General features: G+C 36.4%; 1 protein-coding gene across 2 annotated transcripts; it reads left to right on the top strand.

Annotated features, from left to right (window-relative positions):
* The first annotated feature begins 35,716 nt into the window (after window positions 1-35,716).
* On the top strand, window positions 35,717-63,648 carry LOC149780263 (uncharacterized). 2 transcript variants are annotated; one of them, XM_089937075.1, is made up of 6 exons: window positions 35,717-36,208; window positions 37,166-37,255; window positions 44,714-44,865; window positions 48,838-49,045; window positions 54,215-55,045; window positions 57,893-63,648. In XM_089937075.1, exons 3-6 carry the CDS (start codon window positions 44,757-44,759, stop codon window positions 60,345-60,347), a joined length of 3,603 nt encoding a protein of 1,200 aa, XP_089793201.1. In that variant the 5' UTR covers window positions 35,717-36,208; window positions 37,166-37,255; window positions 44,714-44,756; the 3' UTR covers window positions 60,348-63,648. The 2 variants fall into 2 exon arrangements, with proteins under 2 accessions (XP_089793201.1, XP_089793200.1); XM_089937074.1 differs by lacking the exon at window positions 37,166-37,255.
* The last annotated feature ends 8,441 nt before the right edge of the window (window positions 63,649-72,089 follow it).

Below are 72,089 nucleotides of genomic sequence, written 5' to 3'. Positions count from 1 at the left end.
GCCAATCTTTATAACACCACACAATTCGTTGAGGTGGACGATCGATCAAATGATGTTTATGTTCGATCGAAGTTCGACAAATTCGGTTTTGCCTGAACCACTAGGTCAGGCAATTAACATGTTAAAGGGATAGCAAATATACAAGGGCTCCCAACTAGCACAATCTAAGTGTTCGTCGATGTCTTTGAAAGTGGATGAAGAGGGAGCAGAGATAGCAGAGGTAGCCATAGAGCAGGAATGTCACTTTTGACACGAATACAGACAAGACAAGAGCTAATATACTTTTTCAGGACACCCTTATTGACTTTGTTTCAAATGGAACAACACGAAATACAACAATACATAAAAGCCCATTTGTTAAGTACATGGATGGTGTGCGGTTCCAAGGTGGCCATTTTAAAATTTCCATCTTGTCCAGATTGCAAGGCTTCTTTCAATACGCCAAAGTTCACCAGTCGACTGTTGCGATAATTGAGAGGCAATCCTTTAACCTTTCACTCCGTTCGCAGTTTTCTTTGTGGGTCCCAGTATTCGCAACCGTAATTTTTAGGACCGCCAAAAGCAAAACTTAGAATCGTGTCGTCAGGGTGCTCGTCTGTCCAGGCTCCAAAAACTGCCATCTTCGATGTCAGGGTAACTGTGACCTAGCCGATCGATGTAGGTGCAACTGTTTGTGTCAAAGAAGGGAACGCGATTTCCTAACTGTTCTAAAACTTCGTACAATTTTAAGCTAGCATGGGCTGTCACCTAAGCCGCAATGATGACATATCCAAATTCGTCAGCTTCTACAAAGTCCAGTTCTTCTTCGTAATTGACTAGGATCAAATCCTCACGAAGGACGTCAACGTGTTTCATGTATTTGGTTTTGTCGTGAATCATCTGGAAGTAGCGTAAAGGTCAAATACTCCGTGTTGGGTAAACACGGTCGTTGCGCCATTTTACCCCACAAGATATTTAACATTACTTTGGAAAACGATCGTCTTCCTTCGTTTTTCTCCGCGTGGTCTAAAATGATACCTTCCTGCTCCCAGTATTTCTCTTTGAATTTCTTTTGGCCTTCGGGTTGTAGCACCAGGAAGGGTAACCGTTAAATTCTTGTTTCAGTTTTAAAAAAGCATCCACGTAGCCTGCGAAAATGCCTTTCTGAGTCTCCTTGCCCTTTGGGTATTTGTCTGTCTTGCGAAAGTGATACATTTCGTATACTTCTAACAGTTGGCATTCAATGTCCAGAGCTTTAGGACTCACGGTACTAATTCAGTTCCCATAGTACACCTATGCAAACACCATGATATTAAAAATTCAATAACTTAAAATTTTTGAGTGCTCATGATCAAATCTACATTTATCAGTATAGTGTATAGATGAAACATGGATGTCAGCTTCTGTGTAGAGGAAAGGATATGAGCTGCGGCATTTTCTGGACCTGCATGTGTTTGAAACATGTGCTTTTAATTCCACACCAAAGAGTCAGGTGCTAATTTTAGTAATGAGTGTTCCAAAGACTGTTAAAGGACTGAAATTCCATCAATAAAACAAAGATTCTTTTTCCTACAACATAACTTACATTATTAACCAATCCTGGTCAGCCAGACGCATATATACTCTATTTTATGTTCACCCATTTTAAGGCTGGTTCCTAATTTTTCATAAAATTAAAACCGTGTGTCCTATACATTACGTTAACATTTCTTCCTGAAATTCGATAGGGTCCGAGGTGTGAGTGTAGTACCAAGCTTAGAAAGCTTCTCGTTGTTCGGTGCGCATGTTGTCGGAGTCTTAGTAGAGAGCCTCAGGCAAATTGGGTAGAACGGCATGTTGATTGGCTTTGGTATTGAAAAAGTACGGTAATAGCCTTTGGCCATGTCTGTCATTTCAAACGTTTTAGACATTCGGCTCACAAGCATGGCCAAGTAACTCATCGAATCATTAAACTGCACTTGCATGGAAATGATTTTGCCTCCGTTCAAAGTGACTTTAGGACGTGCGGTGCCTTGTTCCGTATAGTATATCAAAATAAACTCCCATCGTACCCCGAGAAATTTTGAGCCATCACCGTGGCTTGGCGATGAAATCTCCGTAACGTTCGATGTCCTCTTGGCTCCACGTCTCGTGGATGGGGTCTAAGATCAATTGGGCGAAATCGGCTAGCGTGTTCGGTCCCCGAAAGATTTTTCACGCCCTCCAGGCATCTTGCTACAGTGAGGGAAATGACTAAAGATCGGTCCTTGGGTGCATTTCTCGCACGCTCGATGAGCCACGCAGAAATTAGGAATGTGAATGCTAGTCTCTTGCATGAATTCGAAATCGCAAAAGATGAAATTGCCTTTCTTCTGGTCATCTTCTTCGTGTTGGGGCTGGTATTTGTTTTTAATGAAGCATTTGTATTCCAAGTCCACGATTTGGTGACAACTGTGACATCGTTTCTTTCCTGAACATACGTGTGCATTGGCACTGTTGGTACGTATGACTTGTCCACAAATAGGGCACAATCTCAGCAGTTGACATGCGCTTTTCTGCTGTGAACCTTGCGTCTTTAGATGATGTTGTTAACAGGCAGGGATGACAAAAGTGCACTGACAAGCAAGACAATGAATTTGTTCTTGTCCTTCGTCAATACATGGTTTAGAGGCCAAACATCCTGAGCATTTCGATCCACAATGTTTGTGTTGCTCTCGATGGTTATAGCCATAGTCACATTTCTCACAATAATAACTGTATCCCAGGAATGGGGCGATACTGGTGATGGCATCAAAAGTTCATCGTGATAATAGACGTGACTGTATATTCCGTCTTTTAAATCTTTGCCTCGAAACAATAGAGGTCCACGCACTTCTTGAGGGTGTACTTTCAAGGTGTAGCGTGGAGCCAAGGTGTCTTGTAATTTTTGCATTTCAGGAATGCCGCAGGTTGTGTCTTTGGATAGCCCCGCTTGCTGTAACAGGAGTCCAGCGTCTCTTCGTTGTTTGGTTAGGTCTGATCGTTGAATAGTTTTCCAGGCTGTTTTCCATTCTAACGTGTCTTTCTTGTCGGTATACGTTCGTCCTACGACAATGGCACGGGCTAAACACATTAGGTCTTGAGGGCTGTTCGTACGGACGAGGATCGTTTTGATGCTGGGAAGGTCGTCAAGCAAAATCACATTTTAGCGTCTGGTCGCTTGGGAAGAGAAGCGTTGGTAATAAACAGTGTCTCTTTTCCATCAGTGATGTCAAACTTTTCGTTGGACTGTTGCAAGTGTTGAATCTTGTCGATGAAGGTGTCAGTTCTGATGGGCTGCTAAACTCAATCTAAACAGGGGACTTCAAATTGTCGTGATTAATGAGAAGTCTCAAGCGATCGGATTCTTTCGCTTGACATTGCCGCTTCAGTGTCGCTAACAAAGAATCCAACATCTCGGTGATGAATCGCTCTGCTTTCTCCAAGGGTACTTCGGACTTGAAATCATTAAACTTCTCCGTGTAAGTGTAATCCGTAGTTATAAATTATTTAGAGGAGCGCTTTTCCGTCTCTCGAATGTGGTAGTACTTTTGAGGGTTTACTAGTGGTGGTGGTGGTGGTGGTGGTGGACTTTGGCAGGGTGTAGAATATATGGGTCTGAATTCTGGCACACTAATGTTATCTTTAAAATGGTGGCGTGAATTTGTTCCAAGACTTCCGCTACTGTGCGAGGTGATAAGTCACGTTTCTGCCTCTTACTTTCTTCTCCTTTCTCCACGAATTAATGCGATCGTTTCATCTTGACTTCAAAAAGTCAAATGACTACATTGTAAGCGCCACGGGTCCATGTCAAACCAGTGTATATATAGAAGCTCGGTGTCTTCGCTTCCAGTCTTCATTTCACTCTCAAACCGACAAGAGCGATGGAAGAGCCAACACAGATAGCACTTCTGATCAGAGCTTTGCCAGGTGTTATACGAAAGTTTTCTTCAGGCAAGCCGACGGACTAATCCTCCTCCTTTCGAGATAAAAGTCAAGATACGTGTTTTATCTGTAAGAACAAAGAAAATGGGCCTCATAATGTTTAGACGGTCAAATCGTGGGGCTAAAAAGGGTAAAATGAATAATATCTCCTTTCGAGAGAAGAGGGTGGTCCTGAAAAGAACAGTTGGGTGTTTCTTTTTTATTTAAAAAACAAACTCAGGAACGGGACGTAATCAGCTTTAACTGCTTTAAGCCTTCACCACGGCGAAGGCCTACTTCTGGTCTGGCTCCTGTCGATGATGATTTGGTAGAAATCTCTAGGGGTGGTATTGCAGGCGAAGTAGAAGGGTTGTGTTGTTTGGCTCGGGAATGTCTTTTTCTCTTGGGTCGTAATAAAGAAGTCTGATACATTTGTTTCAGACTCCTTAACTGCTAAAAAGTCTAAGAGTACCGTTACTGTTTGACTTTCACTGTCCTCCTTCTTTCCTAGACCTTGTTTCTTTTCTGCTGCTTCTTCTTCCTGTCGTTTCATTCTTGCTTCTTGCTTCTTCTTCTTCTTCTTCTCTTCTTCTTCTCGCTGTTGCTGTTGCTGTTGAACGAAAAATGCTTGTTCTGTTTCTTTCTGTTGTTGTAAAATTTCTCCAATTCTTCTTTATGTCTCTGTTTAAAATCATCGACGTGTGGTAAAGAAGTTGACGAAGGTGCTGGTACTGGACAAAATTCTTGCGAAGAAGAAAGAAAATCGACTAAATCCCAGTTAAAATCTGGAAGTAAGACCGTGTTGACTTTGGTACCGCTGCTATGCCATAGCTTCTCTTCTCCACGGCCGTTGCACCATAAATCAGTGTCTTCTTAGTTTCCGTCATGTCTGAAAACTCTGTCGCATTAATTCACGGCGAACAGCCGATAACGCACCTATATAGGTAAATTGACGTCACAGGCAGCTCGCTTCGGATTGGAAGACAGACTCTACACTGCAGCTGAATTTTGTAATCCGTTAGGATTGGTGACAAAAATTCAATACGTTTCGATCCGTTCTTCCACTATAAATAACCGCAGCTCATTTCATTCCCTTCACCTGTTCTCGTCACAAGATGTGGACAATCGTAGAATCATCTACCCTCGTATTGTCGATGCTGTTCCTCACAGACTTACTCATGTATGTAAAATCATCATGTACAATTATCCGGATCATCGTCACGAGCGTTTAGAAAAGAAGAATCTATGTGGAGAGACAAGGCTGTTTGAAGAGAGCCATCATCTACGGTCCAGACGTCAGAAGAAGTTTGAAGACGATAAGAAGACCTATGCGATGCCCTCTGTTAAAGAAATGATGTCAACAAAAAAAAACAAAGGCCCTTTTCAGGACCATTCATATGCCTCGAAAGATTTGCTTTCTTGACTAAATTTATTTTAGTCGGTTGTATAGTTGTTTGTGTCATAGATTGATGTTCATCAGTCTATGTTTGTATGTTGTATGTTATATGTGTTATATATGTATATGTCCCGTAAGCGTTCTAGCTTTTTTCCCGGTGTTTGGTCCGATTGAGATCAACCCTTTTCAACATTGTTACCAATCTTCTGTACCATGAAGTCACCTCACTTGTTCCATTCCTATTGCCCCTATACAACAACCCGACTTTACCTTGTCCCTATACAGTCCCAATATTCCCCATGTTAAATTCCCATTGTCCGTAAACGTTCCCGAGGGGGGGGGGGATCTGAGAAACCTTGTACGTACACATTCCCATGAACTTTTTGACTGAGATTTCCATTGTCCGTAGGGTATCCCCTATTACTACTTCTGGGATCCTACTTTCTTTAAAATATTTCAGAGAAATTACAATTATTTTTCATTTTCAAATATTTGAGAAATCTTTAGTGAAACAAACAAGCATTCACAATGTTATCTAATGTTCTAATGTAGAGAAATTCGTTTTAAATCCTACTAAGAAAGGATTAGAGTCTATGAAGAAGGACACGTTTCTTGAGCTTGCCAGACATTTCGGAAGTAAAAATATCCTCAACAAAGCAAGAAGTGAAAAAGATTTTTATCCAATATTTGTTGCAAAAGGAAAATTGTAATACAAATGCTTTGGGTTTTATTTGTGAGTCTGTCTTTGGTGCTGCTAGGAAATTAAATGAATTACAGTTTGAAAACCAGATATGGAATTGGAATCATCATGTCTTAGTTCAGAAAGAAATGATGCAGTTGCAAATTCATGAAAACGAAATGTAGAGGCAATTTCAAAAGCAGAGAGAGAGAGAAACACAGATTCAGAAAGAGAGAGGGAGGGAGCAGTTGAAGTTTAAATAAATTAGAGCTGGCAGGCAGACCCTCCCCCCCCCCTTTACGAAAGTTTATATTTTGATGTTGCCAGAAATATTGTGTTAGTACCTCTTTCAAAGAAAAAGTAGATCCGTACTTTCCTCAGATTGAAAACAAATTGCTGAAAACTTGAAATGGCCGAGAAGGTATTTGACTTTATTATTACAAAGTGTACTTATTGGCAAACTGTTTGAAGTCTACACTTCACTGTCGGTGCTGATTATGATGTAGTTATGTTGTGCATCTTGAAGGATTATGAGCTGGTGCCAGAGGCATATCGACAAAGGTTCTGGAATTGTAGAACAGAAATTTCACAAACTCCTGTCGATTTTACATGTGAAAAATAGCACATATTTGATAAACGATGTTCAGTCTCACACCAGCACTTCCAAAATCTTAATCTGGCAGAACTTCTCGATATTAAACTTCTGATAAGACTGAGAGTCGTAAATCCTTATCTCTTCCTACATGCACTTATTGTAAAAAGAAAGAGTACGTCACTTCTGATCGTTACAGACTGAAAAATAAGCAACAACATCAAGATAGAGCTATTCCAAATACTCTTATTTCTTACATGTCGAAGTCACGACCTTCTATCGAAAGCAATATAATGGTTGGGCCAAACAAACGTGTCTGACATTTATTATGGAGAATTATGATTCATTCATGTTCTATATTACGTACTGACGATTCTGCTAAGCCTATCACTATTAAACTATTAACTATTTTCATTCTAACTAGAGTGGCAAAGGACAAGCACTCATTGTCGAACAAAAACAAGATCCTGAGACCTGTTTCTTTCAGAGAGCTAATAGCGAACTTGAAGCCACAATAATCCCAGTTTGTTATTTTGTGAAACACGGCATCCTTACAAGAAAACGAAGACCATCTGAGGTACCCGCTGTAACGAGATTTCAAATTTTTGTTCCAAAGTCATATTGACAGGAAATATTATTTTCCTAACCCATGAAACTCCCTTGGCTGATCATTTAGGAGTCAGTAAAACTTATCTTCAAATCTTTAATCATTTTTGTTGGCCAAAAATTAAAAGTGATACTTACATGTGCTGTAGAGCTTGTCACACTTGTCAAATGGTAGGAAGCCTCAATCAGCAGATATTTTACGAGAAAAAGTTTGTATCCATCGGAAAGAATTTATCCATAGGCCTTTACAAGAAAGGATTGTCCACCAGCTTTTATGAGTGATTTGTCTAATAAACTCTAAGTCAAGCTTTTTCGAAACCCAACGGAGAGAGAGAGAGAGAGAGAGAGAGAGAGAGAGAGAGAGAGAAGGAGGGAAGTACAATCCTCTTGAAAGAGGTGTCACTTGACGATAAAGGTGTGGCTGCATCTGGGGAATTTGGCTTGCGAGGGTAGGGGATCGAGCTGCAAAGACAGAAGCTGTTTGAGTTTCTGGAGAGCAAACTTTATTGAAATACGTATAAAATTACATTCCAATATCAATCTACATAATCTTAAATTACGGATATGAGATACATATATAACTACGATCTTCTTTCACTTACCAACATCATACATTGTATAGGTTCTACCTTTTAGAATATAATTAAATATCGAATAATTTCACTATAGCTAAAGAATCTAAAATTCAATATTTCAGACTAATACCGTAATTGAAATATATTTTACTGAATTTATTCTAAAATGTCAACATATTAAACTCTATTATTTAAAGAGTATTTTATTTCTAAATTAACTATTACTGAGTATGAAGTTTGTAGCGAACGTTGCTTTTTACTATAATCAATAATATAATTACAAGTAAATATAAGTTCTTCAAACAATTAAACTTTCCAATATATTATATTAAAGAATAGTAAAGAAATATTAAAATAATCTAATGTTGAAACGTACTGATGTTAGATTAACATCTTAACACTACAAGTTCTTATAACACTAACAAGTCTTATACCATGAAAAATTGTACATAGACGATTATCTTACCTGCAAAGACAGAAGCTGTTTGAGTTTCTGGCGAGCAAACTGGCGTGTGCCCGTGGCTGAGACTTTATATATCAGTTTCTTAAGACAAAGCCAAATATGGGCACGCGCCTATCTCTTTGTGGCTACCAGAATCCCAAGGTCTCTTACAGGTTATCGTCTGGGTCTATGTACATCATTAGACAGACAATTCTACAACGTCAGCGCGATTAGTAATAGCTTAGGAATTTTTAGGTTTCCGCAATGCGGTACTTTACCTGTAGTTTTTGTGTGTGTGCTGACTTAGGATACAAGGGAAATGTATAAGACGGTTTGTACTTGTTCATAAGGGCGCATTCTGTATTAAATAGTATATGATTGCAATACCGAAATAAATGGATTCAGTCTCAATATATTTTAATAGAAATTTACTTTCAATATAATTTACCAACTTACTTTTAATACAGTTTAGAGAAAATTTCAATCTTATTATTTGTACTAAAAAATTCTGTCCTAATATATACCTACGTTCATCGGCAACCTATTCTTGCATTTGACGAACCATTGAATAATGGTAGACTGTGTCTCTCCTTTACCTAAAACCAAGTCAGGTAACCAATGCTTTCTGACCATAATGTGTGCGTACACAAGATTTCCAGGGGCCAATCCACTGAGGAAAATTAATGCTAAAACTATAATAAATGCTTTCATAAACAACTTTTAAAAGTATTTTTGGACTTCCCAAATCAGTTTGATCAATGGTGATATGTTATGCCTGGAAGTTTCCAGCAAGTTATGTATACATTAGGCATCCAGCCAATTTTCTGCCTTTCACCCTGCAAGTCAAGGGGTTTTAGAAAGATTTCATCAGGTTTTCAAAAATCTGATTCGACTATATTGCTTTGATACAGGATAAAATTGTTCACTGCTCTTAAAGTCTCAGTTCAAGAATCATTAAGTTGTGGTTCCAATGAATCTTTGAATCTTTTAATTTATTAAAATAATGTAGATACCAAGATTACTCTTCTTGTCTCTGATTTCAAATGTCTAATGCTTGAGAAGTAGCAAGAAATCTTCACTCTACTGTCAAAAATGAAATTAAGGTATGAAGAAGTACAATGGAAAGAAGTTTCTAGTTTGGTGATTTAGTTTTTGGCTCTCTTGCTCGTACATTATAATCTTCTTCTAGCTAAATGTTATGGTCCTTATATCACTGAAATAAAAGTAAATGACTTTAATTATATCATTAACACTCCTTGGAGAAAGAAGCATAACTAACTCTGTATGTTAAAGGAGTAATTTAGTAGAGATGGTTAATCACTCAATAAAGTGAGTTGTACCTGATCACTAAAGAGTTCCTTTTTTAATTTATTTTTAATCTTCTCGCAGGTTATATAAAAATAATTTGTGTTTTGACAACAGTTATCTTTACTTTTAAGTTGTATCAGTGGTGTTAATAAAGTATTTCATTAAATATCATCGTTGTGTTCCTTTTGTAGCAGTCGTTATGTCCAAGCGCGTGATGGCTCTTTGTAGCAGACGGCACATACCAAGCGCAAGTGTACTTTTTGTCGACAATGCACTGAAAAAAATATTTATCAGGAACAAAAATACTGGAGGGGCCTTGAGTGGCCGAGTTGTTTAAAGCGCTCCCCGTTACGGATCAGTGCCATCTCACCTCTGTCTGCGTGGGTTCGAGTCTCGGATTCAGCCAATGTGTATACGTGAGAAAGCTTCCCAGTAGCTTCTCGTGAGTCGGTGGTTCTTTCCGGGAGGTTTCCCGGGTTCTTCCTCCACCATTAGTACTGGCCGCCATGTATTGCCAATCGTGTGCTGAAAAATGGCGTTAAGCCCTACAACAACAACAACAACAAAAATACTGGAAAAGAGTAAAGTTAGCAGAAAGAAATATATAGGTATCGACAAATTGTTAACGGTACGTTCGTTAATGTGTGTAGTATAAAATCAGTTCTTTCCAACAAAAGCAAGTCTAGGATTCGGCCAATGTGGATCTGTGAGAAAGCTTGTCAGTAGCTGCTCGTGGGTCGGTGGTTCTTCCCGGGGTTTTCCCGGGTTCTTCCTCCACCATTAATACTGGCCACCATACATAGCCTATCATGTGCTGAAAAATGGCGTTAAACCCAACAACAACAACAACCAACAAAAGCAGAATTATGAAACCATGAAACTTACGGTATCAGCCAGCTGAGATAGGTCAAGTTCATTTGATAGTAAACACTAACCTGCACTAACAGACATTTTAATTTAATGGCCGTGAAATGTGAGTTTGTTTGTCGCCCTGTTTGGACGAAACGCACTGGCTACTGTCTGTGCTTCCACACGATAACTGCGGCCAAGTATAAGGTAATATTTGATGTCAAGGAAGTAAAACTCCATTTATCTTATGGGGGAGGGGATTGCCATCATATTTATATGCATTTATTTTACATTAATATGTGCTGAATATTCTACTTTATCTTACATTCTCTATGTACCTTATATGAACAGTCTAGATTGCATACTGACAGCTGCCAATATTTATTACTGAATTTGTTGAATATGTTATAAAAAATTTCCATGTGAATGATTTTGTTATGTGCATTTTTCATTATACACATGAGCATTTTCCACTGTCTTTCCATTCGTGCAATTTCTTCCTGCAGTTGACAGATTTCATTTTATAACACACTGTTAAGCATGACACGGGTAAAACGATCACATATTGAAAGTTCCAATGTAGCGCAATAAAAGTTGGGAAGGCCAAATTAAGGGGTTGGGGATATCATCCCCGCTCCCCACGGGTGTTATGGATAAAATTACAGGTGTTTAAATAACTGTACATAAGACTAAACCGTCAAATACTCTTCCTAATATAGCTATAATAATTAATTATACACGTATAAAGGTTAGTGGAAGAACTGCGTTCAGGGTGTATTTGTAGATCTATGAGGGCCCTCCTATGTTAAGATTTTCGGGCCTCCCAAAGCTTTAATTCGTCCCTGCAATCTGGTATGTTAGCTTGGCGCACGATGAAATAGATTAATATCCCTTTGAAACATCAGTGGCGCCGTGATATCTGAATGAAAATGGCGACGTGGTGGTCGATGTCTGTCTGTCTCTCTATTGTGAGACACAGCAAACTTAAATAATGCGTGTGGGTGGGAAAGGGGATCCGTGGCTAGGTTTTCCATTCTAAGAATCTGCTCAGGACATTTGTACCTCTTCAATTATTAGTCTCAGCCAGTTCCATCAAAACGTGGGATTACGACAGAAGCATAATATTTTGGCACTGCCAGGCAAAACGGGTAGTTGTGTTGGTGCCTGCATTGTCACGGTTCCGCTGCAGTTCCAAGACTTGACAAAAGCAGGCATTAAGGCTACTAAGAATTATACAATTAATGGCGACTTTTAATTTACATTATTTACTTTTTGCAAAAGAAAACAAACCTTAATTATTATTTCTACCAGTTAAAGTCCCACATTTAGTTAGTTTCAACAATTAACAGTAATTGCCTTTGTGGTCAACACTGTTACCATGTTTTCCTGACCACCTCTTATGGATCGGAATGACCGGTCCATTGATACTTTCACGTATCCCCATCGCGATGTATCGTCGTACGATTTGGCACGACAAACATATCGTCAAATTATAGATAAGCGATATCGCATAGATTTGAGATACCCATCCACCCCAAACCCAAGTTAATCCTTTTTCGATGTTCTGCAATAATATGTAACAAAACAGGTACGCGTTACAATAACAGCATGCGCCGTTATACATTGTTTCTATTACAGAAACCTGGCTCATTTGTTCGGTTATAACTCTCCGTTTTACCGAGCTGCTGAGTTGAACTTTAAGCCAATCAAACTTTACTTCTTGGATTCAAAGTCTAAAAACTATAAAAGAATTAAAATATAATAAGTTAGCAAACTTTTGAGAGCTTGTTTATGACATAAAATGCCCTGTGATAATATTCCTAGCATTGGTAATCTTACAGGGATACTATAAGGGGTAAAGCGATACACCAAAAACCTATTGCGATATAACAAACATATACTGCAATACATATTGCAATACAGTATCACTTAATGAAAACAATAAAATAATCTTTGTAACATTTACAACATTTCAAAGTGATTTTATCTTGGTAGGCTTCAAATGGTAGACAATTGAATATATAAATGAAAATAAATTTTTAAAAATCTCCAGCTAAAGACATTGTATATTCATGGAACTTTTCTTTACTCTTCATGCCTCGCCAAGCGAAATGTAGGTCATGGTAGCATACTCGTCTTATCTTGAGCCAATGAAGATTGTTTAGTGGTTAACCCCAGTGTACACATTTAAATTCTTACTGGCAGATCTCCAGTTGTATGTATGCTGTGCTCATGGAACTTTGTAGGCGCGTACACTGCATCATTCTAAACCATTTCAGCTAAAATATGGTCACAGTGACCTACCTTTATTACATTTTGTTGCTACATATTACCCACATCTCTGTTAGCCAAGGTTGCAATGTGTAACCCTATCTACACCTTGGTGGATCATTTAGATATTTCGATGCTTAGGGTCTGTAAATTTCATTTGATGCGGCGGCAAGTCACTGCATCTAATCAAAATAAAGTTGTTCAAATTTGAAAACTGTTCTTTCAAGATCGAAACAAGAGGCGCGCACAACTGGAATGGAGTCATAAACAATCAACTTTGCACTGCTGGTAGGTGTTTGTACAAAATACATCCTTTACCTGAAATACACCTGTAATGGCTTCTCTCTATTATATAGTTATACTTTCGATATTAAACTTAAAAAGGACCCTTTTGAGGTCAATTACCTCCACCATTTTCGGCCGAAGTACAATGCACCATTGTTACACGCTATTGGTTAGTGGGCATTACACACTAAGGGAGGCAACTCTTGAAATTCAATAGATGTCACTATGAGAAAGCAAAGAAATATCTGATCGACCCGAGAAGGTGTAGATAGGGTAAACACATCGGAACCATGTCTAGCGAAGATATACTACCCCAAGTGTAAAAGTTTTGTCTTACTGGCAAAAATACAGTTGTACCTATTGTGTATTGTGGAACGTGGCTAGGATGTTTCCTTCATGATTTTATACCACTAAACCCCACCTAGCAGTGAAAGCTGGTCACATTTCTCACACTAATAATTGTGTTATTTACATGTTAATCCAATGCAAAACTTTTGTCCTCCTGGTAAATATGCAATTGCAGTGTCTGCATGAAACTGGGTTAGGATGTTCCGTGCATTGTGGTACCCCTCCCAAGGTGGAAAGTAGGTCACATTTACTTATGTTTCTTGCACGTTTGGCTTTTGTGTGTGTGTGTGTGGAGGTTATTCCTAGTGTAAAACAAACACAATTATACAAGAGAACTTGATTGTCTCTATCTCTATCTACTCCTATTCTTATGATGTTGACATCGATTATACCAGGATGCATAGAATCGAGAATAGCTAGCAGCCATGTCTCACCAACAGCTTGTTCTTGCATGGACACACTTCACCGTCGTTTCCGTAGATTTCTGGAAATAAAAATGAATCAGATTCAGAGGAAAATGTTAACTCAACCAGCCAAACTAATCGATATCAATTTTACTGTAAATCGTAATATTTTAGTTTCATGTATTTTTCCTGAATTTAGTCAATTTATGACTAAAGACAAAGTATCAATCAATAAATCAACTAAATACAGTAACTATGCTTGTAAACACGATTCATATGTGGTAGTTCTGAAATAATTTTTCATGCAGATTTTGTTTTACGAGAGATTTTTTCCAAAATATATAGAACATACATTTGTAAACTCTTAATTAACGTAAAAGAGATTTCCAGTTTTGCGCTTTTTGGGCCACACTTTAGAGTCTAAATCAGACAACCAGAGAGATACGGCATGTCACGGTTCCTTCGCTGGGTCAATAGGTCTTAACAGAAAAATACCACAATTTTACAAGATCAGTAAGATTGCAAGTCATCCTGGGAAGCATTGATATCATCAATGGGGTAGGGAAGAGGTATCCTGTGTCTGCGTGCGGTAGTCCAAAGACGTGACGAAAGGCGGGGTCTTTTCTGATATACTAACCACGAGCTTTTTTAAAATTAAAAACAAACAAAAAAGTCATTTTCTGACTTAAATAAACAATTAAGTTTGGCATTTTTAAAGAAATTGCTATATTAATAAAGTTTAAAACACTATTCAGGGATATGATACAACGAGTACCACATATTAAAGTTAAAAAAACTTGATTTTTGCCACAAGGATGAGCATCGGGTTTATATCTGAGCTGAATGAGAAAACATAGCAAAATACTCAGATGTACATACTCTGATAGTCAATCGTAAAGTAGTTTGATCAATCGGTCCACCTACCCGTTGTTGTACTAATGGGCGGTTCCAGGTCTAATTTCATCTCTTCATAAAATAATGTAAGTGACACAAACATGTCTGTCGGCAGTTCGTCTGTGTACATTTTAAACACTTAGATGTATTTCTTAAGTCTCTTGATTTACGGTAGGCTGAAGAAGGCCTTTTGGCGAAAGCACTAAATATTTCTGGATCAAATCCTATATTTGACAGTTTGTATATCCATGTGGAATGACATAACCCTACCTCCTGTCACCATTTCGAATTTCATAGCCAGTAATCAGTCAGATGAAACTTACGCTCATTTGAAGGTTTCTGTTACATTGGCGGGGGCGGGGTGGGGTGGGGGGGTGGGCGTGTAGGGGGATGGAGTGCTAAAACGCTGAACTGGGGCGCGCTTTTTGTGCAGTGACATGAACCTTGGTAAGGTCAACTACCATTCTTCATCTTTAGTAAAAGTGCTGAATCACTGTACTTTTCCCCCCATAATGCACCACTCTTATGTGAAGCTATCAACCAATGACTGTAGTTCAAGGGATGGGGGAATTTCCAAACTTGCAAACAACAACACTGACTAACCAGTTTAGAGACACAAATTCAATGTAGTATCGTACTAAAACGCAGAGGAGTTTGAATTTTGCTGACCAGTACAGAATCTAGTGAGAAGGTGTTGAGGCGTTGACCTGCTGACCATTGTCAATGTCCGTTACTTTAATTCATTTGTACATTTTCCAGAGAAGAAAGAAAGAAAGAAAGATAGAAAGAAAGACTCTTTGCTGGTCGAGATTAGATAAAATATGATGTAATAATGATGATAACCACACTTTGGTTTCTAGTAGCATAGATACGGAGGGTTGTTTGGAGATTAAAAGCCGAATCGCCTCAATCTGGTCTGGTCTGTTTAATATGATGGTTTGTAGCAGCAGAGAGGGTGAACAGACCATAGAATTCCGACAAAACAAATAAAACAAACAAATAAATCATCTCGTAGAAAGGTCAAGATTTTACAAATGAACTTTTCCTTGAGATGTTTTATTTCTGTAATGGACGATTGTACTAATAAAACCTCAGTTCGAAATAGTATCTGAAAAAATAAAGTACTCTACGTGTTTATTTATTTCTTGTTTATTTTTTTGACGACCAAAGTTGGTAGGTACCCTCTCTGCTGCTCCTCTTCTGCTGATATTAATTAAATTATTATGTTATAATAAAAATGGTACATCCAGAATCTCATACTGCAAGAACAGCTCGAGAACGATTAGAAGCAATTAAAAAATTTCTTCCTGTCAAAGACTCATTTAGAAAAAATCTACAAGCGCAGCAAGAAGCAAAAGTTGAGTATGAAGAGGACACTAAAAAACTGTTTAAGCCCGTCACTGCAGCTACTGAGAAAGTTGCAACTGTCATCAAAGAAGATCTTCTTCCGGTATCAGAAAAAATAGCAAGAAGAACTAAACAGGCAAAGAAGATTTTACGAGACCTTCCAACTGACATAGCTGCAGCTCAACCTCCACCTGTTGGTGAGGAAATACTTGAAGGTATTGGAGAACTTCGTGCTGAAGTCGCCGATGTGAGAAAAAAACTTGCATCTGAACCCAAATCAGCAGAAGAAAGCTTAAGATTAATTGCAAGATTTAACGAAGGAGTTGTTGAGGAAATTAGAAATATTGAAAGAGAGAGATTACCTGAGATGATATCAAAAAATATATCTAATAAATCTAGTATTTTAAAACCCGGTCATGAAAAAACAAATGATGATAATTTCATTAAATGGATATATCGCGTATATTACAATAAAAAACAAGCTAGAGGTCAAGAATTTAAAAGACTTAAAGAAGAAGTAAAAAGACTTTATAGAGAGAGACGGGAACAACCAAAACAAGGAGAGTCCTTCCAGTATCAGCTTCCTCCACCTCTGCAACAAATAGAACAACAACAACAATCTTCTTCGCCACAGCAAAGGTTGATGTCGGAAATTAAAAAGGCTAAAGAGTCACTTAAATCACCCTCCTCGAAGAAAATTCCTTCACCTTTACGTAAAATTTCTGCACCGAAAATGACATTTACACCGACAGATTCACCATCTGGATCACCCCCGGACACCACTGAAGTACCTACTCCGGTAATGCAACCACCACCCCAAGATGAACCTAAAACAGGACGTGGTTTATGTCCTGATAATATCATCAATGACGTGTCACGGTTAGAGGTTCTCATAGGAGGAAAACGTGCCGGAAATAATTCACCAGAAATAACCAATGAAGCAGCTGATATTTGTCGGCGACTATTTCAAGGTGGCATCATGGATATCGGCGTTTACCGAGAACTTATTGATGAGCTCGTTGATGACTAGTTGTTAGATAAATGGTAAATAAAATAAGATGATTGTGCATGATAATCATCGTAAACCCACACAGGTTAGAGCGGTAAACTCACGATTACCAATCTATAGTGTTATTTACGGAAATGGACTTGGTGATGTCATTCGGGGATTATTCACGAGGATAGCTCCCAAAGTAGCACCTGTTGCAAAACAATTATCGATGAAGGCTATTGATATTGTTCGTGATAAAGCTCCTGGTGCAATTGTCAATGTTGCTGGTAAGGCGTTCTCGGCGATCAAAGAAAGACTAGCACGATTATTGCGACGAAAACAACAACCACCGGTGAAACTGGCAAGTACTGAGGTGATGCCCGCAGACGTAAGTAAAATAATAAATCAGGCTGCAAATCAAAAACTAGCGGCGATATCTGAAGAAGCAGAAAAAAATATAACAGCAAATTTAATAGCAGGAAGTGGTCTTCGTCGACGATGATCATCATTTGGAAAAATGGTAACTATAATAAAAATGTTCAGGCGCGAATCAGACCCAGCATTTGATATGGAGGCACCTGTCCTTAAGTACGAGTCAGTACGTGATTATCAATGTTATTCTTATGACGCAAGACTACCAAATCAGCGGGGGAGAATCGAATTACAGGTTCATGATACAAGTAGATATTTCTTGCCCGCTGAGGCGTTTATTGAAGTAGAAGGTAGACTTGTAACGAATGTTGTAGCTAATACGCCATATGCTGCTAATTTACGTGTTGGTTTTGTCAACAACGGGATTATGGCATTATTTAGTGGCGCCACATATATGATTGATGGAAAAAATATTGAATCAGTTCAGAATGATGTCGACGTTGCTACAACAATAATTGGTCTGGCGAGATATTCTGACGACTTTACAAGATCAGCTGGTCCAACAATGATGTTTGCTAAGGATATTACTGACAACGCTGATCATGTTCAGTATATCAAAATACGAACACCACAAAATACTGCGGTTAATCCACAACCAGTTGATTTTGAGCACGCAGACAGACCAGGTGCTGAGTTTGATATTATAGGAACCGTTAATGCGACTTACAACCTGGGATTTGCAACACGCCGGGCGGCGCTGTCGGGAGATAATAGAAATTTTTCGTGTGCAATTCCATTATCACACATCTTTGGATTCTGCAGAAATGTTAGAAAGTCATCATTGGAGCTAAACACACAATTGTGCTCGTAAGAAAAAGTGATGATAATGATGCAGTCTGGCGAGGTGCTGGTGTTGCCGAGGGTAAAGTAAATATATCAAAACTTTCATTGTGGATGCCAGTAATGACTCCATCTATTACTGAGGAACAAAAATTGCTATCTTTTATGGATCAAGGCGGTAAATCATTGCTATCATGGTTAACAGTAACCACAGATGCTGCTCAAAGCAATATTAATGGTTTATTTACATGGCATATAGCATCACAACAGGGTGTTTCTGCACCACGACATATTTTTATTGCACTACAAGATAATGCTCGGACGAATAATCAAGAACGTTCACATATGATATTTGACAACCTTGGAGTTAATGAAGTTTCCTTACGGATAAATGGACATCAAGAACCAGCCGAGGATATACAACTAAATTTTGTTCAAAATCATGTAGCGCGCGCATATCATCGTTTAATGTCATTCATGGGACGTGATCAAAATATAGATACCGGGTTGCAAATATCACAACTAGATTTTACAGGTCTATATCCGATTTATTATTTTTCACTAGAACATCTTGATTTATCCAAACAATCTGTTGTTGATATACACTTTCGAGCTAATGTTACTAACCCTCCTCCTGATATACCCGGTCCACCAATTGTTCCCGGCTTCTACAGAGCGATCGCGGTCATACTTAGCGACAAGGCCATGTTACTTGAAGGTGGCAGTGGTCGAATGAGGATCGTTGATGCACCGGTGGAAAATCTTTAATCGTGTTATTTAGAAAAATATATTTTATATAAAAATGTCGTATAGTCATGTTAATGTTACTCTGACTCCTGGTCAGGTAAAAAAGCTTCAATCAAAAACCGCCAACAAATGCGGAACTAAAATATCACTAAAACGAGATCATATTAGTGGTGGTCCAAACAAATTATCGTTGACAAATACTCAGATTAAACATTTCAATAAAGCCCTAGAATCAAAAACTGGAGTTCAATTCCATCTCTCCCCGAGCGCCATCAAAGACATGGTTAAAACGGGTGGTATATTCCCACTACTTGCGGCCATTCCGGCATTAATAGCTGCGGCTGCTCCAGCCGTAGCAAAAGCGGCCGCGTTAGGTGCTGTTGGAACAGCCGCTGGAATGGCACTAAAGAAGGCAACAGGGCGAGGATACAAAAAAAAGGGACGCGGTCTAAGATTACCGGGATCTCGTTGGGGGAGAGGCCTAAGGCTTCCAGGATCATTTCGTTAGACGTTCCAGCATCAAATTTTGATTTACTTGATGCTGCTAAAAAATTAAAAATATCTGCCTTTAGAGGTGTTTTTATGCGAGATCAATTACCGAAACAACCAAACAAACTAGAAACAGGTATTATTAATCTTGACAAACGTTCTGGACCTGGTACTCATTGGGTATCATACGCGGTTGATCCGCGTGGAATTGTTTATTTTGATTCGTACGGGTTAGCTCCACCTGTTGAATTTATCAACTATGTCGCACCACTCCACGCAACAACCTCTGGTTACAAAGTTTGGTATTCAACGCTACTCACACAAACAATGACAGATCCGCCAATATGCGGCCGTGAAGTAATTAATGTACTCGACGCTATATCAAAATCATCCAGGCCGCCACATAAAGTCGTGCACGATTATACAAGCAACCGATTTGTTGCGCGTAAGGCGTTTTAAACAACGGATCTTATTATAATGGTTGACATCTACGGAAGATCTACTAGTAAGAAAATAAAATCCGACGTTGATCTGTCAAAGTATGCGACCAGGGATGACCTCGCTGATATTATGAACCTTGCTGGAGTTGACCCAGATGAAGTTGTTATTTTTCAAGATCGATATGGTAAACTAAAAACCAGCAATATCAAATGGAATGATATAGTCCGGCGAGTACTCGGTGCAGTTACGGATAATATTCCCGTGTTTACTGACGGTGGTAGAATCAGAGATTCAAGTATGTCACTTAAAACCATCAGAGATGAAATTGCAAAAAGTGTTGCTAATCGCGTGAGAAACACCGGTGACACAATGACAGGTGAACTTAGCATGAACGGGAACAAAATAGTAGCTGTAACAGCTCCAAAATCTGACAACGACGTCGCAAACAAACTATACGTCGACGACGTGGATGGAAAACTATCCACGCTACGGGCCGAATATGATGTTCACGTAACCGGTTTTATAAGGCTTCGAAGAAATTTTCAGAAAATCGATGATGCCATAAATAAGTTCTTTGGAACTCCTTCCGTCATCGATATAAAACTTTCTGATATCAAAACTGACCTAGACACGATCAAACAAAGACAGCAAAACATCGTAGCGGGAATTCCTGAGATTGTCAACAAAACAAATTTGATTAAAATTCCAGCTGCAATAACTCCCGGGCATATCACAAACATCGTATGCACGGTATCATCGGGATTTGCAACATGGTCGCAGCAAAATAATACTATCAAATATACCGCAACAGTCACTGGCGTGTACAGGTTGTCTGTGTTCAGTGCTGCAAAATTTGAAATATTTACAACGTTTCCATGGCGTCATTCCACCGACAGGTTTTCCGGGGTTGTATCTGTTGTATTAAATAGCGGAACCGAAGAAATATTTATTCTGGAAGCAGATGATAAGAAATTAACCGCAACATCCTTCTGGTGGTGTTTGGAATTTGTAGCTGAAACACCTCAATTGGTTACTGCATAAAAATATATATGGACGGTGCACAATACAGATACAATCAAGCACGTGAATGGCAGGCGGCGCTAAAAGATCAAGTTGATCAATATACAGTAAAAGTAAAAAAATATCGACGACGATTGGTTATCGTTGATGTGATTGTTTATTCAGTATCCGCTGTTGTTGCTGGAACCGGTGTAATATTATCAGCGTTGACAACGATGGCACCAGTAGCTGTAACTATTTGTATTTCAGCAGCAACAACGATTGCAGGTGTGCTTGGTATCATCACAAAAAAAATATGTACTTGTACGAACGAAAAATTATCCGATTACAAAATAAAATTACATACAGCGACGGTAGCATGCTCGAAATTATCCTCGTTGTTATCAGCAAGTCTCAGTGATGGAATTATATCTGATTTCGAATTTTCAATGATAACCAAAATATACGACGAAGGTATTAAAGATACAAGTATCAATAATGACAGAATTACTCCAGCAGATCGTGACCAACACAACTCCGCCAAAGATAACGATGATCTCGGTAAGTTCAATTAATCCTGAATTTAGTGTTAATTTTCCTACTGCAATTCCAGTAAAAGAAATAGCACTAGCACAATTACGAGTATATTACAGCTGGCCAAATATCAGATCAAAATCATTTAACGGTACACCAGCAAATAATTCGCTTGTATTTACTAACAAGAACAAACCCGATGGAACACCTGACTGGGTTGTTGTTGGAATACCAACCGGCAGTTATGAGATCGAACAAATCAGTGAGGAATTTGCGCGTAGAATAAAATCAATAACAGGAAAAGAATCAAAAATATCAATTAATGTTCATGAACCCACCCTGTCCTCGACGGTTGAAATAAACTCGCCTGATTATGCAGTTGATATTTATCAATCTTCAATCAGATCAGTGCTAGGATGGCCTGAAATTCCCAGGGTGTATGAAGGACCACCAGAACCAACTCGGGATGATTTTACGTCAAAGACCAGTCTTCGTCATGATATTAAAATGAATTCAGAATGGCTAGATTACATAGAAGTAAAACCAGGATGGAGGGGGGGAGCACCTGTATATGATCCTAGAGCTCTTTTGTATAATCTTAATGAACGTGTTATTGCTTTGAATATTGATTCTATATTTGCTTCAATAAACTTAGACCATGAAATACAAGTAAATAATTTACGTGATAGTTTTCAAGAGTATTTATTTGATTCAACATCTGCGCGCGATAATATTATTAGGTACATAGAAGTTTTAAATTATATAGTTAATTCTTCTGAAGTTATCTATAACAGAATTAGAGATATGGTTCTTAAGTCATCAAGCGATTATAAAAAATCCTTCGCAGCCAAGTACAAAATACCCGAAGCTGACATTGTAACGTTTAAGTTTCCTGATTATAATCCGGATAAATTAAGAAAATCTGTCAATGATGTCATTGATGAGTTTTTTCCTAAAATACTCGATGCGTGGAAAAAACTAGCACCATTAGCAGTTGTTCTTAGACATGATAATGATCCACATGGCGGCGGAAGACACGTATCCCCGGGAATCGTTAATATAACACCGACGGTCGCGGTCAATCTGGTTTGTGACGTAATCGATGGCAGCTATCAAATAGATCTCGGAAGATCAAATCAAGCTCAACAAGGATACATCCTGTACACGTTCACACCACAAGTTCCCCCTGGAAGTTTAATCGTGCAAGAACCAACTAATCCTGTGTATTTACGGTGTCACAATAATATGTTAACACGAATCAATTTTAAACTCACAGACCACCTTAATCGCTTAATTGACATACGTGAAGAAGAGCTTGTAATAAATCTGTATGTAAAGTCCTAAGACTTTTGTCTTAAGGATTTCTGTCTAAGGACTTTCGTCGTAAGGATTTCTGTCTAAGGACTTTTGTCGTAGATCTTCATGTAATGGAGGGTTTTACACGCGAGGATTTCTTAACAGTTAGAAGAACATTTGTAACAGAGATCAGACTCAAATTCGATCAACTTAAAAAAATATTTTATTATTACTAGCACAAATTTGTGTTTGGTACAAATTAATCGACCCAGGCAACTAAAAAAGCTAGTCGATGAAAGTAAAATTAAAATTTCTATCACCAAAAAAATAGGATTTATTAATTTTCCTGATTTTTACTGAAATTGTACAAATTACTTGATTTTGACTACCAACTACCCCCTCAGAAACATAAAAATGCACGAATTACTTGATTTTGACTACCAACTACCCCCTCAGAAACATAAAAATGCACGAATTACTTGATTTTGACTACCAACTACCCCGTCAGAAATAAGAAATTCTAACCTTGTCAAATTGTTCCTAACAAATTTTATTTATTATAAATTAATTTTATTTATTAATAATATTATTTTTACTGAGATTTTTTTTTTTTTTTACTAAAATACAACGAAATTACTCAATTTTCCTGATTTTGACTACCAACTACCCCGTCAGAAATCAAGTAATTCGTGCATTTTTCTTTGATTTTGACTACCAACTACCCCGTCAGAATCAAGTAATTCGTGCATTTTTCTTGATTTTAGTAAAAAAAAAATAAATCCTCAGTAAAAATAATATTATTAATAAATAAAATTAATTTATAATAAATAAAATTTATTAGGAACAATTTGACAAGGTTAGAACTTTCTTGATTTTGACTACCAATACACGTGGTCAGCGTTGACATGGACCCCAGTTACCAAAACTTTCATTTTCATTATCACCAGTAATGAGGTTACTCTGGATCGTTTCACCAGTAACGAGGTTACTCTGGATCGTTTCACCAGTAACGAAGTTACCTTCTGACATTATTTTTCTTAATAGTCTTATGCGAGTACTAATCGTTTTCTTTGCCTCATACTCGTGGGATAATAACGATTTAATTCTTTCTACGGCGGTAGAAAGAGGAACGAACTCCTTCACATGATCATCTTCTACGGTAGCTAGCGACTGAAACATTGCCGATTGAATCCGTTTCATGAGCCTGTATTCAGATGATAGTGTGTGTGTCCCCATGGTTTTACGTTCTTGTAAAATCTCAAATTCAGAAACTATTTTTTCAGGATTAAGTTCATCAGATATATTAATTCCATCTTTTTTCAATTTTTTAATAGCGACAATTACATCATTGATATTTTCATGGTTCATTATATAATATATAAATCTTTAAAATAAAAAAAATATCCCTAGAACACCTATCGAGTGTATTAGCGAGTTCGTCGGGATGTTTCAGGGACAGCACAACCAAGAACTCGTAGCTTGCCACCGCAATCTACCAAGTTCATTAGGCAAATATTCCCTCTACGAGAGCCCCTAACCCGCCAAACAACGGTCTAGAGGCCCAAGAGGGAGGACAGCACAATCCTCATTAAACTCGTAGCTTGCCACCGCAATCTACCAAGTTTAGAGGATATACACATAACATATAACTAACTAAGGACAGCACAGTCCTCATTAAACTCGTAGCTTGCCACCGCAATCTACCAAGTTTAGAGGATATACACATAACATATAACTAACTAAGGACAGAACAATCCTCATTAAACTCGTAGCTTGCCACCGCAATCTACCAAGCTTAGAGGATATACATATAACTAACTAAGGACAGCATAAACTCGTAGCTTGCCACCGCAATCTACCAAGTTTAGAGGATATACATATAACTAACTAAGGACGGCACAAGGACAGCACAATCCTCATTAAACTCGTAGCTTGCCACCGCAATCTACCAAGTTTAGAGGATATACACATAACATATAACTAACTAAGGACAGCACAAGGACAGCACAATCCTCATTAAACTCGTAGCTTGCCACCGCAATCTACCAAGTTTAGAGGATATACATATAACATATATACAATGAAATGGATATATACAATGAATGAAAGAGCCCCTATCGAGTGTATTAGCGAGCTCAGATTATGAATGAAACGGCACTAACTAAGGACAGTACAAACATGTACGCTCAGCAAAATCCCACCCACAATAATTAATCCAGTGGGTGATACGAAAATATGTATCAACCACAAGTCAATATTGTGGTTGGGAATTTTGCTGAGCGGGGGGGGGGGGGGTTTGCGGTTCCCCCCACTATTATAAAAATCGCAATTATGCGTACACCACCGACAAATTGTCAGCCATGGGGATTCGATCCTGGACCGCGAGCGTCACAGTCCAATACCATACTGATCGAGCTATCAAACATTGTTACGAACATATGTTTCGGAAGTTAATATATAGCTAGCTATATAGCTAAGGAACCAATATTTACACTAAACAGCGGTTTCTGAATAATAACAGTTTCTGTATTTAACAGTTTCTGTATTTGTAGCGGTTTCTGAATAGTAACAGTTTCTGTATTTATAACAGTTTCTGAATAATAACAGTTTCTGTATTTATAACAGTTTCTGAATAATAACAGTTTCTGTATTTATAACAGTTTCTGAATAAATACAGTTTCTGTATTTGTAGCGGTTTCTGAATAGTAACAGTTTCTGTATTTATAACAGTTTCTGAATAATAGTTTCTGTATTTGTAGCAGTTTTCCTAAGCAGACTGAGAATCAATAATAGAGTGGCATGAACACACAACTGCAGGTCGATTACCATGACAACGGTTTCTGTTTCACACACAGCTTCCTACGGATCAATAACATTATCATGATCTCTCGTAATGTTGTATGATGGGGAAATATTTAAAAAACATAAATAATACTTCTACGAGTAATTAGTTACGATGTAATTAGTTACGATGTAATTAGTTACGATGTAATTAGTTAAACTGACTAATTACGATCATAAAAATCCAACCATCTACGAAGAAAACTATATATTACAAAGTAATCTCCCCTTATATAATCAAAAATTCAGTAGTGTATGGAGGACCTACTGTGACATAAATTAAAAAAATTAATTCAATGTGGTGATGATAGTTAATAATGTGGTGATGATAGTTAATAATGTGGTGATGATAGTTATTGATACTTAAAGATAATTTTCTGCTTATATTTTTTCGAGAAAGTGGTTTTATATATATTTTCTGCTACTTTTTGTACTGATTGCGAGTGAATATCAAAATATTTCGCAGCCGCGTTCATAGACTGAAACATAATTACTTTGCCAGTTTCTATGCTTGTGGAAATTACCGCCCTCTTTCCGATTGTCTTACATCTTCCTGTATTACCGCGTGTATTATTCTCGCTGTGAGAGATAGCTTGTAAATTGGATAAATTATTGTTTTGAGTGTCCCCGTCAATATGATCAATAACAAGACCGTCATTGATCACTCCGAAGAAACATTCATACGTAAATCTATGACACAGATAATGTTTCTTTTCCCCCCCGCATGTGAACATTAGATAACCAACATTAGTAATATAACCAACTTGTTTCTTCAACTTGCAGTGTCTGATGATACCATTAATATCTGATTCATAGTTTGTTATGACAGGATGTGGGACAAATATATTTTGCTCCATTATAATAATATTATATGTTTAAATCATTGTTTGTCTGAAATCTTGATATATAATCCCTCACGGATTTTATAGCGTTTTCACCGCTATTATTTTTTTTGTCATAATATCTTTTAAGCTCTCTGAACCGTTTTCCGCCGCACTTCCCACATAATTCTGTCTTTCCTCGCACTCCAATACCACACCGTAGACATGGTATTGGTCCTAGACTTCCTCGTCGTATGTTTTGTGAGTGCATCCAACAAAATTCCTTTCTACAGGATTTGTTGCATCGATTTACTGAGCCGATCATCAACCATCTACATTGAGACATTGTATATATATATATAATTTTCTTTATTTAAATATTTGTTTTAATTATATGAACGAGTTTGAGAGATTATCCCAAACTAGGCCTGTTAAATATAAATTCAACCTTGACAGATTATCTTCTGACTTGCCAGTACGAGATCTGGTTGATCCGAAAAATAAAAGTTTGATCTCGAAAATTCACGACGCCAAGAAAGAATTTTACACGGATGGTGCATCTCATACATGGTCAACGTTCAAGATTATTCGCAATACTGTCAAGGACGCCACAATGAATGACAAGAGAGCGGCAACTATCATTAACTACATCACTGAATACGAGGGCAATCAAAAATATTTCTTCAGAGTAAAATTTATTGTATTAACAGAAACAGGTAGTTGGATTATCCGTGACAAATATGATCCTGTCCTTGGTAATAATAAAACTATCATATTAAGTAAAAATTCCAGACCGGGTCTATTGACTGGTATTGACAAACCGTATTATGAGCGAGCATATCCTGTAACAGCGATTATTTATGGAATCTATGAGATAAATAAAAAAACCAACGTTGATAAACTAGCGCCGATGAAATTTTAAAGGTTAAATTGTGTGGCTGAACGAGTAATAGAACACTTTACAAACGCGATGCATGGAAATGGATTAACTGATTTAAGGCGTGAAAAAATAAACTCGTGGGCTGATTCATTTAAGGATACCGGTGCTACAATAAAAGATGTTGCTGAGTTAGGAAAAATATTAAAATTTCCAATAACTGTGGCGACAATAACGGGAGAAATTCTGTACCAGTCGAAATATAAATCGAAGGGAGCTCCAATAAATATTATCGATCATAACGCGCACGCATGGACTAACGCGGTAACAATATTTCCACGTGATCGAACTGTTAGATTTTACTCCCCAGATAATTCTGGGGCAGATAGTATGTTTGATTTTATCAACGAAATAAGTAAAACCGATCCTGTATCGGTATGGTTATTTAAAAGTAATGAGGAGGGTGAATTTGATCAGTTTGTCAAACCGAACGGTGAAATATATCGCACAGAATCCCTCCATGACGAGATGAAAAATCTTGCGACGTTTTTACAGTGCAAGCACGCGGAAAATACTGACAAATTACTAACTAATTGTTTTACCGTTCCATCTGTTGCGGCTCATTTCGCCAGAGAACGAAATTCATGGAAACCAACACGATTTGATTTACTCGAGGACGTACGCGCAAGTTGCGTCGAATATGGACATGGCGGATTATGGAATACCAAATACAATTACAATGATGTTATTTCGGTTGATATGGTTGCATGTTATCCAGGAAGTTTTCTGGGATACGGAGATTGTTCTACGTACTTTGAAAGATTTGGTCACCCTACAAACGAGATGACGCGAGTGGCAATTAATGGACCATTACCTGATTTTGATCTGACTGGATTCGCCTGTATTGAGTCGTTCGAGTTTAACGAAAATCTTCACAAGATTTGTTATGTTTGGTTTGGCAGACATTTTTGTGAAAAACGTTGGGCACCTATAGTTTTGTTGCGATATATGCTAGATTGTGCGATACTGACATCGTTGGTGGTCAGTGAGGCAATTATATCATATCATGCACAGACCAAAGTTTGGTTGCCCATGTCAGATTCTGAAGTTATTAGCGAGTTTAAGGATGTTTCCGAAGATGATATTCCTAATAAACTCAAAACCGCAAAAGATCTCGGTAGAAAAATTATAGGAAAATTTACTCAAGGTGGTGCATATGATTATAAAAGACATCACGCACGATTAATTCTAGATGATGCCGAGTACGATTTTATAATCGCTGATACAACGGCGAAAAATACGTTTGTAAATCGAGAGAGTGTTTATTTATCCGACGGAACAAAATTAGGTACGATCGTTAGTTACATAAATGACGTATCCCCGCAATATACTCATCTAAGATCTTCCATGTTGGCTTATGTTTCTATAAATTTATTATCGATGATTAATAGATTTCCTGAGACCGCAGTCAGAGTCGCAACAGACTCATTTTATATTTCAAGTAAATATTTAGAACCTGTTATGAAATTTACAAGTAATGATGAACGATGGGGTTCGTGGAGAATAAAAAAGGAACTATTACACAATTACACAGAATCAGCAGATGTTCCAGTGAGAGATTTTTATCGTGAGGGTAATAAAATATCAGAAATGTCGAAGGCACCATCGTTGAGTGATCCAATAACCAGATATAAGACAGTATATCTCAATGGACCTGGTGGATGCGGCAAAACAACTCGAACGATTAATGTTTTTAGAAATTCAGATATAATCGTGCTGACACCCACACATAGACTTGCACGTGAGATGAAACAGCGGCAAGTACAATCGTGTACGTATCATAGTTTCTTCCGATGGCGCGGAGATACATGGACTCCTGAACGGATGGGAGAAAAATATATACCTAAAATAATTATTTGGGATGAGATATGCACGGTGTCATTGGATACATTAAAAATGTTTCTTGATTGGTTGTTGACGAAAAATACCGCCATAATAATGTGTGGCGATCATGGTCAACCGCCGCCCTTTGTTGGACCATCTCCACATGATTGGTTAAAAAATTTCGTTGATTATTACGAAGAAATAGATGATGATCATAGAGCTCTTGATGCAAATTTGAAGGAGTTTAAAAAATTAATCAGATTACAATCAAACAAAATTCAGTGTGAAATAATACGTGGAGTGATCTCAGAGACATCAATGAACGATTTTTTAAATTTATGGAGACCCACCGATTTGATCGTAGCAAGTAGAAAAATAATCAGAGACGCTTTACAACAACAGTTATTTCAACTACATAAAGAACAATATTCAGAATTACCCGTTCCGTTATGTTATAGACCATCAGATACACGAAAACAGAATATTAATGTTGATATTCCAGGACCCTTGACAGAGTCAAGGAAACAGAATCTCGTATTAAATGATATTGTCGCCGTTGATATCAGTGTGGTCGAAGATGCATTACGCGCTGACAAATCTCCATGGGTGTTGGGATACGCCATGACAATCCACTCGTCTCAGGGATTAACTATTTCTGACACACGAGTCTGGATTGTAGACGATCGCATCGAGTGGTCAAATTTAGTTTATTTAGCGGTATCGAGGGTCAGAAATATATCTCAATTACGTAGAATCATAATTCCTGAAATCGTTGATAAATTTAACATCATCGATGATGATATAATAAGAAAAAAATTAATCGGATACAAACAATCTGACAAAAAAAATAAACGTGACTTTGATCTTGATGTTGAATTTATTATTGAGTTAAAACAGCAGCAGAACAATCATTGCACCAGTTGTAATTGTATAATGTTATGGCGATATTCGAGTAATGATTCAAGACAATTTACCGTAGATAGAAAAGATAATAGTCGCGGTCATACACGAGAAAATACCTTGTTAACCTGTCTTGAGTGTAATCGACGTCGGGGTGCAGGCACCCTTGGCGCTAGCGCCTTGGGTGCTAGTGCTAGTTAAGTGATCGAAATCACCGGAGTGATCGCGGTGGTAGTTGTGTATCCGCGGGAATTATTTGTAGTTGTTCACGTGTAAATCCACGTTGAGGAGCGGCCGAATCTAATCTGTAGATTGCAGGTCTGGAAACGCCTACGTTTCTTCCAGTGGATCTTGTCACGGTAGATATTTTGTGTGTGGTAACACTCCAAATAGGATCAGTTGCTCTCGCTTTACCACCTTCAAGTTCACCAGGCTCATATAAATATCTGACTGTAACATCACCTAATATTTTTTGTTTTCCAGCATCTTTCCGTTGTGTTGGTATATTTTTTTTTGTGACCGCGCTAATGGGTTTCATGTTGGTTGTTCGTGTAATCTCATTATTTAATGCAGCTATCACGCCTGGTAATCTTGCCACCCATTCGCGAGATCTTTTATCCTGAATAAATTCCCTCGCGTATTGATATCCAAATAACCGCTCAGCAAGTGTTCGATTAAATCGCTCAACAATTGCTTGATCACGGTGAATTGCAGTATGACCTCGTCGTATTTTGGTATTATGTTGTTTCATCAGCGATGATACTGGACCAAGAAATTCCTTACCAGGATCAACCTGTAGTAGCTGCGGCCATCGTAGACCACCTTGTGGTCCGAGTCCTCGTTGATAAATTCGTTCAAACGCATCGGCTACTTCAGATGATGTTTTCGCCGATAGCGGCTCTGCTTCTTTATATCTACTTGCAACATCAACTACGGTTAACGCGTACTTGTACGTTTTTCCACGCACAGTATCATGCGGTAAAAACAGAATATCAGCTTGATGAACTTCATTAGGAACACTGACATCGAAATACGCGTACTGAATTTGTTTAGGACGTGGTAGATAAATTTGCCATATTGCCTGCCTGGACAACCACGCGCTAGCAGTAGAATGTTTAACCGCCGCTGCATCAGCGAGTTTACCAATTGCTGCTTTGCCTCTCCAGTATCCTCTCGGTGAATAATAAATTGATTCCATTATTAATTACCAGCCCCAATCGCTAATTTACCTTTCATCGAGGATCTTACTAACCAATTAGCTAATGATTCTCTAATATTTTTATTTTTTATAGAATTTAATGAATGAATTAATTTTACATCTGCAATATGCCTATCTTGTAGATTTTGACTTTTATAAGCTACATCATGAGCATGACAAGCTCGATCAATAGCGTTTATTGGTTCCTCGCCTGGTTTTGGTTGATCCTGATTATCGAGCCTGATATCGAGTCTGGTACCAGGACCGCAATAATTATATCCTGGTAGATGTTTTTCTCCACTGTATTTAGCCCATGGAGCACCTGGAAACTTTGACATCAAATTAGCAATATCACCACCGCGCTTATTAGGTAAAAACGAAAATTTCTTTCTACCGCATATAGAACATTTTCCACCGTACGCTATTTTTTTATTTTTTGTTGTAACCGTGGCTAAATCAGTAGTTAGAGTTTTAACTCTACAGCGTAAACAATATAAATTCATGTTATAATATATATGGATATAATTGATTTCTCAGCAACTCGGCAGCGAGAGCCAGTTAAGCATCATCCTGCGCTACCGAACTCCATCAGAATGATTATCATAGGACCATCTGGATCGGGTAAGACGCAATTATTACTTAATCTGATAATGAGATGGTTGAAATGGGATAAATTATATTTAGTAGCACCATCCGTTGATGATCAGCGATGTTATGATGTACTTAAAGATTTCAATGAAAACGCACGATTACTGGATGAAGATAATGATGTTATAAAGTTTATAACCGATATTGATGAAGCACCATCCGTAGATTCCATAGACGGATTTATTAATAATTTAGTTGTATACGACGATGTGATGCTAGATAAACAATCAAATCCAGCCAGAATATTTTCCCGAGGGAGACATAAAAATACAGACGTGATCTATGTTACTCAACGATATACACAAATTCCGAAGGTGATCAGAGACAACTGCAACATTTTAGTTGTGTTTAATGGCGTAGACACACACACGCTGCGAAATATTCATCAAACTTGGTGTGGTGGTGACATGGATATAATTAAATTCAAAAATTTCTTCTCACGAGCGCAAGCTACCCCGCATGGATTTATAACAATAAATTTACATGATCCAAGAACAAGATATCGTGTGGGTATTGATAAAATATTTGGGTAACAGGGGGAGCAGCAGAGAGGGTACCTACCAACGTTGGTCGTCAAAAAAATAAACAAGAAATAAATAAACACGTAGAGTACTTTATTTTTTCAGATACTATTTCGAACTGAGGTTTTATTAGTACAATCGTCCATTACAGAAATAAAACATCTCAAGGAAAAGTTCATTTGTAAAATCTTGACCTTTCTACGAGATGATTTATTTGTTTGTTTTATTTGTTTTGTCGGAATTCTATGGTCTGTTCACCCTCTCTGCTGCTTTTGTTGATGTAAACTAGGATCAGATCAAGGCCAATACCGGAAAACTTAGAGGCTCGTCATCATAGTTGTTCTTAAAAATGACACAACGACGTGTGTAAATATTCCCAGATGAGATTGTTATCAAAGCTTCTCCAGTTTTAAAAGAACTTTAAAGGGAACGAGGTCAAATCTTTCAACTTGGCCACAAACATTGGTTTTAAAAAATATTAACAAATTGAAATAAAACTTTTTTTTTAGTAAATTTGATGATCAACGCAAAAAAAATTAAACTTTAATGACTCAATTTTCATTAATGTCTACTTGCTTCTTGCTCAATAATTACTACAAGTACAATAAATATTCTTAACTAAATACAGTGTTGATGATTATGCTTTAGTGAACCGGATGCAGTGGTCATTTTTCTTGATATATGTATGTAACTCAAGACCAGTATCATAGATTTTAAACAAAAGTACCTTGTTATGTGATAGTCTAATGACTGTAAACGACCGTACCATCATTATGATAATCATTGATATAAATATGATCATCATTTGTCCTATATTTTATATTTAAAAAATGATATCTTTTACTTTTAATAATGACAGCCAGAATAAAATATTTTTTCTTCATCGTAATGTAATTAATAAAAAATACAAATGACAATACAGTAAATGGGGAGGGGGGGTGTAGGGGGATGGAGTGCTAAAACGCTGAATTGCGGCGCTCTTTTTGTGCAGTGACATGAACCTTGGTAAGGTCAACTACCATTCTTCATCTTTAGTAAAAGTGCTGAATCACTGTACTTTTCCCCCCATAATGCACCACTCTTATGTGAAGCTATCAACCAATGACTGTAGTTCAAGGGGGTGGGGGAATTTCCAAACTTCCAAACAACAACACTGACTAACCAGTCTGGAGACACAAATTTAATGTAGTATCGTACTAAAACGCAGAGGAGTTTGACATTTGCTGACCAGTACAGAATCTAGTGAGAAGGTGTTGAGGCGTTGACCTGCTGACCATTGTCAATGTCCGTTACTTTAATTCATTTGTACATTTTCCAGAGAAGAAAGAAAGAAAGAAAGATAGAAAGAAAGACTCTTTGCTGGTCGAGATTAGATAAAATATGATGTAATAATGATGATAACCACACTTTGGTTTCTAGTAGCATAGATACGGAGGGTTGTTTGGAGATTAAAAGCCGAACCGCCTCAATCTGGTCTGGTCTGTTTAATATGATGGTTTGTTGATGTAAACTAGGATCAGATCAAGGCCATCAAGGCCAATACCGGAAAACTTAGAGGCTCGTCATCATAGTTGTTCTTAAAAATGACACAACGACGTGTGTAAATATTCCCAGATTGTTATCAAAGCTTCTCCAGTTTTAAAAGGACTTTAAAGGGAACGAGGTCAAATCTTTCAACTTGGCCACAAACATTGGTTTTAAAAAATATTAACAAATATAAATAAAACTGTTGTTTTTTTAAATAGTAAATCTGATGATCAACGAAAAAATAAATTAAACTTTAATGACTCAATTTTCATTAATGTCTACTTGCTTCTTGCTCAATAATTACTACAAGTACAATACATATTCTTAACTAAATACAGTCTTGATGATTATGCTTTAGTGAACCGGATGCAGTGGTCATTTTTCTTGATATATGTATGTAACTCAAGACCAGTATCACAGATTTTAAACAAAAGTACCTTGTTATGTGATAGTCTAATGACTGTAAACGACCGTACCATCATTATGATAATCATTGATATAAATATGATCCTCATTTGTCCTATATTTTATATTAAAAAAATGATATCTTTTACTTTTAATAATGACAGCCAGAATAAAATATTTTTTCTTCATCGTAATGTGGTTAATAAAAAATACAAATGACAATACAGTAAATGGAAATAACATAAACCATACTTTTGTGTGATTTATCACTTTTTAATGTTTGCAACAAAGAAATATTTTAATCACGCAGTCACTACTTAATAATAATAATACTATCGTCTCTTGCTATTATTTATCGTTACAGATAATAAATATTTAAAGTAACGAATAATCCTTGTTTTGCACCTAATAAAAGAAATAGAATTTAATACGTAAACAACATATTTTTCAATATATTCCTAATTTGATTGGTAAAGATATGCCTTAGTATTATTCTAAAGATTGAAAAACGTCCATCATCTTGTGGAAGGGTGTGTCCTTTTTCCATTAATATTACTTGTGTTTTTATTTGAGAATACAATAAGTTTTTAGAATACTATAATGTCACAAGTGCAGTAACTGCAATAAACGAACTACTTTCTAGACGATTATGATGCTTTATTGCCATTCAGTAGTCTGTCAGATGTGTATGTTACATAAAAACGTTTCCTTGAAATGTCATTTTGTATTTTTTAATATTTCTTTTTTTGTGTGTGTGTGTGACAACAACCAGAAAACCATCAAAAACGCGTACCTGTGTCAGAAAAATCTGCAAATGAATGAAAACAACGTACATTGACAATGGTCAACAGGACAGTGTTTTAAACAATTGGTCAACAGGTTTAAGTTTGCAGCAAATATCTAACGTTTGGAGAATGGTCAACGTTTCAGCCAATCGGAAGACACTAGACTCTTTCGGCCAAAGATAGGAAAAGACATTGGCAAACTATGGGACATCGCTCAGCAATTTACGTCAGAGCGTGAAAAAGCTCTGAAGTAGTTGTAGGAATACACATTAGTTTCACGTGTTTGATGATTTGCCACTAGCAGAGTGCACCACATGTTACAACATTTTTTTTTGGTTGAGTTAAAGGTAAAAAAAAATTATTCTGTAGAATATGAGCATTATCGTGTGGCTGACTATATTTATTTTGGAGACAGTGCACAAAGAACAACGAAGCACGGATGCTGATCCATAAGATAAATCTGTGATCATTTGCACGTTGCTTTGTTTACAAACTAATCTCTTTTTGGGACATAATGCCCGATAACCTTTGACCGTAACTTCGCCGTAAGTTCACCGTTAAAGATGCTTTATATCAGCAAAGAATTTTATCAGGATTTGGACATAGTGCAAATTTCAATATCAAGAAACAAATGTATGGAATATATAGGGAAAATAATGTGATTTGAGCTTGTATTGTACATATGAACACAATTAGTTCAGAATATAGTTGTCAATGGCGACCAATTACATCTGACGTTTCTTCCTCAACTTAACGAAAAGGCAGAGGAAGATCCGATTGATTGGAAAGCCTTACACGTACCTTGTTTATAATGACGTCATATATAAAGGACGTATCAGCAGTTTATTACGGCAACCCGATTCATATAACTAATGTTTGTCGGAGCCTTTATATGTTTCTTTCGTTTACTTAACTTCACGACAGCTTTTGTGACGCCACGTAGGCACCGCCATATTAGCAAAACTAGATTTAGAACAAGGCCTACTTTGAAATACCGGTTGGTTGTTGTTTACTGTACTTGATGCACTTGACCTAACTACTGTTGACATCAGCAAACCATGATATTTAAGCAGACAAGATCCAGGTGGAACTCTCTGTAATCTTCAAACACACCTCTGTACCTATGCTGATTAAAACCGAAAAAGCGAGGAAGATAGTTTTAGGCTCGGCTCAGCAGTAGACACTGAATTTGTCAGGTTTGTTGAATAATTTTTTTAATTATTTATCATTTCATATTCCTTCCAAGCAATTTAAAGAATTTTTTCTTTCTTGTAGTGTTTCGTGTTTACGTTAAATGTAAAGTTTATGTTCCTAATGTATTTGCGCAATTCTTTTGTATTGTTCGACTTTGCTGTAAGCTGCTACTATTACTTGTATCTGTAGAACTTTACCTTTAATTGGAACCATATGACCATTGTAATGCTGGTGGCCATTAAACTCAAGTAAGTATATTTACTAGAGACAAAAATTGAGTTAAGTTGTTAATTCACTTTCTTATCTGCTATGGGGTCTATTTAAATTTCTAAAATGGTATTGCCATACTAGCTGCATCTACACCATTGGTTGGTCCATTGCATACTTTGGGGCATCGTAAAATATAGAGAACAAAATTCAAAGACTATGGAATGTCTTTTACAGAGAGTTTTAATTGTACATACATACTGGCCACATGCACATATTATTCTTATAAGAGTTGAACTGGTCTGTACAATGGGAAAGGCTAGGTTGACCGAGCCTTCAGGGTAAACTTAATCTTACTAGACACATTTTATTAAGGGCTGTTGGTATTACGAATTGGCCTAATGGATGGGTGGGTGTGGTATAGTTAAATACCGCGTATCGTAAGTAATGAGTTTAAAGTTTTATATTATTAACTTTAAAAAGCGTCATTTAGATTTTCAGGAACAGTCGGTATTACGGAAAACAAGTATTTATAGAACTAAAATAAGCAATTTTTTATTGTATTTTACGCAAAATAGATCACGGCATTGTGATAGTGTTGAGCTATTGCATTGTAATTATCTTGATGCATGAAGACTTATCAAGATGCAACGAGCGTTAAATTTGTCATATACATTGGGCCTTGCACACAGTGCACGTGGAAAACATCACGATGCCTAGGTACAGGGGGCTTCCATATTGGTCTTCTGCAGGCAACCTGGTCCCTTGACTGACAATAATATTTCACGCGTACCGAACCTGTAAACCGATGGCTATCACTTTCCCTATTGAAAGTAGTTGAGGTGAGTACTGATAATAGCAAAGAGAATTATACAACGTTCCTTAAATACCTACTTTTAAATTATATATATATATATATATATATATATATATATATATATATATATATATATATATATATATATATATACCCACCCTCTTGTCGGTCCTGGTTCTGGTCAACGTCACGTTTTTCTTATATATTTCCTTGAACCCATTATTAAGGTACCACGACAATGGTTAAAGATTTTAATGAAGATTCAATAATTAATAAAGTTTAGAAAACTGAATTAACCAGTTGTGGTATAATAAATCATTCAGCATTCAGTGAGATATATGAGCAGAAAATATGAACATTCCTCTTAATTTTGGTGACCATCATAATTTTTTTTGACTAAAACATTATGTAATTATTATCAACAAAATACACGAAGAATGGCGTTATTGTCTTCATCACAAACTTCTGCATTTGGCCAATACAGGCTTTCGTACCTTTCTTTAAGTACTACTGTCAGGGTGGTTCAGGAATGACTAGAATCCTTTTATTTGAAAACAGCATGTAAAGAAAAAGCACCCATGTTGAGCTTATCCAAGTGTTATTGAAAATTCACTTATTGCGACTAAATAGGAGTATTCGTAGATGTCAGTGGCATTTCATTCATGTCACTACATATAGTCACTATATTGCCTTACCACTGCATCAAAGTCTGTGGACAAAAGATATATATATATATATATATATATATATATATATATATATATATATATATATATATATATATATATATATATATATATGTGTGTGTGTGTGTGTGTGTGTGTGTGTGTGTGTGTGTTATTCCTATCGACCATCTCCGAGAAGTAGAGAAAAAATTAACTCGGAAAAAGTTGTAGGAATAAGCATAAATTTGATGGATTTGTTGAATTGCCTCCATCGGAGTGCGTCATAAAACAGCTAGGCCGTTGATATTCCGATTGTGAATTTGTTTCGTTTCTACAGCCATATTGTAACATGTGAAGACAGTTAGTTTAAAATATTATTCTCAATGGCACATATCAACCCAGTTTCTTCTGGTATCTTTTAATAATCGTTGTGCTGAAAATGAACATGTTGAAAATTGTGTGCCCTTTCGGTTTTAATAAATATCACGTGATTTGTTCATTTTTCTTTTCTTCAAATATTTTGTGCACAACATTGGAAAGGGGTTTTATGTTGGTATCACATTACCATGGATCCCTGATGTCATACATTTTGTTCGCCGGAATTTTCTCTTCCAAATATAAACTTTCATCTTCTTCTACTACCATGCCTATTTCTGTGATTTGATAAAATATGGGAGTGGACGAAAAGTTGCCAATAAAACAGTAATTCGATGCATTCGCAACGTGTCGTTTCGTAAATTGCAGAGGTGGTCCAAATGCATCAAACTGCATATATCGGAGTATCATACGTAGTATTGACCTCGTGTTCTATATTTTCGTGTGGACTGTCAATAAATTAAAGACAGTGATTGTTCTGTAATGTTCGAGAATATACATCATCATCTTCCTATCGATTTCATACAGGTAGGTCCCGATGTAAGGTTATCTAATATTGCTAGGCCCAGTAGTAAGTGGCTACCCTTGCCAATACTGGATGGAGTCGGCGAATTCCAACTTTTCAATAGGTAATGGGCTTTGACACCACCCCACCCCCCCCCCCCAACATAAAATGTCAAAATATCTTAAATGGGATCGAATTGTCCAAGGAAACTCAGACTATGCAAAAGATATATCAAACTGAATATAAGGACCACAATACTATGGCATATTTCTGAATTTCATTTGTGGAGCAACTGTTATGGCTATTTCTTTTTCACTTTCTTATTTCGCACGGAATCAGTTTTGTGTTTCGCAATTCTATGTTTAACTTTCATTGATCATTTAGAGGGTGACGGTTCATTCAATTAGTTTTCAGTGTCCAACATTTCATTTCGATTTTTTAAAATCAATTTCGAATAACTATTCAATGTTGTTAATCTCTCTCTCTCTCTCTTTATCTCTCTCTCTCTCTCTTTCTCTCTCTCTCTCTCTCTCTCTGTGGAAACCAGATTTTTCCTCATGATATTTCATTTTTCCTCCCGCAATTTAACATTTTCTTTCATTGCTCTTTTACAAGATGGCACGATAAATTTGAAGATTTGCTAATGTCTACCATGCATGTTACTTGCATCCTCTCTCTCTCTCTCTCTCTCTCTTTCTCTCTCTCACACACACACACACACACACACACACACACACACTGTGATAGTGATATAGATCAACCCAACTGGATACAGCAAACATCGTCAAGAGTAATTAATCAATATTCCACTTGGTAACGTCCTTCCGTGGAATACCCGTTACTGGTACCCGACAGCTTAACTGTGATTCTCTAGAATTTAGAACACTGGAAGGTACTGACACGAAAGCAGCGGTCACTCAATAAAAATAAATTGGTCTGCAAAATTGGTGTATTAAACAGATATATATAGTGGTCCCTCTCTTTTGGATGTTTATTTTATATCGTGTGCTTAATCTTTGTCCGTGATTGAGGGCAATACCTACCTGATATTTGTTCAATTACAATATAAGAAGTAGACAAGATATTTACATTGATACGAGTCCCAAAACCCGATTTTTCCCTATTAAATTTTATTGTGTTTTAGGACGTGTGAAATTAGTATATAAAGGAATTTGGTATACAATTCATTCTTATTTCATATTATGCTATGGAAATCAATAATCAGATATATGGTTGAGTTTGTGAATAGTTTGAGAGGAATTATTTATGTAAATAATTAATTGGCATTACAAAGTGACCATTGACTGTTTTGACTAAAACACTACTTTGGGGTTATTGATAGCTTAACTAGAGACATAATGGATTGTGTCATTGTGGTACAGGAACAAAGTCAAGACTATTGGTATATCAACACATTGAAGACTATTAATCCATCAGCAGATTTAAGACTACTGGAGTTCATTAGGAACATTTGGACTTGTAATAGGAATTTAAGATTATTTGGGATTTAATTAGCAATACTGTAAGTTCCTCTTAGATGTTCAGTTTGTAGGTCAGAGAAATTATTTGTTAGCGTTACTAAACTTGCTGGTTTCGCATGTTTCTGTTAGATAGTTTAAGACCTAGAATCTTAACATCGCCCTATAACGCTGTTTAGTGGAGTCAGAAGAGTGCTGTGATGCAGGAGAGGCTGTCTTATACTGAAGTAAATTACATGGAAAAATATAATTCAACCAGCAAAATGGGATCCACGATCATATACGTGTTATACGAATGACCGTGTTGTATTGACGCACCTCAGCCTTGGCGCATACTCAGACTCAGCATATCAGAGTAACTAAATTAAATCGAAATATAATATAATAATAAAGACTTCAAGATAGTACTATATGCATATAGTTAATTTTGTAACAATATAACAAATAAAAGACTATGAAAACGCAATTTTGAGTTTGAGTGAACATTCATGTAAATGAGTTTTGTTAATACAGGAGCATGTTATTTTTAAAAATGTCCATTTCGTTGTAAAACATATTTCCCTCATTTGTTTCAGAATTTGTTTTCTTAACCTCTTTTATTTTGCTGTCAAAATCAGAGTCCTTTACTTTTTTTGTAACACATAAGGTTTTATTTACAGGTTGTTTTCTTGATTTAACGTTATTTATGGATGGGGTTGTCTCATCACAAAGAACAACCAATTCATTATTTTATACACGTGTTCTCTTCCTTGACCTTGTAGTCAGGGTCACATATTTACACAGGAGTGTGTACTTAACATATAAGTTCTAGCCTTCACGAAAATAGGGCCCTGCATGATAAAGTTGATGGAGGCCCTAAGATATCATATCCGCATGTCCTATCGTTCACGGGAGCTCAGTTGGCCTTGTATACTAAGGGTCAAGGTTTCATTGCCTGTCCTGGCCAGCCCTGGTCAGTTGGCTTGTTAGAAACTTCGGAAAGGCACTTTGCTCCCATTTCCACGGCATTATATGACCAGTAATATATTAAAGGTGCCATTGAAATCAACAGCAACAGCAACAACAAAAACAAGAACAAAACCATCCTCCTCCCATTGGTTGCCATAGCATAACTGTACCAGAATTCCTTGAATTTTAACCAAATTTAGCATGCGGCTTTATATCGCTGAAACCGTGAATGACGTCGATTTTAAGTATTCCTCAACATTTACAGAAATTACACCGTCTACTTGCCTGTCCTTAAGTTGGCTTCCACAGCATAACTTTGCCACAGATTGTTGGATTTCAGTCAAATTTAGTAAGCAGTTTTAACAGAAAAATTTGAATGGGTTTCATTTCCAGTGTTTTGCAATACCAAGTTTAGAAGTTTTGGCCCTTGTTTGGCCAACCTCCTGACTCTGGTTTCCACGGCGTAAATTTACAAACATGCACTCAGTTTAAAATATTTTAGCTAACGATAAATAATGACAACTCGGAACAGATTTGACTATGTAGACCAGAATTATACTCGAACGAAAAGCATATACGGCAAAGTTTTAAAAGCAAAATTATAAAATAAAACTATGTCATAAAGATCTACTGGGCGAAGACGATCGGGAAGGAAAGCCGATCAGCAGATATAACACATGAAGGGAGGTGAGTATAGAAACGGAATTTAAGAATTTTAGAACAACCTCGAAACTTTATATTTTTAAACCTGCAGGTATCTTGAAAGTTACGAGGGGATTCCTCTAAAAGCTTTAACCAGCCATGTGTGCTGGGAAAGACTTGGATGAATCCACAAATAACATAGTAAGAATAAATTGTTAAATTATTAAGTAATAATTTAAAAGATAAATATGTATTCCCATTTTGTCAAACCTTGCTTCAATATTAAGTATTCACATTAGTATCTTTGTTCGAAAAAATAGAAGGATCTCCACTTGGACTGCGATTTAGTAGAGTACCTGATGGAAGTGGCCGGCGTTGACACACCCTCCCGTTTATTTGTACCTCCATCAAAAAACGAAAAGCATACAGATAATAAAAAGATGCACAAGCCTTATTCGTTTCATTTATTTATTTATAACTTTGACCCGATTGTCGACAGGGTGTCCCAAACACTGTCAACTTGTCGACGTTTCAAGCACACCTGTTGCTTAAAAACATAGAATCGCCCATACAAATGTGATGACCGTGTTACTAAAGAATCCCCCGTTTGATTCGAAACGCCAACAAGTTGAAAGTGTTTGGGACGATGGATCCCTTGGCTACAGAAGGCTAAATAAAAATAGATTTATTTTCATTGCTAAGAATCGGTGACTGCATTGATAAAATTGGAAATGCAAAATATGTCACAATATTCGACCTTTGAAAGGATTCTGGCAAATTCCACTGACGGAAAAGACAAAGGGAATTTCGGCATCCGTAACACTAGATGGACTTTATTAATGTAACTTGTTGCCATTTGGGACGAAAGATTCGCCTTGTACTTTTCAATGTTTAATGAAGATAACATCTGGCCTAAATGATTGCGATGCTTACATCGATGATGTTATCATCTACAGCGACAACTGGAAAGATCAATTAAAGACAATTCAGAAATCCTTTGACAGACTCACTAATGCAAATTTGACAATCAATTTATCAAAACGCGAGTTTTATCTTGCTTGTGTTACGTTTCGTGGACATATCGTCGGACACAGACACGTTAAAACTATAGATGCTAAGTTCAAGGCTATCTTTGAATTCCCTCTGCATATCAGTAAATGTAACTGATGCGATTTTTGGGTATGGCTGGATGCTATCGGAAATGTTGTTCCAATTTTTCCATAATTCCTGAAATGCGGACAAAGTTACTGAGTAACAGTAGAAAGTTTAATTGGTCGGAAAAAATGTCAAGATGCTTTTGATGTGATGTTGGGGTTGGAGCATTATAGATTCAAGAGGACAAAAATGGCGTAGATCATCCATATTTTACTTAGAAATTAAACAAGCGTCGGAGACATTATTCTACTAGTGAGAATGAATGTTTGGCTTTGATATTGGCTTTGCAACACATCGAAGTGTATATTAGTTCAGTTCCTTCTCTGATTATTGTGTTTAGTGATCACAATCCCCTTACTTTCATTGGCAAGATGAAAAAAAAAAAAAAAACAAATCAAAGATTATTAAGTTTGATGTTGCAGGAATACAATACCGGCATGATTTTATCTTGTAAGCGTTTGGAACCTTCCAGAATGAAATTTTCATTAGGTAATAGTTCTTTTTAGAAAACACTGATTGTAACATGAGGTCATGTAGAGGACTATATAATTTTGTTTATCTTGAAACTATTGATTCATGCTGTAGGATCTGAGCAGAATCAGCTATATTATTGCTTTGTCTGGTATTTCATTTGGGCTGGAATTTATTCAAATTATTTAATTTAATTCATTCTTCCCTGGAAATACAAAATGCTCAAAATAACATTCTTGGCAGAAGAGACTTGGATTTATAGTGAAATTCAAATAAGGATATATTCTTTGATTGTATTATTGTGATCAAACAAAAGACTTGGCACATCAACACAGTACGGGCCACTACAGGCACATCAACACTTCCAGTGTTGATTTTATTTTGGAATACCAATGAAGTTTATTCAGAACTTTAGCTATTAGGACTTGTGTTAGAAATTCTAGGATTTGGGGTGATTTATTTTGCAGTACCATAATTTCATTTTACATATTTCACTTTGTATTTCTGGAAAATAAATTCATACATACATACATACATAAATACTGACATTACATATATATATATATATATATATATATATATATATATATATATATATATATATATATACAAACTTACAAACACATACATACTTACACACTGCAGCTTTACATAAGACTAATGGATTTTAATCAAATTTGGCATGCAGTTATTTATTGATGAGACTTTGAAGGAATTTGATTTCCAATATTCTACATTATAAGTTAAGAGTTATGGCCCCTGATCATGTTTCTTCCTGACTGGTTTCCACAGCATATCTTAACTAAGCAATGCTGGTTTTGAACCAAGTTTATCATGTACAAATTCATGAATTTAAAAAAAAATGTCCAAAGGAGATGATCATTTATTGTGGAAATTTATTAGACAAGTGAAATTTTAAATATTTTGTAGTCCTTTGTGAGAAATGATTCAGTGTATGTCAGTCCTTGGTTTTACATTAAATGAGCACCACTGTAATACCTTCTTTATCAAATGACAAATCACTGATTGTATTCAGTACACTGCAAAATATTTGGCCATTGTCAGATTGAAAATGCTGATTTGTATTGGTGTCACCATGACAACTAGGATTGTTTTGTGACTATACATATATATATGTATGTATGTATGTATGTATGTATGAATGTATGTATGTATGTATATCCTTGCAGTAAAGTATTTTCCATGTTTAGCTCTCCTGATGATTAATTTCTCTTTTTCTGTAGGTAATAAGCTATTGAAGATCTATTGCAACGGTAAACATCTGAGATGGCAAGTGTCCCAACTGGAGTTTTGAAGAGTTTTCCCTTCTTGTTTAGGCAGTCTGTATTAGCAAGAAGCTTGATCAAGAGACAGGAAACAAGGTTCCTCCCAACAGGTATTGTGAACCAAGAAATATTAGAGTAGTACAGCGGTACCTGTCCAATAAAGCACCCATAGGAACACAACTGTCATAGTTTAAGATAGACCCTGATAAGATGCTAATTTGATAGTTAAATTGCTCTTTTTTCACATTTGAATATTTTTTAAATCAAAAAAAGTAATTTGTGCTTAAGCATATATAAATTTGGAGTATACAGTAAACATTCTTGAAAATTGAATAAGAAATGCCAAGTTATATATGCCACCACCCTCCACAGAAGAAGACATACTAGTATAGCTTTTGTTATGATCATCTGGTCTGCCATCAGGGCCATTGTATTTACAGTTAATGTCTTTAAAAAAAAGGTTATTGAACCAAACCAGAAATTGCTGTATATTTATATACCTTAGGTTTTGGTAAACTTGACCATTCACTAATGTGGGTAGAGTCTTGTCAGAATCACATTAGTATGTCAGTTTGTTTTTCCGTCCGTCTGCCCATCAACTGTGAGTTTGGTTTCCATAAGATAACTTCACTAGTAACAAATCTGGTATGAAACATTGTTTTGATGAGAACTATAAAGGGTTTTATTTTCAGCCTTCTGCATAATTGTTAACTTGAGTTATGGCCCATAATTAACATGGTATTTTTCACAAAATGATCAATTTATTTTGAAAATTGTAATACCTTTTAAAGGGCCAGCAATGTTTGCCTCATACTGAAAATTTCATGAATATTGGGCTGAATGGGCTCTGCACCAATTCATAGCACATGGTGCTTTTGAAAACTGTGGGGGAAACCATTGCTGGACATGTTCACTACAAAACTAAAAAACAAACTCACATTTTCCAATTCCAGATCAGAGAGCCTTGGCAGTGGACACTTTCAGTCAAAGCTGGGTCATCAGTCTGCTTACACTTTCTCACTTTTTCTCACAACTGTTTAGTTTCTACATCCTAATTTGGTGATTTTGCGAGACCTTTGGTATACCACAATATTCTAAAAAGCTTAACACACAAGATGTTATGACCTTACAAATGACACATAGCTGAGCTTCATTTTGGGCAGACGTCTTTTGGAATGTTGAATAAACAACAATTAGCGGATGCCAAAAGGGAGGTGGGTGAGCTAGGGAATCAGTCAGCTAGTCACACTTAGCCAGCAGTAGTCCAGTATGTTATTCACACTTTGCCAGCTGTTAAATTGGTCAGTGGTCCAGCCTGCTATTTACAATTAGCCAGCAATTGAATTGGTCATTTGTCCAGTTAACATGAAATATGATTACGTTAAGTCAAGTTTTTAGCTCTACTTGTCATAGCCCAGAAGAGCTTTTGGGATGGTCATTTGTCCATGACCCATCTATTAGCAGAAGTTTATTATCACTACTACTAATCTACTGTTAATTACAGGCTTTCTGTGAAACTTTACATGTATCATATATACTCACCTACAAAGTCAAGTCCAGCTGCACTGTGCAGTTTCTTGGAGCAATATCAGCAGAGCAAGCAACATATACCTGCTCTGCAATTGCATTATGCAATGGCAGATTGGGATCTTTGTTGTTTGCAGTTTGACTCTACTTATAAGCAAGTCTTTATGGTTCATTCATCTGAAGGTCTAGTGGATGCTGAATGAAGACGATCGTGATCTAACATCCAGTATCAGCCACCATGAGAGCCATCTTTAAAATCTTGCTTTTGCTACTTTACCTAACAGAGAGTTGTATCAGCATGGGGGTTTCACCAGAGGCTTCTCATAATGTCTAGTTCAGCCACACAAGTCATAATAGAGTTATGGCTGCCTGTTGGCTCTGACAGCACATTCATGGTAGTGCGCCTCAAGTTTGCTCCTTCTCTTTGTGTGGAAGTCCGAAAACTCCTCAAGTGGGCAGTCATGGAAGAGATCACTCTGAGACCCACATATTTTGGGCAAGAGGAAAATCCTTGTGAATAGCCTGTTTATATGGGGCTATGCCAGCCTCACTGAATGGGCTCTGCACCAATTCATAGCACATGGTGCTTTTAAAACTATGTGGGAAACCATTAGTAGACATGTTCACTACAAAACTAAATAACAAACTCCAATTTTCCAGTGCTAGATCAGAGAGCCTTGGCAGTGGACACTCTCAGTCAAAGTTGGGTCATCAGTCTGCTAAAACCTTCTCACCTTTTCTCAATGATTCAACAGATCCCCCCTCCCCAGCCATAATACATACTTATCTACTTAGCATGTTGGTAAATGATTCCAGGAGATTACCAAAGAGGAGTGATTTTTGCTGTCACTGCTTGGGATTGTCTCCTTCAAAGCAAACTTCAGATTCTCCACTTTTCTTTCATGAGAATAAAAACCTGTCTGGTTATAGCTATTGCTGCATCTTGGGCATACTTGAATTTCCACTTTTCAGAGTATGTTATGAGAGCAGCCTACTAGCAGTCTCACACTACCTTGTTATACATTTACCTTTGATCTTTGATACACCAGGGTGAAGGCATTTACTTGTTGGGTCAAATTGTGACAGCCAAAATGTGGCCAAGTCATTTGCCAGCGTACAGTAGTGAATTCTCCTATGAGAAGGTTAAGTGCATTGGTTTCTTAAACCAGTTTTTGTTGAGACTGTCAGCATTCCTCTTAAATAATAAATTCGGCTGCTATTAAAATGAATGTTTGTTATTGTGGGGGGGGAGTAACCTAATTGTAATTATGTAATACTTTGCATGCTACTATTGCAAACATTCCAGCCTCCACCCAGTTCTGATGTTTTGTAGTTTGGTCCCAGTCAAAAGAAGAAGGTATTCTGACTATGTTGAGTGTGACTAAGGAATCAGACTGGGATCATATTCTTTTCAATTCTAAGAGATAAAGAGATGACACTGGGTATATTTGTATATCATGGCTAGAAGGTAATGCTAATACTTCTTAAGGGGGTGATATCTTTGAGGTCAGAGTCATGGCTCAAGATTAAAGTGTAAACTTGGTATACTTGTACATCTTTACCATGTTGCAAACCACAATGTGGGTCCATCTTCTAGGTTAATATCACAGGATTATTGTTGAAACCAGCTTGTCAGAATATCATTGTCTCAGGCCATGGGCAATAATCTACTTTGCTTCTTTTTCACTTTCTCTTCCAAGTCCAAAATCTTATAAAATAATAAAATGGATGCTTTCATTGATGTGCTGGATATTGTTACATAATGTTACATAATGTTCCATAATGTGTTGTTGATGACACATTTTTTATGCATGCTCATGAAAAATGAGGAAATCATGGTATAGGTAGTCACAGGCAGTAAAGCAGCAAATGGATTATTGCTCATGGTGTGTAACAATGGTGGAAGCTCAGCATAGAAAACACTTTGGCATCCATGTGAATAGCCATCTATATGTCTGACCTCATCCTTGATTAGATTCATTGTTAATGTTTTTTACTTTCCTTTTATTGAAGTTTGGGAGCAGGCTCCATATTCAAACCATTGCCAGCTCATTGTATTTTAGATTGTATTCATGGTTAAAGAGCTGTTTAAGGCCAATAGATGTCATTTTTTTAAATGTCCTTTTATAAAATATTTTGCCACTTGATGATATATTGCATTCTTCAATTCAGTGTCCTATCTTAAATGTCATGGCAATAGGTCAGTATTTTAGGAATTCTTTTATTTTATTTTTAAAGCTGTATTAGGTACATAGAAGAACCATGGGGTACAGCTCTTTTTCTCTGCTGATGGCATTTCTTGTACCTTAGACAGTAAATTTGATTCAGGATCAAGGTCACTGATTCCTTTTTTCCTTTTGTTCATTTTGACTCAAATGTTCTAAGAGATAAAGCATAAAACATGGATACTTTCAAAATCTGTATTCTAACTTTATAGCTTTGTCACAAAAGTCATGCACAGATTTCATCATGACTGTACACTTAGGGTGACCTTACACAGTCGGCAGGGGACCCATTCAATGTCACTCATTTTGTGTTGCTTTTTTTGTTTGTAGTCTACCAAGCATTCCATTCAAAGTCAGGCTTAAGAAAAGAGAGCAAGAATGGAGTTTTGTTCAGACACAAGTCAGATACAGTTAAGAGTGTCAGAACCAAGGAGACATGGAAAAATAAAAAGGCAGAGCTGGTGATATTTGACAAAGATGGGACATTAATTTGCTTTCATTCCATGTGGAAGCCATGGATAACGCGTCTAATAAAGAAGTAAGCAATAAATACTACATATTGTAGAATTGTTTCCTGAGGTTCCAAGGGGTAAATGATAACATTAACGGGTGTATTCAGTATTCCAGTGTGACATAGTGAACCATTAGTTATTATTTATTTGTTAAAAACTCTCATTTTGGAGGCACATTTTTCCCATTCTTAGAAACGCCCCTTCTGCTTTAAATATTGTGACCTTATAGAATGAGTAGCTTCTCTTGAGGGAAACAAATGGCTAAAATATATTATTCTGGTGTTGGCCTTATAAAAGAGGTGACATCACTTGAGAAGGGCCTCACATGAGTTGTACCACTATAATAAAATTTTGTTATTTTAATACTGTTCTGTAAAAAATTGCTCAAACTCAGTCTAGATTGTATTTTTTAATTTTCACAGTTATCAGAAAGATTAAATCATCTGTACTCAAGGTAATTTTGTAAAATTATAATGTGACAAGAACTTTTATGACTTCATTTAGTTGGTGCTCTACAGTTTCATATTTTGAGTTAGAATTTTAAAGAAAAAGAATTTCCTCAGGTTTCTTCACTGGTTATACTGCCTATTTAAAAAAGACCTTGTATATCGTAGGTATTGTTCCAAGAACCTTTAATTCCCTTTATTTTGGTGTATGATTGATGGGTGTAATATGGGTTATAGAGTCTACAGCTTGACCTTACTCCAGATGTGTACCTTTCACAGCTCCACTTGGTCTTTTTCACTTCCTGAACTTCAGAGGTAAATTGTATGAAAAAGAGCTGATAACTTTTTTACATTTATATATTTGGTAATTCATTCATTGCACTTTCAGAAGCTGGTATTGTCTAGTCTGGCAAAATTCATTTTCCCTATTTTTATAGCTGCTATGTATAGTGTACTTTAGACTAATTAGGCTGATTTTTTTAGCACAAGGGAGCAGTCATTTTAGTTAGCAGTGTGCTTAAATCATGTACAATTTCCAAAAGTACAATATCCAAAGAAATATCATCCACATTACATTAATGTAGCATAGAGGTATGCCAACATTCTCTCCATTGTGCATGTTTTAAATGCAAACAACTTCACCTTACATACGTCACTCTCTCAAAAGTACATAATAACTGGTGAGCGCCCCCAATAAGAAAATTGTAATGTGATTAGAATTTTTATGACTTCATTTAGAAAATTTAGAACTCAATAAATTTTATGATTTCATTTAGAAGATTGTAATGTGACAAACACTTGCATGACTAATTGGAAGACTGTAATGTAAGAAGAACTTTTATGACTTATTTTGAAAATTATATTATGACAAAAACTTTTGTGACATTTATAAAAGAGTGTAAGATTTCAAGAAATTGTTTGACTATTTTAAAAGATTGTAATATGACAAGAATTTGAATGACTCATTTAGAAGATTGTAATGTGACATTTATAACATTCATACTCTAAAAGCAGGAGGTTTTAAAGTTTCCACAGTTTTCACAGATTTTAAGTAAACAATCCCCTTAGGGCAGAGTCTAACAGCTTGATTCTTCGGCCTAATTTAAACAGTATTTGAACTGAAAATGACAAAGATTATGATCATTTACCGTGAGTTCACAATTACTTACAATTATGCTTAGTTTAATAATTATTGCTATACAAGTACAATTAAAGCTAATTGCATAGCTGTCAATGGGTATAAATGTTTTGCTTTAAAATGAGAGGAATGCTATAAATGATAATTTTATTGTAGCCATGTTTCAGAAATAATGTACGTCTATAATCAGTCACACTAAAGTTCTTCCTCAGTAGTGTAAGAGAATCTTTACAGCTCACTATTCCTGACCACTACAAACCACAGCATAGATTAGAAAGTAGGTTTCTTGCCCTAATCATATCCTCTGTTTATCTGATACCCTCTTTTGGTCAGTCTATCTGTCCCTCTGTTGGTCAGTCTATCTGTTGGTCAGTCTATCTATCCCTCTGTTGGTCTGTCTATCTGTCCCTGTTTGTCAGTCTATCTGTCCCTCTGTTTATCAGTCTCATCTCTCCCTCTGTTGGTCAGTCTATCTGTCCCTCTGTTTGTCAGTCTATCTCCCTCTGTTGGTCAGTCTATCTGTCCATCTGACCATTTAACTGTCCTACAACACTGGATGGAAATTTGCCAAACTTGCTATATGTTTGCCTATAGGGGGTTTCACAGTTGCAATGGAGTTACTGAGCGTAGCACCTAAAATTACCTCCCTTAGCTCCAAAGCGCATGCCCACAAAAAATTTCCAGTTCCAGATGATTCACTGTTTTACATTTGGTTAGCGAAACATAAAGTCAACAAAGGAAGGAATCTTAGCTGTACTACAGATCATTATGGTTAAACCAATAAATCATTTATATATGTCAAACATCTTGTGTTCATACAAGAATAATAATTATAGACATTAAATCAGATAATTAGATTCAGTGTCCATACTTACATTATATCAGATAATGAAATAATATTTACTTTCGATACTTAAATGATATCAATTAATTAAATACACTGTCCATACCTGATAATATAGATTCATTATCCATTATTTCAGATATATTTGTAGGAATATTTCACTTTGCTCTCTGGTTTTAAACATTTATTGCACATTTTTGGCTATATATCTTTAACAAAAACAATCTCAACAATTTGCATTCTTCATATGTTGATATATCCTTCTTTCTGAGTTAGTTCATTTATAACACGAGTTATAACACAAGTTCAATAAGAAAATTATAACATGAAATCGATATGTCAGCTGATTTGTAATGCTGAATATTTTAAACCAGAAAAGTTTTTTTCAAAAAAATGGAACATGGTATTTTAATATATTCAGAGGAACTTAACAAAGAAATAATTATATTAGCTATCATAATGATGAAGGAGTGTAATTAATGCAGACAGAATATTTATTTATATTTGGGTTTAAATATCGTACAATATTTAGATTAAATAACATGCCCAATGACGTTTTTTTTGTTTCCTTTTTTTAAATACTTTTGAAACATCAAGTATCGGACGGTACATGCAGTAACTTTCAGCATGATTTTTCTTATGCTGACACATAATAACTCTCAAATTTGCTGGGGTCTTTAGACATCATTTCTGATTGCCACCAGCAGCGATACACTTTCGCACAATCAGATAATACAATCTAGAGCATAAGGTAGTAATGGAAAGATAATGAAGTTCTGAAATGGGCAGAGAATATTTATTGGAAAGCTGGGAGCAGCATAAGTTAGTGAAAAAAAATAAAAGATATAAAAACAATTGATCAAATAAATATTGATAGAATTTCTCTTTAAGATAGTGAGATATCGATCCTGCTTGCATAATGTGAGTGGTCTGTCACATTTTCTTGATCTACGTCTACCATCTTAATTGATTGAACTATCCAGAAGTGAGTTGCACCAAGATGCCCTCTGGTGTTTCCAAGGGGAGATACTAACCGTGAAACCCCCTATACCTGCAAGATGATATCATGTTAGGGCCAAATATAAAAATTTACAGACATTTTTAATTTTTATAGTTTAGCATATACTGGTCATAGACCAAAAGTGCCTTGAGATGACCTGTTGTCTGCCACCTGTCATTAAAAATTGATTTGTCTGCTATCACAAGTTTCCTATTGCTACTTATTCTAAATTACTTGGAGGACAACCAAAGAATGTTGTACATACATTTATCCCAAAGTCAAGTTGATCTTTAATGAAAATAGTGCTGCTCAGATATTCAGTATGTTCAATATTGCCATAGCTACCATTTTGGACATCTTTTTATTGCTTCTTCTCCTGAATGTTTGGTTGTATCAACATTTTTTGTTCCACTAAAGCACTTTTTATGAACTCTACTTGGTTCCAAATGAAAATGGTGCCACCTGTCTTCCAATATAACCGTGGTAATCAGTTTGAAATCTTTGTTATCACTACTCCTGTTGGATATGTTGTCATATCGAAATGGGGTTTTCACTAAAAGACTGTCTATAATCATGTCTACTTGGTTCTAAATGAAAATGGTGCTCATGTGATGTCTAATATAGCGTAAACATGGCAGCCATATTGAAAGTCATATCAGCATGGCATTTCACCACAAGACTTCTTAAGTTGCTGAGTTGGCATTAGATAAAAATGGTATCGATTTGGCATCCATTATGGCCATCATGGCAGCCATCTTGAAAATATTGTTTTTGCTACTCCTAAATGGACAGTCATATCAGCATGGGGTTTTCACCGGAAGATTAATTATGATATTTAGTTAGTTCTGGATGAAAATGATGCTGATCTGACCTCCAGTATGGCTGCCACATTAAACATAATGAAAATCTTGTCAGGAATTCTCCTGAATGGATGGTCCTCTCAGGATGAGGTTTTCCTCAAAAGTGCCAACTGTATCTGCATATCCTGAATGAAAATGGTGCCAATCTTAACATCCATTGTCACTGCCACAGTGGCTAATTTAAAAATCTTCTCACTAAGATTATCAAAGATGGTTGCAACACTCATCTTTTTAAACAAAAAGTCTTTACCTTGAATTCCTGGAATTCCTTTTGAGACAGTAGAGTTGACTTTTGTTATTTTTTTAAACTTTGTTTATGCAGTTATAGTGGAAGACATATAATAGATTTTGGGTTACAATACCAGAGTCATGGTTCTAGAGTGTGGAATATGTAGTAAAAAGAATGGACATTTGGCCTGGTCGAGCCATGGAAGTAGCTTTAGTTAAAACAAGCTTAAATTTTTCTTGTGAATTTCATTATTTCACATACCCCCAATTTATCCAAATTTTCATGGCCTGAAGAAACCTAAATTCAATGATTTTTTGATTTAAATGACTCTTCGTTGATCAGAGATTTCAGTAGGTTTAACTCCCCAAACCTAGTCAGTTTACAGTTGGATAAATTGGGTGGTGTGTGTGTGTGCCTTGCTCATGTACAAAATAAGCCAATATGGTGAATCCTGGACTCATAGTCTCAGTCCGTCACACTGCCCATCAATAAGCCTTGCTGCCTGTCATTGAAATTCTTTTGAAGAGAATTTTGGCGAAGTTGAATTTTTAAACATGTTTTTTTCTTTGCATGTATTACGAACAGTTTCTCCTCTGTGCTCAATGATTTTCACATTTAAGTTTCAGCTGTTTATTTTAGGATATTATTTAACTGACAGTGCTTCTTTTAATTGCTTAGACTGGAAAGCAAGACTGGATTGATGCTGGAGGACAAGATTAACTCCCTGCTAGGTTATTCTTCTGATAGTGAGAAATTTCTTCCCGGCCTTCTGGCAGAGTCCACTAAATCAATAATCACAAGAGAACTTGTATCCTTTCTCAAGGAGGAGGCAGGATACACTGAAGAAAAAGCAAAAGAAATCTTAAGTGCTTGCTGGGAAGAGGGAAACACAAATTCTTCAAAAACTTTGAAGTCTATAACAGATCTGGAAATACTGTTCAAGATTCTTAAAGCAAATGGTGTAAAAATTGCACTTTCAACTTCAGACTCGAGAGAATCAACCACAAATGCATTAAAAGCGCTCAATCTGGAGCAATATGTTGACTGTATAATGTGCGGAGATGATCCTAACATAGAACCAAAACCGTCCCCTTTTTCAGCATTAAAAATCTGTGAGAAACTTGGGGTTGATCCCAGCAATGCTGTCATGGTAGGGGACACAAAGGCAGATGTTGGAATGGGGAAAGCTGCAAAACTTGGCTGGAATATTGGGGTTCTGAGTGGTGTTGGAAACTCTCATGATCTTCTCCCTGATGCAGATCATGTGATTCAGAGTGTGACTGATTTACTTCCTCTCATTCTTCCAGAAAAGGACTGGGTCCAGTACTATAAGTACCTACCTGAAGAGCGTTTTCTTATTGAACCATTTGATGTCAGGACAGAAAATGCACAGCCCACAGAAAATTCAGCCAAGAAATTGCCAATACAGCTTGCTATTTTTGACCTCCATGGAACTTTACTTTGCACCCATTCAAGGTTTTTGAATTGGATGGATCTTTTGTGTAAGAGGTGAGTGAAAAAAAAAAACAAGAAACAAAAGAAAAATTAAGAAAAAAGATGATAAAGGAAGCATTTAAATTTAGAGATGAAGCCATAGTAATGATATGGATGGGCATATAGTGTTGTCCCTGTCTCTTCATCCAGAAGTTTATCTGTCCAGTTAAGTTTTGCTTTGGTCATTTTTCAGGTTCTGTGGTTGTTGGACATCATTGTTGCACAAACACATTTCTAGTTTTTCAAAACGTTCTTAAACAGATTTTTATTTGGTAATAGTCAGTAATTATACCTGAAGATTGAAGGTTGAAGTGTTGGTAAAACCTAAGAAAATAATGGATGATGCACTTCAAATTGATCAGTATGGTTTGCATTCTGGTGTTTATTCATAATTCCATAAAAGTGCTAAAATGTTTCAGAAGTTGAATATGTTGTCTGCTTACTATCAGCTTCTCTATCAGGATTTTTTCCCCATTTTTTGCCAAGTTGTGAGCTAGCTTTTATTATCTTTTCTACAAGACCAAATTCAAAATGAAAAAGAGTAAAGGGTTTTCTTTTCAAAATATATGGCCTGTAGCAGACGGTACATTTCTATGTTGAAACATAGCAGACGGTTCATTTCTATGTTGAAACATAGCAGATGGTACATTCCTATGTTGAAACATATCAAGTGAAAAATGTAATGCATCTTGTTGTACTTAAAGTTCTTTCTTGACAAAAAAAATCATGCAGAAATGTAAAATTATAAAGAAAGTTTGCATAAATTTAACAAATGTAACATAAAGTAGGATTTTAAAAATCCAAACATAATTGTCGTTACTGTGGCCTGTATATTCTGCCTTATTTCATAAAATGGCTGAAGTTCATTTTCACCTTGTCAAACAGAAATTTAGTTTCCACCACAAAAAAAAGTGTTGAAAGGACTTAGTTGATTTAAACAAAATTTGTCTTGAGGCTTAAAATTGAGAAAAACTAGGTCAGTTGTAAATTTTTAAAAATTATCCTTTAGTTAACACCATGTAGCAACTATTCTACTAAGGTGCTCTAAGACTTGTGGGGATTAATGTGATAAGAATCAATATCAGGTTTGGTTTTTACCTTTCTTTCTTTAAATTTTTATTTAGTTTTGGTCCCCCATTAAACCTAATAAGAAATATAAATTTTCCTTGCATAATGAGTTATCATTTGCCAGGTAACCACATAAGGATTTCATGTATTGATCCTCATTTGGAATGAGGATTAATATGATATGAACATAAGTTCAATTTTTATACCACCCCATCCACCACTAGCATCCATAATTGTTTGATAAATTTTATTTGGATTTTGGACTAAATTTATTAACGAAAACCTTGATAGCGTGATTCAGCATTAGGCATTTTAGATAGACAAATGAAATTTGGTAGACATGTTTGTATGTAAGTACACTTGAGCTGAATGAATCTGTAATGCCATTATAGCATTTTTGTCCACATTTTCATAAACTAAAAACTTGTGGATCTTTTTGATTTTCGGTTGGGCAGTTTACAAACACAAATCTAATTAACTTTGTGTGTTTAAATTTGACTCAATTATGGACTCCCTCTTTGACTAGAAAGTTTGACAATGGATCAAGAATGCTTCTCCTTGATAACTTTTGTAGATCTACATCCATTTGAATCAAATTTTGTATGGCTGTTAGTAAAAAGGAAGTCCAAAGTCAAATTCGGTTTTCACCTTTTCATTTTTGTCAAAATTGAGCCAAGTTGTGACACTATGGACTTCACTGATTGGTCTTGCATCTTGAATTTGTCTTCAGATATTCCTTATTGATGGGGTACATGTGTTGTTAGAACAATATTCTAGTTAGTCCTTGATATTCTTCCTAACTGTATCTGTAACAAATGTTGTTGTTGTTGTTGGGTTTAATGCCATTTTTCAGCACACGATAGGCTATACATGGCGGCCAGTATTAATGGTGGAGGAAGAACCCGGGAAAACCCCGGAAAGAACCACCAACCCACAAGAAGCTACTGGCAAGCTTTCTCACATACCCACATTGGCTGAATCTTAGACTCAAACCGGCGCAGACAGAGGTGAGATGGCAGTGATTCGTAACGGAGAGCACTTTAGATCACTGGGCCACTCGGGGCCCTGTAACAATGGTAAAACATAGCTCCCTCCATATATTTTAACTGTTATTTAGCCAGTTACATGATTTATTTTACTGAAGATTTAAGAAATGGCTGTATTAAAATACTAGTGATTTGTGTGTAACCAATGATAAGGGACTTAATTTAGATTGGCTGAAACAAGCTTAAACTGAAGTTTAAAATTTTCATAAACACTAGGCCTGCAAATCATAAAATGGTTGTTCTTGAGTTTGAGCTTAAGATATTGTTTCAACAAATCACAAATTATGGTGTTGCTTGCAGCTGTGCTTGACATATAAGTGAGTATATACATGGTATATGCTTTATAAAGTTCTCATCATGAAACTCATGCTTAATTTGAAAAACTCAGAATTGGGTATGACACTGACACTACATCCATGCTAAAATTTGGTATGCTAGTTGAAGAACTCGGGTCATAAAAATCCTAAACTTTTGTGATTCTTGTATTCTTGTACTTTAATTTACAAAATGTCCACATTTTTAGTCTTGAACCACCAGCATGAGTTTGAGAATACGTAGCAAGTCCCATTTGTCACAGTTGATTTGTATCGCACTCAGCCAGTTAATTTATACAGTAGCATGAAAAAGCATTGGTTGGTTCAAGGTCAAAAGACAATTACTATGCATTTTTTTTCACAACACGATTATTGTAGATAGAAATGTTATTTTGTTTTTATCTAAGATCTATTCATTATTTCTATTTTTATAGATTGGAAGAAGTAACAAGCCTGCAAATTAGGGACAAGATTTTTAAAGAACTTGGATTTTGCTTACAGAAGAAAGAGCTCCAGAAGGGAATATTGGCAGATGGTAGCCCAAGCATGGTCAAAGGTGCTTTAGTCAAAATCTTAAGGAAGGAAGGTATCAATTATGAAGAAGCTGTGATAATTGTGAATCAGATTTGGACACAGTTGGATACCAGAACTGAAAAAACTACCAAAGCTCTTGATTCTGACATTAAAAATGTGTTCAAGACATTGAAGAAAGCTGGAGTAAAAATAGCAATATGCACTGGGGAAGTCCGAGAGCTGGCAGTTAAAGATCTTAAAACTCTTGATGTTCTGAACTATGTGGACATCATGGTTTGTTGTGACGACCCTCTCTTTGAAGCAAAACCATCACCTCACAACATCCATCTTATTTGTGAAGAACTTGGTGTTAACCCCTCTCAAGTTGTGGTTGTAGGCGACTCACTGGATGACCTGAAGATGGCTAACAATGCCATGGTCAAGAGAAAAATTGCTGTCCTAACAGGTGTTGGTAAAGAAGGAGAATTGGATGCATATGCAGACTACGTTGTGAACAATGTTCGTGAAGCAGTCACTTACATCCTTGATGATGGTGAAGATTGCGGTCGGAACAAGCCTTTATTAGATGATGGTTCTGGTAAACAACGAAAGACGGGTGCTCGATATTACTCCACATCTGTCAGTCCCTTACCGTTCAAAATTTCCACGAGAGACTTCTGTACAACATCATCAAAAAGAGCTCAGATTAAAAACAATATTCCTAACTATGATTATGTTATTGTCGGAGCTGGATCTGCAGGGTGTGTTTTGGCTAATCGGCTCAGTTCAAATCCAGACAACAAAGTTCTTCTTTTGGAAGCTGGCCCCAAGGACTATACATGGACAATTCACATGCCAGCTGCATTGATGTATAACCTGTGTGATGAGAAATACAACTGGTACTACCATACTGAGCCAGAACGAGGGATGAATAATCGTGTCATGTACTGGCCTCGCGGGCGGGTATGGGGAGGGTCATCGTCTCTGAATGCTATGGTTTACGTTCGAGGACATGCATATGACTATGACCGCTGGGAAAAGGAAGGAGCCATCGGCTGGTCTTATGCAGATTGCTTGCCATATTTCCGTAAGGCACAAACTCATGAGCTTGGGCCAAACGATTATCGTGGGGGAGACGGTCCATTGTATGTGTCCCGAGGAAAAAGTAACAACCCCCTCTTCAAGGCATTCATTGAAGCTGGTATACAGACTGGTTATCCTTTCACAGATGACATGAATGGCTTTCAGCAAGAAGGCGTAGGATGGATGGACATGACGATTTATAAAGGACGCAGATGGAGTGCTTCTGTGGCATATCTTTGGCCAGCACTCAAAAGAAATAATTTGAAAGCTGAGACAGGTGCCCTTGTTACCAGATTGCTTGCTGACAAAAATAAAGTTATTGGAATTGAGTATCAACAAAAAGGCATTACAAAACAAGTTTACACTGAGAAAGAAGTGATACTGAGTGGTGGTGCCATCAATACTCCACAGGTCTTGATGCTGTCTGGAATTGGAAATGCAGATGAGTTGAAAAAATTGGAGATCCCAGTTGTGGTCAATCTTCCAGGAGTTGGGGAGAATCTGCAAGATCATCTTGAGGTGTATGTACAACAAAAGTGTACTCGGCCAATAACACTGTACTCGGCACAGTGGAAGTTTCCACATAATATGATTCGTATTGGTCTTGAATGGTTCTTAAGACAGACTGGGGATGGGGCTACTGCTCACTTGGAAGCAGGTGGATTCATTCGGAGTTGCCCTGGTGTTGAACATCCTAATATTCAGTTTCATTTTCTGCCATCAGTTGTGAAAGATCATGGGAGGAAGACAGGAGACTGTCATGCATACCAAGTACATGTAGGGCCAATGAGGCCTACAAGTAAAGGGTATATAAAGTTAAAATCCAGAAATCCAAAAGACCACCCCAAAATTGTTGCAAATTACCTATCAACAGAAAATGACATTCATGAAATGAGGGAGTCAGTAAAATTGTCCAGGGAGATTTTGGCACAGAAAGCCTTTGATCCTTTTCGTGGTGAAGAGTTGGCACCTGGACCAAATGTAAAAACAGATGCAGAAATTGACAACTTTAATAGGACTATGGCTGACAGTGCATATCACCCATCATGTACATGCAAAATGGGCAGTGTAAATGATCCAATGGCTGTGGTAGATCCACAGACCAGAGTGATTGGGCTGGAAGGGCTACGAGTAGTGGATGCTTCTATCATGCCAAGCATGATCAGTGGCAACTTAAATGGACCTGTCATCATGATGGCTGAGAAAACAGCTGATATTATTCTTGGGAATCTGCCACTCCCAAGGTCCAATGCCCCTGTCCACAGGCCAAAAACTCTAAATACACAGAGATAATTCTTAATTGAGAGTGCAGTAAACTTTCAGTTACAATGTGTCTATAGGTGTGTTCTTTTTTTCAAATTTTATAATTGAACTAAATTTTAAAAATTCAATTCATGTTAATATTAAAATAGCCGTGGAATGCAGATTTGGTAAATATTCCAAATTTGAATAAATTTAAAGTTGCTATAGTATGTAGACAAACATGAACTGTCAGAAGATCCAATCCAATGCAACATTATCCAATGCATTTTCTTTTTTTACTTTGCTATATATTATAGATAATCTAGACAAAAACTCTTTTGCAATATGTGCCTGCATAATGATTTATTAATTAAAAAAATGTTTTCCTGATTATGATTCATGTACATATTGATGAATTGCATAATTTATAGTACATTGATAGATAGGAATAAGGTCAACTTTAATTTTGAGGAAACTTGAAACTACAAATTTTTTTAATATAGCAAATAGTTTTCAAGTTTATGTATTTCCTTTCTTTCTCTTTTGTTGTTGTTGAAATAACCAGATTTTAGACAACAAATAATTGGAAAAAAGATACAAACATATAATTAAATACATTGGTCATGTAACTAGTTCTAGAAATTTCCAGTGACAGGAAAATAAAAATGTAATTTTTGTGGCCTTGTCAGTTTGACAAGTAATTGAGAGTAACGTATCAGCACATTATCTGGCATGCATTCAGACCATATGCACATATAAACCACTAGTGTTGACTTTGTATTCGCTGTCAAAATTCCTATTCCAATTATATACCAAATTCTTGTCTGACACAGAGATTTTAAGTCTTTGAAAATAACCAAGTCTGATGGATGGTACGTCTTAGATTTTTAATACCGTATTTACCGCATATGTTGGGACACCGTATTTGGTGGGACACCATAAATTAATTTTAAAAGTAATTTTTTTTTGCACTGTATGTTCTGGGACACATCGTTGTTTTCAAGTCGTAAGTTGTGGGACACCTTTTAAATCATTCGAAAATTACATGTCGGAAATTGCAATCCAATTGAAATTTTATTTTTTAAATATAAAACTGTACTTGAGATAAAACTCTTTAATCCACTGCAGCAGCATCTCATCAACACAACCCTTCTCCTGCACACGTACCGTCTATTATTTTGGTACATGAAATACTTTTTTAACTTTCTCATACCGTGAAAAATTGTTGGAGGCAACACACCACCTGATGTGGAAACTGCAAGAACAAAAGGAAGATTTTTTTCAAATCTGCACTAGTCTTGCTAATTCTCACACTTTTGATGCCCATCTTATCGTCAGTCCATCCAGGAATGCGATCAAAGTACACTAGAGTTTCATCCATGTTAATGATCATATTGTCGGCAAAATGATCTGTTTCTCTTTTGGCCTTCACGAATTCATCACGTGATTTTATTTTCTCCACATCTTCTGGATGATGCTGGGTCATTGATGTTCATGCACAAAACACTATATTGTGCAACTTTAAAAACTGTTCCATTGTTTTACTTTATTGTCAAACTTTTTGTGAATACTGTTGAAAAGGAACCAAAGTTAGCTTCCATATCTCGACCGTCTTTGTATATTCAAAGCTAAAAAAATAAATCAGCACACTTAAAAGAATCTAGTAGTCGGCATCTGAGGTCAGCTTGCTTTGCAATAAAATAACCTTTGTATTGATATCCTTTTAAAAAAATCGGCTTCCAAGTCCAAAGTCAGCTTCCAACGCCATTCAAAATGTTCTCTAATGACTCATTTTTATGTGTTTTAACTATTAATTTTACTTAGCAGGTGGGTTCCATTCTGTGACATCAGTTGTATTCAGTCATCATAATTTTATTTGCTGTTCAAGTACAGGTGTGTGTGTTTAAAAACTCCGACTGTAGGCAGTTTGGTGTATAATTTATGTGCTTAGTAATTGATTTGTTGAGAATATTGAAAATACGTCATTTATTGTGTGTAAACATTTGCCAGCATACTTGAGAAAAACTTTGAAAACTTGGGCTCAAACTCATTATTCTGTATGTTTGCACACATCATACATATATAATCTCTACAGTATTACAGTAAAACCTGTCTTGAAAGACCACTGCTATGTGAGACCACCTGTCTTGTGAGACCACATTCTCAGTGCACAAATTTATTGATTATATAGGATTGTGACCTGTTATGAGAGACCACCTGTCTTGAGAGACAATAATTTTTTGGGAAAAAAAGGTGGTCTTTCAAGACAGGTTCTACCGTACATAAGAACTGCAGTGGTACTTTGTTATAACTGGAATAATGGTTTCCATTATTCCTAAGTCAACATAAAAGTGTCCTTATGATAATTAACTGCTGCAGTATACATGCATTTCTCCAATTTATAGTGGTTTTTAAAAATATTTTCAGATCATCTAAGCTTGTGTATCCCTTTTTATCTTGCATGCATAAATATAGTATTTAACAAAGGCCTTTTTTACAAATGATGCTGACCTATCATCCAGTCTGTCAATATATTTTAAAAAATCTATTGAACACATTATTACAAACACTGCTAAGTAGAATTTCACAGAATTTATTTGATATCATTCTAGCATACAAGATTTTCAAGTTCATACAAATGTTACTATTCTGTGATCCAGTACAGCCACCATTACTGAAAATAGAAAATCCTGTTTAAGGCTTATTCTCAATAATGCTCAACAAGAAGTGATGATATTTTACATATAACACCCATGCATAAAAGTACATATTTTATTCAAATGCTACTGATCTGCCATTCCAAATTGCTACCATTTTTATTACTAAAATTGGAAAAACCCTTACATGATTTCTCAAGAACAGTTCTATTGAATTTGGCCAACTTTTAGCAAACAAATCCTGGAATAAGTATTTTCATTTGTTTATATATGATGCTGATATACCATCAAATATGGATGATGACACAAAACTTCAGAAATATTAAAATCGTTTTCCTTAGCAGTGAACAAAATATTAGCACACTGTCCTACTAACCCACATTTCTTGGCCAGCTGCATTTGATTATTAGGCAGATGCAAGTCACATAAGCAATTTCAGGCCTACTTGGATCTCTTGTTAAGTTGTTTCTATATCATTTTCATATATGTATCTGTTAATGAAATCATTTTAATACTGGGTGCAACATCTATTAAGTTATTCTGAATTCAGTGGCACACAGTGTTCAATAACATGTTTATCATATTACATTCCAGCAAATGCAGTATTTCTGAGAAAATATATTCAAAATGGTACATTTGCTGATATAAGACAATTTTATTTGGCAATGAAATATTTAATGAAAAATGTTATATGAATAAAAAAAACTAACTGCTGAAGTTTTGAGTTTTTTGTCATTTTCAGAGTTTTAGAATATTTTTTATCCAGCAATCCGCATTAAGATTGAGTTTCCTAAAATTTCTTTTGACTAGTTGGTTTAACATCTGAATGCAAAAGTAGTAAAAGTTGTCATCCTTGTTAACCTTTATTTGTGAGTTCATTCACAAATTATTTTTGTAAGATCTCAAAGCCAATGAAACATGTCAAATATTTTAGGTGTCCTCGGTAAGGTGGAACACTATTATGTTATGTTTTCTGTTTATCCATTCATCTATCCCAGTGCTGTCCACCCTGCGGCCTGCGGGCTAGTTTTAAATGGACCGCTACAGCTCAAGCAGCTATATAGTTGCTGCTTTTCAGTTTTCTGCTGCGGCCCTCGGCTTCAAGAAAAAAACATTTTGCAGCGGCCCATGGTTTCAAAAAGGTTGGACAGCACTAGTCTATTCATTTGGTTGTTACCAAGTTCATTTCTGCACAATAACCAATTTTTTTATTATATTCACTTAAGAGACTTGTGTTAATTGCTTGTGTCATAGAGAAGGATGAACTTATAAATTTTAGGGTCAAAAGCTCAAGGGTTAAGGTCAAAGACTTAAAGGGAAAAAAAGGTATCTGCAGAATAATAACTTGAGTTTTACATTTTCTACATGTATCAAACTTTGTGGATGCCTTGCACATGGGTTGAGGAAGAATCATAATTATTTTGGGATACAAAGGTCAAGGTCAATATCACTGTGATGAGAAGAAAAAATATTTGATGCAAAATAGCATTAGTTTTACATCACGTACATGGACCAAATTTTGTAGATGGCTTGCATTTGAAGTAGGAAAGATCATATCAATGTTAGGTGAAGTGTTCAAAGGTCAAGGTCAATGTGACTTAAAAATGGTTTCTGCACAAAGAACATTAGTTTTATGACTTGCACATGGGATAAAGAAGTAACCTGTCAATTATGGGGTCAAAATGTCAAATAACAATATCACTATGACAAAATAGAAAATTGGTTTCCACACAAGTGCTTTAGTTCAACATCACAGACCTGGACCAACCTCTGTAGATGGGGTAAGGCAAAAGCCTATTTATTTAATATTTAATCTTCCTTTCATATCTCTGTACTCTATCCTTCCATATTACCCTCAGTCAAGTGTATGTAAAAATCGTTCTTAAATATTTGTAAAAGATGATTTTCAGTATGGTCATAGGCCCCAGGGTCTGGAAAGAATAGCTATCATATTATGCTGTCTTAAGAAAATCAATGCACCTATACCAGCCTTTATCCATTAAGTACAAAGTCATCTGAAAATGAACAACATGTCTGTATCAGACAGGGGATCAGATAAGACATATTTCCTTGGAAATTTGTGTTGCCCTTAATTGAATTAGATCAAGTACCTGATCCATTGTTAAGCTTTTAGAATGGCAAGGGTCAAAGGTCAAGTTCTCTGAGACTAAAACAAGGTTTCTGAGTACAAATTATTTAAGTTCTCCATTATTAAGCTGTACAAGCATTGTGGATGGCTTGCACATTGGGTAAAAAGAATCCTATTGATTTTGGTGTCAAAAGTCAAGGACAGTCTGAAAATAGGAAAAACAATTGCATAATAATTTGCACATTGGGTTAATAAGAATCCTATTGATTTTGGTGTCAAAAGTCAAGGTCATTGTCTGAAAAAGGAAAACAATTTCATAATAATTTGCACATTGGGTAAAACAAATCCTAATGATTCTGGTGTCAAAAGTCAAGGTCATTGTATGAGAAAGGGAAACAACTGCATAATAATTTGCACATTGGGCTAATACAAATCCTGTTGATTTTGGTGTCAAAAATCAAGGTCAGTGACTGAAAAAATATAACAAAATTGCATAATAATTTTAGTTTTAGACTATGAATTTGAACTAACTTTTGTGGATGGCTTGCAATTGAGGCATGGATATAGGCATATTGGCTTTATGGTCAAAAGGTCAGGGTAGTTCTGACCTTAAAAAATGGGTTTTGAAGAATAACTTTTATTCTGGAAAAAGTAACTCGATCAAATTTTGTTTTGTCACTTGTACTTAAGGTAATAGAACATATCTGATATATGAAACAGTTTGGACTAAAGAGTGTAACATGTACCCGTACCCCTATAATAAAAACCTCCCACTACCCAAACCACATTATCGTTGATAAATCTGGCAATTAATCATAAAAAATATTATATTTTGTATGCATGTAATGTTTCAGAAAATATATAATTTGTGTTGTTGTTGTTGTGGGGTTTAACGCCATTTTTCAGCATACGATAGGCTATACATGGCAGCCAGTATTAATGGTAGAGGAAGAACCCAGGAAAACCCCGGAAAGAACCACCGACCCTCAAGAAGCTACTGGCAAGCTTTCTCACATACCCACATTGGCTGAATCTTAGACTCGAACCGCCGCAGACAGAGGTGAGATGGCAGTGATCCGTTATATAATTTGTTAATGTAAATTATTTTTATCGCATTTTGTCTGGAATTATTTGGGGCCCCGAGTGGCCGAGTGGTCTAACGCGCTCTCCGTTACGGATCACTGCCATCTCACCTCTGTCTGTGTGGGTTCGAGTCTCGGATTCAGCCAACGTGGGTATGTGAGAAAGCTTGCCAGTAGCTTCTCGTGGGTCGGTGGTTCTTTCCGGGGTTTTCCCGGGTTCTTCCTCCGCCATTAATACTGGCCGCCATGTATAGCCTATCGTGTGCTGAAAAATGGCGTTAAACCCTACTACAACAACAACAACAACTGGAATTATTTGTTTTCTGGTACTAAAATTCGTTACCAAAACAAAGCAAATTTAGTACCACTGTTCCATAATACAGATATAGCATTTCATTTTATGATACATAGCAAATGGAATAAAGTTTAAACTTCTGGCAATTGAAACAAATATCAAGTTCTTTAATTTCATAAATAAATAAAGTAGTTAAGCATTAACAAAGATGACAGTACATGCATTATATATGGTTCTATGCATCAATGTTGAGGTTTGGCTTCTAAAATGCTCCATTGTAGCATTTAGATTTGTGTTTTAATTAATATATTTATTATCAGTGGGAGTTTTCTCTGTTCTGCTTTATTATGCATATGTTTAACATATAAAGTAACATTATAGTCCTTCAAAGTTAACCAATTTTATCTTCAAGAAATTTAATATGGGGCTTGATTGATATTGAAATTAAAATTGTTATTAATACCCAGTCCATCAATTTTTCCGTTTTTATATTATTTTTTGTGTGTGATATAAATAAATATTAAAACTTGCTTGGTGTGACAAGAATAATTATAGATAGTTAGTCTGGTATCATAAGAATAATTATAATATAAGTTTAGCTTGACAGTATAGACGTAAATTTGAGTTTTTGAAAACAGAGAAAACGGATCAGGAAGCCATTATAATGACCCGTCGAACAATTAACAATTATTTTGAGCTTAGGCTTGTCTGTAATTTTGGCAAACAAGGAAATGTTAGTGTTCACAGTTTCGAAGACATCATTTCAGAAGGGGTAGTATTACAATGGGTGGTTTAGATTTAAGTTAATAAGGTCAACGCCTTCAATACCTCTTGACTTCACTAATATTGCTCAGTGCCAGATTACCAAATAGGCAGAGTAGGCACTGATGTATGGGCCCCACCCCTTCTAAGGGCCCCGCGACAACAGATCAAAATAATATTGATTTGATCTTGGAAGAAAATTACAATCAAGCTTTCTTAAATTGTTTCCAAAAGATAGAAAAAAATGAAGCAAAGAAATGAAAACTTAATGTTAAGGATATCCTGAAAGATTTCACCACAAACAATTGAGGAAAGTGAATGTTTAAAGTTTTTTGGTTTATTAAAATTATTTTTTTTTAAATTTTGTTTAATAATATTGTGTAATATTGTATAATAATATTTTATAATTTTTGTTTAATAACATAAAATGTTAATTTGTTTAATAATATTAATAATTGTTAATATTTGTTTTTGTAATAAAATTGATTTATGAAAATCGTTGGTAAAATTAAAAACGTATTAGATATTTTGCGGGGGGGGGGGGCGCCAAGATTTCGACTGCCTAAGGGCCTCCACAGGCACTGATGTTGAATCTCACTTCGTATGCGAATGAGTGCCATGGGATTAAAATTTAGGCAGTAAAACCTACCTAGAAAGCTGGAGTGATTGATTTTTGAGAGGAAAATCATCTAGCCTAAACGATGTAGCCAATTATTTTATTTTTTTAAAATTTAAATGGCGAATCTGTCAATATCGACAGAAATGCTGCCAACGGAAACGTAAAGCGAAACATAATCTTCTAGTGTATCCCCCCCCCACACACACACACGTTTGAGAACCACAAGCGAAATTACCGTGAGGCACCGGAGTCAGGCCTGTGTATTGTTATTACTCTCCTTTGTATAATTCCTTTTGCGGACATTCCTTTTGTGTGAGACCAAAATACTACTACAGAATGTATACAAAATATTCTGCTGATATTGTTTGCTTTTTGTAACGATAAGTCTATTGGTTGTGGCTATATTTCTAAATAGTATATTTATTTATGTTTTTTTTCTTCCCCTTTTACATTAGAATATAATATATTAGAGGATTATGTCTGTACATATTATATAAATGCCGAAACCTTCACCGATTGATGCTTATATCATCTTGGAAGGATTTATGAACGTAACTAATGCGAGAATCATATTACCTACACAACGAAGTGTTTATAACGGTAAGGTCACAGAAAAGAATAAATATCTATTTCGCGTTCAGTGTGTCATACAGATTTGTTCAAGAGACTCAAAAGATGCTGCATGATTTTTCAAATATATATCAGTATAGATAGATTAATCGAATTGGGAATTGGATTGGAAGAACGACGTAAAATATTGGTGAAGCTTATAGTAAAAGCACAGAGAAAAAGTATTTTTATCAGATTACGCAAAAATACCTAAAGTTGCCGACTTTAACAGAGTCATATAACAAAGGTAATAAACACAGTGATGACACTAAAATAACTAGTGAAGACAACACCGATGATTAAATTAATCAGCGAGATGCATCCAGAATCGTAAAATACGCAATACCAACAACACATTTACATAAAAATGACAAATATTCACAAAACGCAAATATTCACAAAACGCAAAGTCAAAGCAGTGGATGCTATGTCGGGAGTTTTACGAAAAAAGATTTCACATAAAAAGATACCCAAGCTATGGCCTCAATATATTAAAAGTATAAGATGTTTAAACGTAATTATAGGCGCGGTGATCACTTACGATTTGGTGTTATGCTTTATACTGGTTCAACCACTCCAGTGGGCTAGTGGTTAGAGCGTCCGCCTCGGATGCGGGAGGTCGTGGGTTCGATCCCCGGTTGAGTCATACCAAAGACTTACAAAAATGGTACTAACAGCTGGCTCGCTTGGCTTTCAGCATTAAGAGGTTAGTGTTAGGACTAGTCGGCCTGGTGTCAGGATAATGTGAATGGGTGGGACATCATGCTACATGTCTGCGGCATGATGCCTCAGTGCTAGACATCACTATAAACTGCTACACTGCAGACATCGTAGCGATATGACTGAAAAATTGTTAAAGCTACGTTAAAAAATCAAAATCACATGACATATACTGGTTCAGCATGCAGTGATTTGGTCAAATGCTGGATCAAGCAAAAATCTTTGGTTTTTGCAGCTAGGTCGAAAGGTTTGTTTACTACTTACTGCCGCCGAGAAGGTATGCACACCATCACTACAGAGGATAGATGATTATTTCTATTACAGGATATAATGCATGTGTGTTTGTGTGTGACTCAAGCATACGCACACGTGTCTAAAGTAATCCGAGAAAACTGAAACATGTTGATAATATTTCGTGGTAGTGCTTGGTCTTGCAAAGATTCACTGGACTTGGTGTGCCGCCGACCAATCGGGGAAGACTTCACAGTGGGGTTTCAACAACGTTTACACCCCTGATCAAGTCAACAGAAGAAAGCTCAACCATGGCCAGAAAAAAGCGCAAAATGTCGCGGAAACTACTACAGGGATGATGGAAACAGAAGATCTTCGTGTGATCAGACGTCACCAGCACAATTAGCATAACTGAATAAAGGTTGGAAGGTCCATAAGAGGATGCCAGAGGGACACGTTTGCGTGTTCTAAAGGAGCAACCCACCGACTACATATCAAAGCTAAGCATATAACTTAACCAATTTAACCACAAAACGTATATATGGGATATTCAACAATGTCTTAAGGTTTGACACTAAAGTACCCAATGTCAAAGAATTACAAAGCATTAGCTGGAGTTACGAATAACCGTCCATTTTACTTCAATAATAATTGGCCCGTATGTATATAAGGAGTGGACTACAAAGAAGCAAAACAAAACAGCCAGATACTACTGTATGTGGTCTGAGTTTGAGAGGCTTTTTAACATCTTTCCAATCTTAGTTGACGAAAAGACCAAGCAATCAACAGTATAATAATTTTGCCCCCATACTCAAAATACGTTTGCAAAACATCCATTGGTCTAATTTTTGGGGACCCTGCCAATGAACGTGCCTCCGAAGAAGTTCTCACCCCAATGGTGGAGGAACCACTCAACCATGGAACATGTTTCTCTGGCCGTGTACGCAAACGTGGACACTTAATGATTCCGTGAAGTCCAAAGGTTTTATGGTAGGGTAAAAATGCATGTCTGTAGACCAACACTAGGTAAATGAATCGACTGGAAACACTCATAGGGTCAGTTTGTGCGAGCAACAACGCACCACAAGTTATCAATGATGCTGAGTCGATATCTCAGCGGTTGCTCACCAACGATAACACATACCCGAGGTACGATTCGTACGATGATCCACGACAAATTTGAAGACATCAGTGTTGTATATTGAGACACTGATAATGAGTTTCTAAGCGCTTTCTATTGAAACATGCTTTCCTTAGAAATACTTCATATTTCGACCGAACTCTGTCGCGATGCAGTGTGTCGTTGTAAATACAACCCCGGGAGTTATCCTGATGATTACAATATCATCAACGAAGCCAGAATTCGATGAGAATTTCTCTAAATCAATCACCGCGGGGAAATCCCGTACACACGAGGTTGCACTAGTGCTGTTGCGTGTGTATTACAGCTGGCCTCATATTTGATCCCAGATGTTCGGAGTTTTTCCCGCGAATAACTCTTTTTCGTGTTTCGATAGACGATGGTGTAATCTGGGACACTGTTGAACTTTCCATGGGCGCTTATGCCATGGAATTTATTATATACGAGACCCAGTGGAGATTTTTTTTAAAAGACTGGCAATGACTTTACAAGTTTCATTGCGAATACCATAATCAGCTGTCATCTCCATTAAAACTGCGCCGTACCCGGTTGACATGACAAGGTTGTCGCTAAGAACATTTCTATGTTGGCATGAAAATATTAATGAGATTTCCTCAACAAACAAATTCTGAGTGTATGACCTGGGGGTATAGATATCCTGTCGCGCGAGAAATTGTTAGGACTACCTCAACCATACAGATTCCTTTAAATTGTAACGCCATCAGTGGTAGTTACAAAAGCGGTGCTTCCGCAGGCTTAGCCTCTCGGGTTACATACTGTTTGGGTTTCTATCTGTGGAACTGGGTGATCCTTTGTCGGTTAATCTTTCGGCGTCGGTGTATCTTCCATGACATACATTTGATTTACTCTTGCAGACAAGGACTAGCACGTGGAAGATCTCTGATGGAAGCTCTTGACGATATAACTACATTAGAGATCGACCTGACAATCAAATAAAATGACAGTCATACGTGGACATGTATAATACCCGTATGTGTTGACTACGCGAGAAAAGCTGTTCACGCGACATATTATGAAAATGACCTTGGCGATGTTGTCCGGTGTTATTTACAGAAGCCACAGAGGTGTTTGCTGACAAGTTGCAATGCGAGTTATTGATATAATCAAAATCGTTTTTTCGGATCGGTTGAAAAATCTGTTATTGCAAGCGATTCAATCGATTAAAGATCGACCACGACGTTTAGTAACTCGAACACCACCAAAAGCATTTAGGATTCAACAAGCAGTTACACTTCCATCAACATCAACAGATAGAAATGAAGCTTCTCGTGTATCCGTTGACCAGTTTTGATTTACTCGCTATGGCAAAGTCAGTCAAGCATTTCCAGTGTGTTTGTATGCGAAATGAACTTGCATCAATAATCCCCGTCCGAGGAAAACCGGGATTGTTATCCTGGATTTTGACAACAGCATCTGGCCTGGTACTCATTGGGTCTCGTACCTGGTAAGTCCGTGACATCTATTATAATTTGACTCATACGAGTGTGTACCGACACTTTACATTTTTGACTATTTACAAAGAGGACTATGTGGTTTTCGCCGTTTAATTCAATGCTGCAGTTACAAA

This window comes from Sinohyriopsis cumingii, chromosome 16, assembly GCF_028554795.1.
Source record: "Sinohyriopsis cumingii isolate HCF-2022 chromosome 16, ASM2855479v2, whole genome shotgun sequence".
Taxonomy (NCBI): domain Eukaryota; kingdom Metazoa; phylum Mollusca; class Bivalvia; order Unionida; family Unionidae; genus Sinohyriopsis; species Sinohyriopsis cumingii.
The sequence above is the reverse complement of the archived record's forward strand: the minus strand, read 5'-3'. Positions and strand labels throughout refer to the sequence as shown.

What these genes read in the sequence shown, in the direction of transcription:
- LOC149780263 (XM_089937074.1), top strand. Translation starts at nt 44,757, where the DNA reads ATGGCAAGTGTCCCAACTGGAGTTTTGAAGAGTTTTCCCTTCTTGTTT. An exon ending in AACAAGGTTCCTCCCAACAG is followed by an intron (nt 44,866 to 48,837) that starts GTATTGTGAACC and finishes TTTTGTTTGTAG; the next exon opens with TCTACCAAGCATTCCATTCA. An exon ending in ATAACGCGTCTAATAAAGAA is followed by an intron (nt 49,046 to 54,214) that starts GTAAGCAATAAA and finishes TTAATTGCTTAG; the next exon opens with ACTGGAAAGCAAGACTGGAT.